Consider the following 72,089-nt stretch of genomic DNA (forward strand, 5'->3'; position numbering starts at 1 on the left):
ATAGATATATTGACCCTATCAGAGACTTGGAGGGGCGATATTTCGATGCCGGACATCATTGCCGCTCTTCCTAGCGGCTATGATGCTATATGGCATAATCGCCCAGGAAATGTACGGGGGGAGGGGTAGCGGTCCTTTTTAAAAAAGCTCTGTTAGTGGAAAGACTGCTGTCAGAGACAGTCGATCTAGCTGATTTGCTTGGGGTAAAAGTTACTGTGAATAACTCATGCTGGGTGGTGCTAGCTGTCTATCGCCCACCCAATGCAACCCCACTGTTCTATGATTCTTTTGGTCCCATTATGTCGTACCTACGTACCCGATATACAAAAATCGTAGTAACAGGAGATTTTAACCTACATTGGGATGAGCCCCATTGGGACCTGCCTACGCGCCAATTGGACACCATGATGTCAGCTCTAAGTTTCAAACAACTTGTGGAGGTTCCCACACACATTAAAGGTCATGTTCTTGATCTTGTGTGGACCACTGATCCAAATGTGGCCCTTAAAGATGTTGTCCCATGTATATGGTCTGACCATCATTTAGTATCCTGTGAGGTACACATTAACGGCCCTATAAATAACTTACCACCGGAAGTTAGGAGAATCCGTAAATGGGCAGAGGTTGATTTGATAACCCTGACCAAGGTGCTCCTGCCAATGGACCGGTCTCTGAGCCCAGGTCGTAGTCTGGACCAGGAATACGCGGATCTAACACGGAGCTTGATTCAAGCTATTGACCAGTTAGCACCTATAAGAACGAAGCTAATAAAAGGACCTGGTAAAGGGGCTCCATGGTTTACGCCATCATTGAGGGACCATAAAAGGAAACTTAGAGCATTGGAAAGAGGATGGAGGAAAACCAAACAGGACTCAGCTAGGAACCTCTGCCGAAACTCTCTTAACCTATACAAAAAGTCTATTGCTCTAGCTAAAGCTGAATATTATGAGTCCCGCCTAAGTAAGGCAGTTAATGTACAGAAAGAGACTTTTAAGATCTTGTCGGAGCTGAGTAAAAAATCTGAAAGCTCTCAGTCTCCCATACATTGCAATGCCTTCCAGGGATACTTCTTGGAGAAAGTGAGAACCATTATCCAGGAGATAAAAAGGGGCATGGCAAATGGGATGGCTATGCCCACAGTCCCTCATAAGCCGGTTGACTGTACCATCGCACTGTTTCCAGAGATTGACACACTGAGTCTGGGGCAGTTGATGGGCAGAACCAAATCTGGGTCTCCAGCAGATCCGTGTCCTCCCAGGGTCTTTCAGGTAGCTCGCCCCTTATTGGAGGAACGTATCATCTCTCTCCTTAATAGATCCTTGAAGACAGGGTATATACCAGCTGAACTTAAGGAAGCACGTGTAAGACCCCTATTGAAGAAACCAGGCGCAGACCCCGCTGTGTTAAAGAACTACAGGCCTATCTCTCAGCTCCCCTTCTGCTCGGTTCGAAATCGGAGGTACCGACGGATAGAGCGGGGCCTCACACTCCCGAGCCGTTGCCGGGTGAGGTGAGGTCATCACCCACAAAAGGCTGGGAAGAAGACATGCTTCTTTCCTTGCAGTGGACATACAATCGCTAAAGTTCCTGAAAGATATGTAACTTTTTCTAGTTCATTCTTGCTAGTTTTCAATTGACACGTATCCCGTGTAGTTGCAGTAGCTATGTCTTAGGTCCTGAAGAAAGCCGGGAAAACTTCCCATTAGGCTGAAACATGTTGACCGACCTACACAGCGCCATAGGATAGTCTTACTATCAGGCGTGTTTTTAACTTTGACACACAGCCTCTCATTTGAACTCTTGTGCTGAGTCTATGTAGTCAATTTTATCCCTCACTTTCTCTTGGGCACTGCACTTTGTTAACGATTATTTCACTGTGAGTCACATGGCTAGAGCATTGACATTCACTCCTGTGCAGACACTATATGGTCTGACCCTGGTGTTGAATGATCAAAAAACAATTCCCCACATGACGTGAACTCCAGCGTAAAAGCTAAGCTGATGGGTCGTTTTCTAGCATATGTTTCTCAACAGTATTTATACACGTGCATCCTTTTGTTTCACAGTGATAAGTATAGTTATACACCATCCCCTGACCTGGTCTGCTCTGTTGTGTTTATTGTATGAAATAGGGGAGTGAGCAGACAGGTCTTAAAATATTCCCCTTGACCCTCCACACACTGTTTTGTTTTTTACTATCTCTCAGCTGCCATTTTTCTGAAAAATACTAGAACAACGTGTATTAAAATCTCTGTCCATGTACCTGGAGTCTCACCACCTACTTCATGAGCGACAGGCAGGGTTCCGAGCTCATCACAGCACCGAGTTGGTGATGATCTCGGTGCTGGATGAATTGAGAGGCCTGGCTGACGGTAAGAAACCGAGCGCCCTGATTTTGTTAGACCTTTCAGCGGCGTTCGATACCGTCAGCCATGCCCTGCTTCTGGAGAGACTGAGTGACTTCGGGATCAAAGGCCTGGCCCTCAGATGGTTGCAATCCTTCCTCTTGGGAAGGACCTAAAGGATACAACTTGGGGATGAAATCTCTGAGGTGGGGACTTTAGAATGTGGGGTGCCTCAGGGCTCGGCCCTGTCCCCACTCCTATTTAATCTCTACCTGCAACCTCTGATTGCTTCCCTGGCGTGCATGGGCTGTACAGTATTCAACTATGCGGACGACACCCAGCTGCTGCTGAGTGTCGATAACACCAGCGCCGCACAACTCCAAGCCCAGAACATCTTGAAGTACACTGTTCAATGGATGACGGAAAATCTTTTGAAAATTAACCCAGATAAGACCGAGGTATTGGTGATTCCATCTGCCACCTCACCATGGAGTGACCTCTATTGGCCTGCGGAGTTAGGTCCGGCCCCAAAACCTAGCCTGAATGTAAAGAGCCTGGGGATCAAGCTGGACTGCGATTTATCAATGGTTAGTCAGATCTCTTCTGTGGGGGGAAGCTGCACTAACATCATCCGACAGCTACGGAAGCTAGCTCCCGTTCTCTCCCAATCCATGATGCGCTCAATCGTAGCGGCCACCGTGATCTCGAGGATAGATTACGGGAATGCCCTCTATCTCGGCCTGCCGAAAACTCTAACAAATAGGCTACAGGTCGTCATGAACGATGCTGCACGTCTTATTTTCAGGCTACCAAGACGATCCAAAGCATCCCCACTGTTAAAGAGCCTGCACTGGCTCCCTATCAAAGAGCGATTGGAATTTAAGACTCTGTGCACAGCTCATAAGGCAATCTACGGTCTGGCACCCGCCTACATTAAAGATCGCTTGGTGGTGTACAGTCCAATGAGAACTCTTAGATCTTCAGACTCTCAGCTATTGGTCTGTCCCCGGTACAAACTTGTAACCAAGGGAGGGAGAGCCTTCTCTGTGTTAGTTCCTCAGTTATGGAACACACTACCTGAGACGCTGCGCAGGGAAGGGAATCTCCTACGGTTTAGAAAGGTGCTAAAAACACTGCTGTTTAGATGATCCATGAGTGCTATATAGGCTAGTGGATGCCTCTTTGTGAATGCTAAGTTATTGTTCCTGCCATCGATTTCCGAGCGCCTAGAGACCTGCAGGTGAGTGGGCGCGATACAAATCAAAAATAACAATAACAATAACAATGTATGGCATGTTGTGCTGGAAAATGTATCTCTCTTGTGTTTAGCATTGTGCTCAGTACTTGTAATACTGGAAACAGCAATCATATTTCCTTAGCTAGTCAGATTTTTCGTTATCCTCTTTACTTTGATTTCAAAGTTGATTCTTTGTCTACTTTTTCCCAGTAGAAGTTTTTGCCTCACTCGATGTTACTTTTTGTTGCAACTCCTCCAACTAACCCTTTGTTCATGTTTTTCACTCATTTCTACGCCATCAACTCTTTAGTTTTGTTCTCACGCCTGTTCCGACCCTTTTTGTCTTACATTATATGTCCTCACGTGTCTTAGGCTGGCTAGCGCCAGCCCTGGCTTTCATTAAAACCTTGTCTTATGTCTGGAGGCCTTGTACAGTCCCAGTTGTCCTTCCTCCCCCGGGGGTTCTACGCACAGGCTGAGATGAAAATGAGGTGCAGCATTTGGCGAAGGAGCAGCATGCACGAGCTTGCGAATGGTAAGAACGTGTACATGTCGCACATGCTGTTTTTTTCCCTTTTGGACATTGAATGCTCACGTTGACACTACGGACCGCGCCACCAATCATTCTCACTGGGGTGGGACGTTTCCGCACTGGTTGTGCAGGCATGTAATTCTCCCTTCAACTACCTTTGATGCATGGTACTGGAGGCTTCCTAATGCAGTCCTGTGACACGGCCCTTCATGTGTGCTTGTATATTTTAACTATTGGCAACATATGACAGTGTCTCACCAGTTAACAAGAACTTAGATGCAGCATTAACATTATTGAAACACTGCATTAAGTAGATAGTGAACAGATACTCCTAATGGAGGAACAGTGACCGGCCGATATGTGTTCCTTATCTATCATCTGATTCTCGCTAGTGGGTGGGCTGAGGACTATGTGTGAAGGCGTGCTCTATATTTGCATGGTTCATGGAGTAGTCCTGTTTTAAAGAATGCGGTCTTGTCCGGTACTCAGTTAAAAAGAGGAGGAGCGCTACTATCCCGGGCGCTAAGGTCCACTAGCCTCTTTTGAAACGCCCCAGCCTCCACATGTTCACGGGTAATTTTCATTACAACCTCGCCCCAGTCATCACAACGCGAATGCTACCTTCAGAGATCGCAACATACAGTGATTGATGCAATTAAATTTGCTTCACTATTGAAGTTGCCCAAGAGGTTGTTAAATGTTCCTCTTAAACATGTTTTGCTGCCAGTATGTTATGTTATGTTATGTTATGTTAAAATCACTTTTACCGCGCACGGTCACCAAATGGTTTCATGGCGCTCATAGACAACAACGGGGGGCAGACAGCATGATTACTCAAAAGCTAATTGAAAAAGATGAGTTTTGAGTAGTTTACGGAAACAAAGATAATTGGGGCAGAGTCGAAGTGAGATAGGAAAGGAGTTCCACAGTGCGGGGGCAAGAACCGAAAAGCACGGGCCACCATGCTTTTTACATTTATACCTGGGGATAATTAGGAGATTGTGGGCAGTAGACCGGAGGTTTCTTAAGGGAATGTGACGTTTGAGGCTGGAGGAAGTGAAAGCCGGGGTGGAAGCAAGAAGGGCCTTGAAGACAGTACAGCCTAACTTAAAAATACAACGGAAGGCCACTGGAAGCCAGTGCAATTTCCTCAACAGGGGCGAGACATGTTGATGTTTGGGCTTTTGAAAGACCAGTCTCGCCGCCTGATTTTGAACCAGCTGAAGCCGATGGAGATGGTAAGCAGGAATCCCAACATAGAGAGAGTTAGCATAGTCAATGCGGGAGGTGACAAGAGCCATGATGACCAGTATGAGAGCCTCAGTCGTGAGGAATCTGCGGATTTTGCAAATCCTGCGTAGATGGAAGAAGCAGGAAGATGTAACTGCATTGATTTGAGGTCTCATAGATAAGTCACTAGATATAATTACACCAAGGCTCTTCACCGAATTGACAGGGCAAGGCGGAGTGCCAAGAGCGGAGGGCCAAAAACTGGGGCTCCAGGGGTTAGCTGGCCCTCCTGTTAGTACTAACTCTGTCTTGTTGGGATTAAGCTTCAGCTGGCTAAAATGCATCCACTCAGAGATGGTAAGGATGGTGGATTGGAAATTAGCACAGGAGGAGGGAGACGAGTCAACAGGAAAAATCAGCTGTAAATCATCCGCGTAGTTGAAAATAGTGACAGGGGTGTGACGGAGAGAAACTATAAGGGGTTGCATGTAAAGATTAAATAAAAGAGGTGAAAGAGCAAAACCCTGAGGAACACCACAGGAAAGTGCAGAATAAGGGGCTGAGAAGGTGGACAGGTGCACTGATTAAGAGCGTTGGTGCAGAAAAGATCTGATCCAAGTAAGAGCCAAGCCCTGGATGCCCGCATTGTTGACACGGTCGATCAAAATAGCATGATCGACCGTGTCAAAGGCAGTCGACAGATCTAATAAAACAAGAGCCTGGGCCAAGTTTTTGTCGGCGCCTTGCCCCAGTACATCCATTACGGCCACGATGACAGCTTCAGTGGAGTGAGCCGGTCTAAAACCGGCTTGCTGGTCATCTAAAAAAGAAGACCCCTCAATGAATGCGCTGAGGCAGCGGGTAACATAGGTCTCCAGAATCTTCCCCAAATAGGGGAGAAGGGAGATCGGTCGATAATTGCTCAGGACAGAACAATCAGCACCAGGTTTTTTAAGTATGGGAATTACAACCGCCTGTTTGAAAGCATCAGGGACAGAGCCTGTGGCAAGCGAGCTGTTGAGAAGTGCCAACGGAGGATCAGGACATGCCAAGAAGGCGGCTTTCAAGATTTGGGGGGACAACAGTTGTTAGGGGAACCAGAGCTTACCATATGTAGTAAAGAGATAAACTCGGTCAAGGAAATAGGAGGGAATGCATTAAAACAACAGGGATTCGGGGGGGGGGGGTAAAAAAGAAACAGTAGACGAGGAAGGGAGGGGATATTATTTTTAATAGTGATGATTTTATCAATAAAAAAGAAGTTAAGGGAATCACAGAGGGCGTGTGTGGGTTGAGGTTGGACAGTGACACGGTCTGGCAAAGAAAGTTCCTCCACAATTGAGAAAATGTCTTTGGTCTTAGAGGCGGAGTTGAGAATTTTCTGCGAAAAATAGGAGGTTTTTGCCTGTAAAATAGATTTTTTGTAAAGGTTTAATAAATTAACATAAGCAATTTTTAATAATGGGTCATAGTTGCGCCTCCAACGGCGCTCTGCTTGTCGGAGAGCAAGTTTGTCTAATTTCAGTTGCTCCGTGAACCATCGCTTAGCGTCATGGGGGCCAGTACCCTATAACATTAGAAAGTTTGGTTGACATGCATACAGCCGCTCTTAAGAAGGGACCAAGGGCCAGATGTAGGTAGGCTCTTACCGGTCGGTAACGGCCGAAAATAACGAATTTCGGCCGTTACCGACCGGTATTGAGCGATCGGTATGTAGGTGCTTGAAAATAGGCCGATTCGGTAAATTTACCGATTCGGTAAAATTACCGATCGGTAAAATACCGAATTGGAGAAATTACCGGACGGTAAAGTTACCGATCGGTAAACTTACCGATCGGTAAAGTTACCGATTGGTAAACCTACCGATCGGTATAGTTACCGATCGGTAAAGTTACCGATCGGTAAAATACCGAATCGGTAATTAAGAATAGTTAAAATTGAAGTTTGAGATGTAGGGAGGCTCTGAAATACCGATTTTGCCCCAAAATCGGTATTTAAGAGTCGGTATTTACCATGGATTCAAATCAGGTGGTAACCAGGTGCAGCCTATAAAAATGGACCCAAAATGCAATTCTGTTTGCAAAATGGCGGCATTTTATGTCATTACAAGACGGCTACGGCTACAGGAGGAAGGAGAGAGGGAATGGCTGAGACAGGAGCAGGTTTACAGGCAGAGGGTGACCCTGTTCATGCTCACAGAGGAAGAGATACTGCAAAGGTACAGGTTGGCTCCAGACACCATCATGGAGCTCATCAGGGACCTAAAACCACTGTTGGAGCACCCCACCCCAAGGGCACATGCAATTCCAACACATGTACAGGTGCTGTGCAACATTCACCTGCTGGCGTCAGGGAGCTACCAGAGTGTGGTTGCTGCGGTGGGAGGGGTGAGCCAGAGCAGCCTTTCAAGGTTTTTCCACAATTTCCTTGACGCCATGTTGCATAGGAAGGACCATTACATTTCTTTCCCATCCACCCATGCTGAACTGGTTCAAACCAAATCGGACTTCTACCAGATGGCAAGATTTCACCATATCATCGGATGCATTGATGGCACGCACATCCCCATTTGTCCCCCTGCTGCCACAGAATACATTTACCGCAATAGGAAGTCAAGCCACACCATCAACGTGCAGGTGATTTGCAATGCAAAGCACTACATTACAGACCTAGTTGCAAAATTCCCGGGAAGTACCCATGATTCATATATATTTCAGAACAGTGGCATCTATGCACGGCTGACTGCAGGGGAATTTGGTGAAGGCTACCTCCTAGGTAAGACACAGTGTGCAACACCTATTACACCTATAGCAATAAGCAGTACATGTGTGCATGTGAGTAAATTATTTCCTTTTCATGTTAGGAGACAGTGCATATGCCCTCCGCTCATTCATACTCACCCCCTACCTCAACCCCTCAACACCCAGCCAAAGGAGATACAACCGGGCACACAAGCGCACACGCAATGTTGTTGAGAGAACATTTGGTATCTGGAAAAGCAGGTTTAGATGCTTGCACAAGAGCGGAGGTGCAAGGCAGTATACCCCCATCACCTGCTGTAAGATTATTGCTGCCTGTGCTATGTTGCACAATCTGGCTGTTAAGAAGGGGACTGAGGTGGAGTTAACTGACTATGAGGATCACGACGACGACAATGCTGTGCCTGAAAGAGAAGCTGCTGGAGTGTCAACACCAAGTGATGGCAGATACAGACGTGATGACATAACACGCAACTATTTCTGAGTAAGTGAAGACACTGAGAAATAGTGAAAGCACAAGCTTCTGTTTAATTAGATTGTTTTTATGATATGTAAAAGAACAAAAGTGCAACAGTAAGCATTTGACAGCAATGCTCACAGTGAGCAAACACACTCAGACAGGTCTTGAATCCACCCACCGTAGTTGTACATTGTCACTAGGCAGGTATAAATGGCACAAATGTGCAAATAAAACTTTATCAACTATGAATCAAATGTCCAATGGCAGTAGGCAATAGTTACAACTGTTCATTTTCGGCCACGCTTTGCACTGGCAGGTGTCTGTGGCTCAGCCTGTTCACTGGGCGTTTGACCTGTAGCCTCACCCTGTCGCCTGGTGCTCCTCCTTGGCTCTACGTCATGGGGGCTAGCTGTGCTGCTCCTACTGGTGCTAGCTTCACTCTCCGGCACGTCAAGTGCAGAACTTTGTGCACTTTGTGCATTGAGTAGGGCCTCCAGCGCACCAGTCATTCCAGCTATGCCCCTTGTCAACTGGTTGCTATTATTAGTCAGGACTTCCTGACTATTGATGCTACGCCTGCATAGCAGGGATGTGGCTGTTGCCAGGCGGTGTATGGATTTCTCTGCTCGCTGCTTGTCCCTGCGCCTTGTAGTAATTTCAGAGTCAAGTTTAGTGCACAGTTGCTGTATGCCTGTTGCCATGCACTTGTTCACTTCCACCAGCTCTTGTATGCCCTTGCCAATTTCCTGCATGTTAATGTTCAGGTTTCTCATTTGTCTTTGACAGGCCATGATGCCCTTGCCCTGCATCCTCTGAATCCTGACCATGGATCCCTCCAGGCCTTGGAAGACAGTGGTCCCCTCCCCACGTGGACCTACACCCCTTCCTTGTACTGTGCGCCTTCTAGTGGTAGGTGCTACAGGCTCTGTGCTGGGCTGCAGTGTGGCAGTGATGTCAGCTTGAGACAAGTTCTGTGAGTCTTCACCCACCATTTCCTCTGCACCTATCTCCATTTCCAGCAGTGGGGAAACGACATGCCTCCTGCTAGGGTGTGCAACAGGTCTTACTACTTCAAGGGATGCAGGCATTTCTGGTGATGAGACCAATAGTGGTGACTGTGCAGGAATTGGGGAGCCCTGCATTTCCTCACTGATGTCTGTTTCTTGGGAGGGTGGCTGCCCACTCGGAACACCTGTGTCCTGGGATGCACTGGGCCCTGGATCCTGACTGTCATCCCTCTGGGGTGCCGTGCCTTCTGCCTCCTCGGACTGCCTTCTGGATGTGTGACCTGTGGACATATGAGCACATATCAGCTAGGTGCAAATGTGTCACAGCCACTACAATTAAACATGTAACATTGCACTTTGTACATGCTGCCTGCCCTTCATTTTGTCTGCAATCATTTAAATTACTTGTTGGTTACAGTGCTGTGTGACATGGTCTTTCAATCACTGACTACGTGTACCATGATGCATTGCTACAGTTTTGCACAGACACCATGGGACTGGGGTAACTTAGCTGCAAGGGGTGAGGGATGGATGGGGGTGGGAGGGGGATTGCTGTGCATGCATCTTACCTTTTTGTTTTGCAGATTTTGCCGAGCTGTCCACTTCTCCCAGTCCATGGACACTTTCAGCCTCCAGGGTTGTGGCTACCAGCTCCTCCAGGTCGGTGAGGGGGGGGTGCAGTGTTTTTTCCTCCACCTGTTTTCTGTGACTGTTTGTGGCGATCAGCCAATTTTTTCTTTGTGAGGCTCCTTAGGTCATAGAACCTCTTCTTTAAATCTTCAGTGACTCTGGTGGTCACTCCCACTGCATTAACTTTATCTAAGATGTCCAGCCATATTTTCCTTTTTGTTGATTCTGGCACAGTGAGGGACAGTTTTCCAAAAAGTCTGTGGTGTACCTTACCCACCTCCTCAACAAGTACCTGTAGCTCAGTACTACTGAATTTTAGCTTTCTTTTCCTTTCTGCCTGCTCAGTTTCCCTGCTGCTTTCCATTTTAAAGTTTTCTGAATTCACAAGCTCTGTCTGCTGCTGCTGCTGCTCCCAGTCTCTCTGCTCCAACTGCCTTTCCAGAACCTTCTAATTAGTTGCAGCTGCCTGTGTACACACTTCCTGGCAGGAAGGGGGAGGGTGGTTGCACCTGATTGGCTGTTGTGTTAAGTTTCACTTTTGTTTGCTGGCCGAATCGGGAAATACCGATCGGTATTTACCGATCGGTATTTACCGAATCGGTATTTACCGATCGGTATTTACCGATCGGTATTTCCAATGCATTCCTATGGGAATTTTGGCCCATAGGAATGCATTGGACATACCGATCGGTAAATACCGATCGGTAAATACCGATTCGATATTTCCCGAAATCCAAATACCGATTTTTACCGAATCGGTAAAAAATACCGATTTTTTATCTACATCTCAATTACCGATTTTTAAATACCGAATCGGTAAAATTCGGTATTTAAGAATCGGTAAAATCTGATTACCTACATCTGGCCCCAAATGGCCCCAATATGGTGACGTATTTACAGTAAACAACGGTAACACTTTTTTGCCGTTTTCCAGGGTCATAGCAACGCAGGTTTTGATAATTAAGCACTCAATACGTTGCTTCCTCATAATCGTGAATACAAGCTGATGGGGTCCATCCACTTTCTGACACCACCTGTGTGCTCGTAGTGTAGCTGTGTTTGTTGGCTGTGACTCGTAAGTTAAAATACCGTGTTTAACTTGTAAATGCCAGTTAATGGTCACCCATAGAATGTTCTTTTCATCACATGGAAGCAGTTGCATCTTGGACATCAATATTTTTGTCTAAATGAATGTACAATTACCATATTTGATAAACATATCATAATTTTATGTTTGATATATGTGTGTCCTAGAAAACAGCACATTTTGTTTATGTATTACTATTAGTAGTTTTTCAAGTTTCCTAACCATACTACCAGGGCTTTAAGTGGGCCGGGTCTCACCGGTGCTGAACACCGGAAGTTTATTAAAGGGGGCCTCAAAACAGGTCTCCATCAGGTTCTGTTTTGTGCCTTGGCACAGGCGGTCCGTTTCTTTTCAGACTGCAGTGACAGCAGGCACATCGATGTGTGCTGCTCACACTGCTCACTTCTCACTAGTGGAGAAGAAACGGCAGTAGGTCATGCCAGGTGAGCGTTACAGAGGAAGGGAAATCCTTTAAAGAGAGTTATTTTCTCTCTGGATTTTCCTTCTCTTTTTGAAACTCGGGAGCAGCAACATTGTCATGGTGTCACCAGGGTTTTAAGTGAAAGCTTTTTCAATATTATACACGCCATAGTTGCTGCTTATTTATCTTATGCAACTAACCATTGACAAAGCCAATAGCCCTGCCTTGTTGTTGGTGTTAATGGTGAGGTTCATTGAATTTTGTAACCTATTAGTATTGTAAATAACAATGCCTTGTATTTATGTTTTAAAACCCAAAACATAAATAGAAGGCATTGTCATTTACAATGCCAATAGCTCAGGCTCTCACAACTGCGAGACATATTGCATTGCAAATGCTTGTTTTGTATCTAGAGCCTAGATGGGCCAGATCGTTGAAAAGCCTGCAGTGGTCATTTTCCATCAGTACTTGCCCTATTCTGCAGAATATTCATTGAGATTGCCTAAAATGGTGCTGTTTGGAAAGATCGAGGTGGGAGGGGATATTTACAGCAAGTTAGCGCCCAAAGGACGAGGAAGCACTTGAACGGAGTAGAATTCCTTACTGATACTTAACGCCCCTGTCTGGATTTTGCTGACAGCATCCAGGGAGCACAATGAACCACTCATCATTGTAGTCAGGCAGAAGGCCCGGCTCCCTAGTGCTTGTGGGGCTTCCTGTGCTCACTGTAGACCCCCCACTCCTGACAATAGTAGAAGCCGTGAGAGAAAAGGGGCTGCACGGCTTGGGCCCAGGAACGCAGAGTATTGACTAACCGGCCTCCTCGGTATCCTGCTGAGCGCCAATTACACTGTCGGTTAGGGGCTTGCAAAATGGGCGCAAAGCAGAATAATTCTTTAGCGTGCTATCCGGGCGTGTGAGAAGAAGGATCCTTTGTGTGTGGGCTGGGAAAGGACTGTTGCTGTGAGAGTTTGTACCGTGTGTTGTGCTATCTACGTTTGCACGCCGCTCGTCTACTATCTGTATGGCTTCCGGTCACTATGCACACGTATCTACCCGTGGGCGTGTGTCTGTGTGTGTGTCACTTCACGAGGATTAGTTCCAATATGTCATTGTAAATATAGGAGCCTGAATTAATAACCTCTGTATGAAAGGTATTTTATAGGCTATTTATTGGCTTACCAAGTAGGTAATCAGACCAACAAAAAATATTTCCCGAAAGGGTTTTCAGTCGCAGTTAAAAGACCACTCTTGAAAATCATCTCAAGCATAAGAGACATCTCAGATGGAAAAATCAAAAGATTAGAAATCATCGAATAATCGCGTAAAATATTGCCCTGCATGTGCCATCCAGACAAAAACGTCCTAATTTGAAAAATCACCTGCATGAAAAAGCAAAAACGTGCAAGTGTGTCCCAACAGTTTTGAATTGCCCAATTAAGGCTGATCCTAAACAGCCATAACAACGTGTAGACACCCTGGTATTGATTCTCCCCAAGCCCCACTGACCTAAAAAACAAGGGGGGGGGGGCACTGCACCCAGAAAATACACGTAGAGGCAACTTGCATGAACATAAGAAACCTCTACACACACTCCAAGGGAAAATTAAGATGAGTTGTATGAATTGTTTTGGTACACGCATTTTGCGTTTAGTCTACATAAGCAAACAGCTGTGCAACAAAGACTCAGCAATAGGTTACGGACGCAGACAAAGAATGAGGTCACAGATTAAAAGACCATATGAGATTTAGAGGCTTAATGTGAGTATTAAGAAGAGATCGAAAAGAACAGAATATTAATAACCTTATTTTTAGTTGGCAGACAGGCTACTCTGCTAACTGCTAAAAATGTGGTGCTAACTGCTAAAAATGTGGTGGAGTACTCCACCACATTTTTAGCAGAGTACAGGTCTGCCAACTAAAAATAAGGTGATTTAATTCAAATTCAATTAAAACAATCTTTATTTCTGTTTCTTTAAACCATAAAAGATACATAAAAACACATACAATATTGAATACAATAAAAATAACCCATTAATGACCTGCATAGCAATTATACATTAGGAAAATACTGGAAAAGGGTCTTCATAACCCGTACAGCCTTATGTTAAACCATAAATATAAATATATTAAAAAGGGCATTAAAAAGAGGAGAAGTCATGATTTGGTCTTGGTTAAATCCATCAAAAATGCACCTTATAAACCAATAACTCCGGCGCTGACCATAGACTTATCCATAGTGTAAGCGGTCTTAATATTGCATAATAATCAGTCCGTTTTATATTCAAGTCGAAAGTGATTGGTATTAGTGGTGTGCGAACAGGGAGACTTAAAACTGCTCTATAAAATTTATTTTTCCCCAACTCAAACTTGAGTTTTGGCCCATGTGAATTTAGGAAACTGAGTTTACAGATTTGTCCCCTTTTGAAATGCACTTTGTGCGAGCAGCATCCATCAGCAAGGGCTTTTTCTTCTTGCTTCTCCCATCATCTTTGCTTCGTCATCATTGGTGCATGCACTTCTCTCACCCTGACCCCTCCATGGCCTCAGCTCCCTCTCTATCCAAGAAGGAACTCAATACTTTTGGCAGATTTGCTTTCAGCTGGATCCTGCTGCGAGTGCCAAAGAAGGCTGCGTTACACATTTATTATGCAGCGCTCCTAACCAAAGCACACCTCTTTCAAACTGTTTGCTGTTTAAACAGTCAACCCGAGCTGTTACACAGCGCTAAAAACCAAGACATACTGCTGCAAAACTCCACAAACGGCCTGTCATTGTTTAAAAAACACAATTTACAGTCTGCAGGAAGTAGTTTGATTTCACCACGTTTTGTGTGGTTTGTTCTGGGTGGAAGGGTAATTGTTATGCGTTTATAAAAAAGTTAAATTTACATACTTGCAGTTTAGTAAAATGTACTTTGCACTTTGCATGAGCACCAGTTAAATTTCACATTCATATTTTGTAGTCGCTGGGAAATTAAATGGTTTGCCCGGAATCAGAGAATGTTGAGCAGACGCCGATACTTGAACCTTGGTCCCCAGGTCCAAAGTTGGCAGCTCTTGCTGCTACACCACGTCCTCTTCTCGTCTCTTTGGTGTGTTTTCTGGGACAGAGCCAAGAGCACCCCGAATTCCTTCTAGAAGCTCACTTAGGGCCAGATGTAGGTAGGGTTTTACCGGTCGGTAACGGCCGAATTCGGCCGTTACCGACCGGTAAAAGGAATTTGAGATGTAGGGGGCAGAATCGGTAAATTTACCGTTCGGTAAATTTACCGATCGGTAATTTTACCGAATCTGTAAATATACCGGTCGGTAAATTTACCGACCGGTATATTTACAGAATCTGTAAAATCGATATGTAGGTGGGACTCTTATGAGTCCCACAAGACCTAAGAAATCGGTATTTTACCATCAAATTCAATTTGATGGTGAAATACCGATTCAGGTGTGCATGCACATGTGTGCATGCACACCTGTGCCATATGACAGGCAGACCTGCCCTTAGGGCAGGTCTGCCTGCCATATGGCCCCCGAACCTTTTTTGGGGGTGCTAGAGGGTGTCAAAGTGACACCCCCTGCACCCTTGCCAAAAATCGGTAAATACCGACCGGTAATGCCCCATTCATTCCTATGGGCTTCAAAGCCCATAGGAATGAATGGAGCATTACCGGTCGGTATTTACCGAATCGGTAAATACCGACTTTTAAAGAATCGGTAAATCCACATCTGGATTTACCTACATCTCGGTACTTCATATTTACCGACTCTTAAATACCGAATCGGTAAAATTCGGTATTTAAGAGTCGGTAAATATGATTTACCTACATCTGGCCCTTAGCCTCTTCACTTGTGTTGCTTCTTTTCCTTTCCTAACAAGCACTCCTTATGAGTGCATCTGTAGGCCGTCTCTCTCACCCCTGTGTCTTGCAGCCTCTTCTTGGGTCACACCTCATTGCTTCCCCCCTCCTTTTATTTATTACTGTTTCTACACATACTGCTCCCATCTTTTTGACATCATTCGCCCCCGTTGAATAAACTAATCTCTGGGTCTTTTAAATAAATTCTTTTCAGACTACAGGGATGAACATGAAGGCCTCTGTGCAGAAGCACACAAGGGACCTTCGTGGCATGTCTGCACCTATCGCTGCAAGATGTCTTTCCAGTCAGAGCAAGGTGCAGCCAGCAGCACGTGGCGCAGTTGCGCCTAATCTCGGTCCCCAGCCTCATCTGCATTCACACTGTTCTTATCGGGTACATATTTTATTTCTTTGTCCTCCCCATTTACCTAATCTCCCTGCTTTATAATACCACCAGTAACAGCACACTATATTGCCTTTCTCAATATGGAAGCCATAACACTTTAACAGACTTTCAGTAACTTATATAGCACAACTATTCACCAAGCTACAACTTATAACATCTTATTATTAATCACATAGGCAAAACCTATTGCATTTACCAATGTTTGTTAAATGTATCGAGAGAACTTCACCCTGATGACAGGTGACGAGATGGGGTTAGAAGCAGTACAAGTGAAGATTGGGGCTCGTTGAGATATTTGACTCAGAAATCCTTTTTGGCTTTGCCTGAATTTTAAGTATCAGAAGGGCAAGCATAATCGTCAAGTGCGGACTTATGCGGGGATTCTGACGGTGGGAGATTTATCTTCTAATGGTACCCTCAACTCCTTTGAGTCTTGCAGTGATGCTTGGTGTAGGAGAGTATGATCTGCTTACTAGGGTTACCCCCACTTTTTGTTGTGTTTCACTGATTTATCGACTTTAGTCTGGCTGGGGCCCTGCTAACCAAGTCCCCAGCCTAGCTGCTTCCTCTTTAAACTGATTGCATGTACATTAGGTACACTCGAAATTGGTTACTGGGTTACCCTTGTGAGTCCCTAGTATATGGTACCTTCGGTACGAAGGGCAAAGGTACCCCGAGGCCTACCAGGGGCTGAAGCATGTATTATGCCACCTCTGGGAAGCCTTCCAAAATGGCACCACAGGTCTGCTCTTGCAGCCTGGGTAAGGTGGTGTAAGCACCCCTTACTTAGATATGGTATACCTATATCTACATATTTATATAGACACATATAATCCTATAAGTCACTCCTTTGGCAGGCCTTGACAATCCTGAACGCAGAGTGCTTGGTTTTGTGTGAGAGGGTGCCCAAGCATGAGCTGAGCCCCTCTGCAGCTTTCGGAATCCCTTCCTTATAGCTGTTCTATGATACAGCCATACGATATACTCTTAAGTGCATTATAAACCTCGCGGTTAATGCCTACTTTGGAATGGCTGCATCAAAACATGTCGTGGTTGGTGTCAAACACTTTGGAATACTACCTCCCCCCACCAGTTCTGGCGGCGGGGGTAGCATTCCACCCTTCTAGAGGGAGAAGACATGTACACACTGGTCTAACCGGTAGAAGTTAAACAGAGCCCCAGCATCACAAAATGGATGCTGCTGCCACAGACACGAGTTTGGCCTCCTGCTGCTGGAAGAAACTCCGGCAGGGGAGACCTGGACAATAGGTTTCCTGTCCAGGGAGGTGCCAGCACCTCCTCAGACAGGTTTTAGTGTATTGGGGCAGGGTGGGTGCATTCAGTGAATGCTTTCCAGACAGTGCCTGGGGCACATAAGGTGTCCCCGTGCATTTCCCAGTTCAAACCGGTTGCTAGGGCACTCAGCCCCAGCTCTGGTGCGAAACTGGACAAAGGGGAAGGGGTGTAACCACCCCCTCCCCAGGTCCTCCCATAGGTGGGACCTTGGAGTTAGTCCATCCCCTAACCTTAGTATACGTATAGGACCCCAGGCCCTAGGACTTTAGATTACCCTGGACGAAACTCTGAAACATATATCTTGGACCTTCGACATTCCATTTCGACTGGAAGATGGAAGACATCTCCCTTGGGGTCAAGGAGTGACCCCCTGTTCAAACAGGCACCAAAGAAGCTTCTTGCCGGTCTGCATTTTCGAGGATCCCACCGGATCCCGAAGAATCTGCGACACAGGACATAGACTTCCAGACATCTCCGAGGCCGATACGAGTCCCCAGCGAAGCTGAGACCTGTAGCCATCACGAGAGACGTGGTACCGGAACTCCTGGACATACTGCACATTTGCTAGTGCATTGACTTCCCGAGCTTTCTCGAAGTTGTGCATTGGCCTACTTGTAGTCCAAGCCCTGAGCACCTTTTGCACCGAAGTTTGTGGGCCTACACTCCACGAGTGTTCCGTGGGCCCGCTTCCTGCATTTCTGCTCGAGGCCCCTTCGCGATCCCTGGTCTGTCGACTGGTGGGTCCCCACAAAGGAATCTTCTTTGTTTTTTGGGCTTTCCTTGTTGCTCCTGATGTGCCCTGACTTCCCTCCAAAGGGTGAGTCCTTCAGACCTTGCTGGTCTGCATCGAAGCCAATCTTTCCATTCTGTGTGGGTTGCTGTTGCCAAGGCTTGTTGGGTCCAATCCAGATACTGACGCTGCAGCACTCAACATCTGATGTGGGGCAGCTTGAATCCAGCTCCTGGTTGTCGTCGATGCCTCCTGGACCTCGTGGCAGTAGAGTCAAGCTTCACCTACATCACCTGAGATCACCCGACATCGGCTGGCATCTTCTTATTGCCTTCCTGGTCACTGGCTAGTGACCCAGACTCTGTCCCATCTGCTTTCAGGTTCTTCAAATCTCTGATCCACTCTTGGATCCATCTGGACACTCTTCCTCTGGTCGCCTGCAGCACTTCTTTACAGCTCTCCATAGGAAACGACGACGAAACCTGACACGAAAAGACACCTATGCACACGGCTTCCCTGGGTGAGGTAACACGAGTACTTTGGTGCTCCCTTGCGTCTGGACTCTCGAAGTGTCCAGTACTGAAGGGGGTTTACCGTTGTCCACTCCTAAGTGTCCTTATTCTTTAAAATTCTAACTTTAACTTCCTCCATAGAAGTCAATGGTGATTCACGGCGGTGTTTAGACACTGCACGCGTCCCCCGTGGGTCTCCTGCGTCCCTACCTTGGGTGGTTCCTGGTTGCCCCAGCGGTTCTACAGGCCCTAGGCCTTGTCTATATGTTCACAGTGGTACTTATACCATTTTCTTAGTATATGGTTTGTGAGGCCCTGTGAGGAGGACCGGGACATCGGCCCTCCTTTAGCCGGCTCCGAGCCCTTTAATGTGATGAAACAGACCGCCACCACATCTAGACCACGGAAAGGTTTAACGTCCTTCGCCTCCTCTCCCGAACAGGAACCAAAACTCCCCTCTGATGACATCACGCAATCACGGAGGAGCACAGAGGCGGGGTCTCCCCTTGAAAACCCGGAAGACGCGGGAGGTAGATCGCTCACGGGAAGTCCAGCGGACGAAGCAGATTCTGAGCCACCAGGAAGAGAAGCAGACACCGAACCACCAGGACCAGAAGCAGACGTGGGAGCTGTTGACCCGAAGATTGGTGGACACCCCCGGAAGAAGGACCAGATGCCGCCGCGGTTCAGGAGAACTGCGGCTACCGCGGTACGTGAATCCAGAAAAGGGGTAATGTAAATAAAGGGAGGCGGAAGGCAAGTCCAAGGGACTTAAGGGACTCGGAGCACTGCTGCATGCACCCTACCTAAGACCTCACACCCACCACTACCCTCCCTGTTTTCGGCACGTTATATTGACTGGCACATCCCTCACCATACTACGCTAGTCTGGAACGTTTGATTTTTACGCATATTAGTTAAAGGAGTCCCACAAGGTACTGATTAATCTGCCCGACTATAAGGAGGCTGCTTTTCAGTTACTTTTTTTTTTCTAGACCCTTTTTCCTTTCATTTTGTGGCCTATTCCTTCTGGAACCAGGTATTGGGTTCCATCACTCCCTGAGCACTTTTAGGACGCCCGGTGGTGGAAACTCCGTTCCCTGTAGAAAAACAGTGATCTTGACCTCCTCTTTTCTTCTTTCTTTCTACGGCGTTCCCGGGGTGGTGTCACACCGAAGCCTTGCAAAGAGAGAAAGACCCAGTTACCACCTCAGAAAGGAAGAAGACGACCCAAAAGAATTCTCCACCGGACTTTTGTGTTACATTGTTTACTTTCTTTTTGTACTTTATCAATAAATGAAGCCATCATTCAGCCGCACATAAGACCTCCTCGCTTTACTTTCCGACTCTCCCTCTCACATGCCCCTAGGGCAAAACATATACTGTGCTAGTTTACTGTGTGCTAATTAAGTAATTGTATTGTACTTGTGCCTATAGCCTCATAAAGAGACTAGAGGGGTGTGCTTAGAATAAATACATATATTTTTATATATACCTGGTGTGGTTCTCCTTTTATTTGTTGTTGTATGTACTTTATTCGATATAAAATATCATAAAAGCATAGACAGATATTTTGAAAATAGCAGATTTCAACAACTCATACAACAATTAAAAATTAAAAAAGAATACTATAAAAAAACGTTTTAAAAAGAGCAAATTATACAGTATATACAATGAAACAGAAGATATTTACAGTTGACATAAAAAAAGGCAGCATTTGCTCCCTACGGACTCTAGCTTATACTGAGCTTTATACGAATCAGCCAAGCACTGCCCAAATATTTTGTTACTGCACAGATCATGCTGGGGGAGGAGGTATCTGCTTTAAACACACGTAATGCTACCCTGTAGTCAGTAAATCCCAAGTTTTTACATATAGGTTTCAACCATTTCCTCCTGGCAGCTCTATAGGCGGGACATGCAAAGAGGAAATGGGGAAGCGACTCTGATGGCGCATAGCACCCCGGGCAGTTCACAGAAGCCAAGCTGTGATTCCTCCAGCCCGCTACCAATTCATTAAGTGGAAGCGTTCCTAGCCTGAATTTCGTGTAAAGCAATCTATCCCGAGGAGATTGGATAAAGTCAAAGTAGTGCTCAAATTTAGCGGCCGGCTTGTGCTCAAGGAACTGTTCAGTGAGAGTGCCCCAATTAGATTTACGTGCCTCCACCCCTTTCACACATTCCTAGTATGCCTTCTTGATGGTTTGTTTGGCTGGCACGCTCTGGGTTGCCCAAGCCTCTCCGAACCCGATCTCTATTGCCAACTGCTTAAGTTTGCCAATCCACTTGATCTTATTCCCTGAGTCTAGTTGGATAATCTCACTCAGTGCGGCCGCGTAGTTGGCCAGTTCGGGAGTTCTTCTTAGGCGTATCCAGAACAATAGTGGTCGTAGTCTAACAATATTTGTAAAGGACTGCCTGCCCAGGTCTCTACGGAGCGGTGTCAGAGGGGTGGAAAGAGGGAGAGATACCAGACCCCTGAAAAACTTGTTCTCAGATCTCTCTATGTCACAAAATCCTCAAATCCCCATAACTCCGACCCGTAGAGCACCGAAGGCAAAGCCTTACCCTCATAGACCACGAGAGGCCTACTGGTCTACTAGCTGAGAGCTGTTGTTCTCTTAAGATGGCTCCCGCTACCCTTCTGTGATTAAGGAGCATTTTGGCTAAATGGGTATTCCACTTCATTTGGTTATTCTGAAGGACTGGACTATTTAAGGCCCAGCGGTGCCAGGGAACAACACCTAAAACCTTTGTGGGATACCTGTTCTGGCGCACTAAAGACAGAGACACGGGAGACTTCCTTCGGCGTCAAAGATCAGCGTTTATTACTGCAGGGATGCAAAAGTCATGGGAAGTACAACAGAGTGTAGGTTCCAAGAGTCTGCTTCCACTTGTATTTGTGGTTCGCTCTCTTTTATACAAGATCTTGTCATTGCACAATATGTACGCAAAAGGTTACAGCTCAGTTCCCACACTAAAATTCAAAAGGATCGCTTTCATGTATTCAGAACCCCGGAACATAATTACATTAACATCACCAGTTCCAACTGTAAAAGCACATCTTCCCATCATTAGGTACATTCCACTTGAGTTGTAAATGAGCAAGAGTAAAGAGACAAGAACAGCTGCTAGGAAGTCAGGCACACCTAAATAAAAGAGTGTGGGGGTGATATTGGAAACATGATCATAGGATCAAAGAGCTTGATCCCAGCACGTGCACGGCTGAAACAATAGGCCGGTACGGCAAGATTACCCTCAAGCTGAGCCATTTGCCTCTGCAGTGTCATTCCTCCGGTCATAAAGACGCATGAAAGGAATATGCGTCTTCCGTATGGCTTGGGAACTAACAGGTCACGATGCGGACAGTTGCCTGTTCACTGACTACGTGAGGGCAAGAAACAAAATGGATGCCGTATCTAAAATGGAACCCAAGGGTTCAGATGTAGAAACACGTAAATAAGGCGAAATAGGTCAGGTAGTGTAGTGAAAACGCGTACATTTACCGAACTCGCCATTTACGGTTCATAGATACCACACTCGTCCATATTCGGTAATGCCCGAAACCACCGTAACGATTTTCACGGAACCTCAGACGCTCCTTTTGCCCTCATGTAGGCAAGCACTAGTCGAAATCAGAGTCGATCTCGATATTCATCAGATCATTCAGGTGTTGCTGGAACATTATTCTATCCACCAATGCCTCTCTGGAAACAGATGGCCTTCTTATACACGTTGTAGCACAAAGGCCACATAAGACAGGACCACACTGTACACAAAGACAACACGTGAACAGGAACGTCACAACAACCCCTATAATCATCAGAATCTTCCAACCCCAGGTCGACATTAGGCCCCAAAACCATCCTAGAAGCGTCCAATCTCCCTCGTCCACGTGTATGGACTCCGAGATTTTGTGCAACTTGGAGATGGCTTGATAAACCGTTGGAGCGTTATCAGGTATGAATATGCAGCAGCTCGAATGGATGACCTTACACACACCACCTCTATCCGCTAGAACAACGTCTAGAACCATACGGTTCTGTAACGTCATGAGCCTGTCCGCTTGAAGCTCTGCTGTCAGATTACCAAGGGCACTTGCAGTTATGTTAGCAGTTGACTCTACTACACGAGTTAACTGTCTCAGATTCCTGCTATTGACCATAGGGCCCCAAAACGGTAGGAAACCCTTGAAGAAGTCTCCTGCTTCTTGACCGGAAGTATCCTCTTTACTAATGACACCTCTCACAACTCTGGTTTTGTGATAGTCGGCGGCAACAGTGAAAGTCGGGGGCAAGAGATTTGCAATATAGCAGGTACCTGAGAAGTCGTGTGGTAACCACGTATATGCTCGGTCATAACATACAAAATAGGTACCCTTGGCAGTTAAGAAGACAGGGGAAGAGAGCATCGGTAGAACGTAAGTATCCGCACAAGCGCTCTTCCCAAGCCGGGCTCTTGGATTTCGGCCATGACCTTGCAGACAAAAGTGGCCTAGGTGAGGTACAATCCAGATTGGAGATGAGCTTTTAAGCTGCCTATCACCCACTGATATACTATACTCAGCCTCACTAAGGTACTTGTAGGCCTGCACTTCCTCCTCTGGGATAAGTGAAGGATCAAAAATGTCTCTATTTAGATCAGCAATTGCTGTCGCCAAGGACTTATGGTATGGGCCAGGACCAAAACTTGCTGAGCGTGGCTGTCGGTGGGGGTAGGAATCTAGTGCACTATGGAACATGATTTGGAATGCCCGAGCTGACCCTTGGGGACTGTACGGGAGAACCAAATATGGAATACCCCTGTCCATGGTATGCGGCATTAGCCCACACACCCAACAGTTTGTAGTATTTACCACCAACTGATGCTGATGCAAAAGTTGCACAAAAGAATTGTTTCTAAATTCCGCACGTCTGACTTGCTCATGTTGGGGCAGTATGTGAAAAGAATGTGGAGAAACAGTAGAGACGAAATTGAGATCATGAGAAGGAGAGGTAGGTAAGACAGAAGGCAGCAATGATTGAAAACAAAAGTATACTCCACCCACCAGCAGCATAGAAACAGTTAGGAACAACATGAAAACCTGTAGCAAGAAACATTTTGTACGCAACACCTTATCTAATGCAGATCTTTGCGCCGACATTTTCTCTCTTTCCGACAGCTTAGAAAATTCCATCCTCTAACGACCGTCCGCGACGTTCTTGACGCACTCCGTTCTGTGTAGCTATTATCAATTCCCAGGAGTTCCCGGAAATTGACAAAAGAAACCGACCTAGTGTCGATAACTGCTAAACAGAAGAAAGTACCCGCACGGCCCTACGGCCAACCCGGATGATAGGTTCTAGATAAATTGAACATTCAATTTACTATAAAGTTCTTGGCTGCACGGAAAAGGAAAAAGGTACATCATATAAAATGTCCACAATATTCAGGGTAAATGTGGACTCCAAAAATAACAAACAATTATTTTATTAGTCTTTTGTGCGTGGGCGAAGAAAGTATCGGCTGCTCCCAGGGCGAGTCTGATCTTCAAACAGTGAATTGGATGGCAAATGAGTGTTCGATTGTTCAGACAATTGTTCAGCACTTGAAGTTTTCAAGGTTGATGGAGAAGAAATTGGTCGAGGGGAATCAACAAGGGTGTCAGATATGGGCTGAGCTTCGCTGAACGGGACAAAGCGTAGTGGAGCGTCGGTCTCGGACGAGGAAAAACCCTTTTTTATCCACGTATCCGCCGGCAATGGAAACGGGACTTTCTTGGTGTGGGTGGCATGTACCCAATGCTTCCGTCCCTCCAGCCGAACCGCCGTCCTTGTTGCCAGTAGCACCTGGAAGGGTCCCACGAACCTCGGCTCAAGGTTTCGTTTTCGTCCGAAGTTACGGGTGAGGACCCAGTCCCCTGGTTGCAGCCGATGACCAGGACCCTCTGTTTGTGACGGCAGAGCCTCAAAGACCTGTTGATGAATTAAACTCAATTTAGCAGTCAGATCATGGAGATAATCAATCAGCATGGGATATTCAATTCTACCAAATTCTTTAGGCCTCGGGACTCCCCAAATATTAGCAGGTCGGCCGAACACAATCTCATATGGGCTAAGCCCTACTCGAGAGTGCACAGTTGCCCTGGTCGATAAGAGAGCTTGAGGCAAAGCATCTGGCCATGATAAACCAGTTGTTGCCTGAAATTTTGCAAGTTTCAGGGTGCCATTGTATCCTTCCACCAAACCCGCTGACTGAGGATGATTAGCACTATGAAATTTCTGTACTATACCTAAACCACGACACACACTCTTCATCACACTTCCCACAAACTCACTTCCGTTGTCCGACCATACAATCCGAGGCATGCCGTATCTGGGGAAATACTCTTTGAGCAGAATTTTTGCTGTGGATAGGGCAGTATTATCCTTAAGGGGGTAAGCCTCAATCCATCTGGAGAACGCACATACTACAACCAAAACATACTTCAAATTGTTGCATCTCTCCATATGGATGAAGTCCAATTGGATAGCTTCGAAAGGACATGTAGGAGGGGCAAAATGACCAGGTGGAGTGGGGGTGCCCTTGCCGGGATTATGCATCAAACATACCATGCAATTCTTAACCACTCTCTCTGCACATTTAGTAATCCCATCATTCTTCCATACAGGAGACAACAACTTGCATATGCCCTTCGAGCTAATATGTGCTGTGCCATGGGCCATTGTAACAACAGCAAGCACGTATGCATCCGGTAACATCCATCTCTGTTTCTCTGACAAGTCAACCCAACATCCATTCTCGTCTAACTTTCCCGTGCTTTCTTTCCACTTAGTCTTTTCCATTTCAGTGGCCTCATTCTGTATTTCCTTCACACTCTCAACAGTGTCCTCACACATGCTAGTCTCTGCTGGCCGTCTTACTGAATTCGCAACGTACATTCGATTTGTCAGATCTCTAGCTGTCTCTTTAGCAGTTTCGTCGGCAAACGCATTACCATGACCAACATCATCTGTCACCTTTCGATGCGCACTGCATTTAATTATGGCCACTTGCTTAGGCAACGTGAGTGCATCTAAAAGGTCATTCACAAGCTGTCCATGCCGAATCTTCGTACCATGCGACGTAAAAAATCCTCTTTCTTTCCACAATCGCCCAAAACTATGCGCCACACCAAACGCATACTGGCTGTCGGTAAACACATTCACCCGTTTCCCTCTGGACAACACACACGCTCTCGTCAAGGCGATCAGCTCAGCAGCCTGAGCCGAATTCTGACCCAATCTTGCGGTTTCTACAACCGTACTCAATGTCACTACAGCATACGCGGTCGTCACATCACCATTCGGCAACTTAAAACAGGAACCATCGACATACAAAGTACCATCGGGATCTACCAATGGAGTATTTTTTAGGTCAATACGACCCTTTGTTTCCTCTTCAGTTCTTAGATAACAGTCATGCGGTACTACATCACTTGACTCCGTGTTGATCGGCAATAATGTTGCTGGATTCAACACATTACACCGTTTTATCCGTATGTGACTAGCTAGTAACGTCAGCTCATACCCAGACAACCTTGCGCTCGTCAAATGTTGAGTTTTCGTTCGGTTCAAGAGAGTGTCAACTGCATGCGGAACCATCACCGTAAGCATATTATCCATGACCAGACCGGCGGACTGTCGAATGGACGCCGCGGCTGCCGCTGTTGCTCTTAAACAACTCGGCAAAGCTCTAGCTACTGGGTCTAAGGTCGAAGAAAAATATGCGCATGGGCGCTGTTTGTCACCAAATTGTTGCGCCAGAACACTCAACGCACAACCATCCCTCTCGTGAACGTACAGTGTAAACGGCTTACTGTAATCAGGAGTACCTAACACAGGAGCCGAACACAACGCATCACGTAGTTCAGAAAAACCTTTTTGACACTCTTCAGTCCATGGCAAAGGAGTCGGAACATCCTTGCACGTGAGAGCTAACAATGGTTTCGCCAATAGTGAAAAATTTGGGATCCATTTGAGGTACCAGAATCGATTCCTGATCACGTAGTATTGATAATCGATATGTTAGGATTAGCATGGTGTCACTAAACTCACACTGTAGACATGCATAATTAGTATTTACGGTATTTTCTTTCACTTAGCTTCATGCCACGTTACGCTATATGAATACCATATTATGGCCCTCTTTAATATCGTACATGCACAGGCCTTATTCTCCCTTAGCTCTAAAGGCCCTGCTCCTGGGAAAGAAACCAACTGTTGCAGAAACTGCTGTTTCAGCTCGGTAGGCTCGGCAAGGTCGTAGTTAGCCGAGGAAGGGCCGATAAGCACATTCCGGGAGGGGTGCAGGGTGGTTTGTCTCTGAGAAGACAGAAGGGAGTCACCCGTCTGACCTTGCTGCCTGAGCGAAATCAGGAGCTCTTTGTGTGCCTTATATGGGCTTTCCTATTACTGTACTGGCTTGTACCAATTTGTATTTTTCCATGTTAGGCCATGCCGGTGCCAACGCAATTGTATATATGTGATGTGCTGACAATGTGCCAGCAGTCTTCTTGGCGGACCTTTTGGGTCAGGTCGCAAGGAGCTCCTCTGGCAGAGTTTGTGTTTGTCTAATAAACGCTTGAACCTTCTACACTGCCGACCGACTGCTTATTTGTAATGATAAGGGACTTGGTAATGTAATGATTATTGTTGGGAGGGGATCATATATTTTTCGGTACTTCAGTTGGCGACTCCGCCGGGACTCCGCGTTGGGGTCGTCCCTGTGTAGCCACAGGCGACATCGAAAGGGGTCCTCTTGATCGGGAGAGTTGCAGACCAGACGCATAAGAAATTGGGGTTTTGCTCTGCCCTCCCGATCCGGAGGGCTTCAGCTGCTAGTAACCCCACGCCGGAGTCCTTCGGGTGCAACCCGAGAACCTGCAGCGCTGATACTGGGCAAACGTCGGCAGTGAAGAACGTTCCAGCAAACCTGCGTGCACCAGGTGAGTGTTGTGTCTCGTTATATGTTGAATTGCATATGTAGATTTAAATAACGGGATTTAAGCATCTGGTGGCCCATGGTCACGGAGAAACTCTGACTTTGCATTAGTTGTCACAGAGAGGATTTGGTCGGAGGTTCGACGGGGGCAGTGTGGAACTGCACGTGCGAACGCTCTGGGTACACTAAAGATAAGGATTATACGCCTAGGGGAACTGCGGTTCCTGCTCGGCCGGACTGTTCTCGGGAAAGCCGATGGTTGAGATTGGGTAGCACCCGGACAAATCTGGAGCGGCGCTGAAACGCGGGCTTAGCCAGAACAGTTCGGGAGGTGAACCATGAATGCTGTCGGATGGCCTGTAGACCGGTCTGTGGTTTAAAACCTGTGTAACCATCTTTAGGCAGTCTGAGGACGAGACTGTTGTTGGTCGTGTTTTTGCAGCCTTTTGAATAAATTAGCAGAAGAGTTCTCCACGAGTGGGAGCCGACGGGCTCCACTTTTTCGATTGCAATTGCAGGAACTTATGTGTCACGTTTTACGTTTGTCTGATGTATAAGGAAAATACGGATGTGAGGATGATGGGTGTCATGGCCATGAGAATGAAAGCGTAAGGATAACGTGATATTTAATTTTGTTGAATTTGTACTAACGGAGAAATTCCTTTTCAGCCAGAAACTAGATAATACAATATGCCGTGCCTTAGCAAATTGTGTTTTGGTTGTGTCCATAGTGAGGAAGGGAGGTTAGACGAGAGTCAGCCGAACCCCCCAGAGGGGACACCTAGCCACTTTATGTATTGTAAGCATGGGATTGGCCCCCTCATCTTTAACTCTCTGTGGCATAAATACACTAAGGACAATATAGAATTACAGTGGCCAAAAACAGGGTCTTTCGATGAACAAAAACTGGCATATTTACAAGAACGTCTTTTTATTAAACGCAGCCGGCAGTCGATGTTCGACACCCTTAACAAATGGCAGAAAGAAGCTAAGAGACGACGCATTCGATCTGAAAAATTAATGAAGATAGAGCAGGGACAGACTATTACCCAGAAGGCTATCGCATATGACAAAAATAAGGTAGAACAAAATATTGAAATTGCAGACAGGCGGTTTAAACTGCAGGTAGACCAATGTTATGTAGCCAGAGAAGGGGCGGAAGATGAGATTGAGGAATTGTTAAATGCAAGGCCTCCCCCACCATATGCCCCGGAGCGTATATACCCTGCAATACCTGTCCAGCCAGAAGTTAGACCACGGGCATCTGCGCCCGAGGAACGGGGCTCCGTTATCAATGAACAAAATAACGATGTTTCCTCACCTCAAGGTGGGGCCTTGGCTACGCTTGTCCCCGAGTCTACACAACTGATCACTTCCCCTCAGACGCACTTGAGTCTCCCTATGCCGGAGATATCCTCCCCCCGAGCTTGTATTACACCCAGAGGGTTTGACCCGACCCCGAGGGGAGCTGTAGGGGGCCTAGATGGCAAGCGTTTGTTCACTAGAGCATCCGTAGAATATGGCGAAAAAGAAGCATTAGGAGACCAGGCTGTCAAGTGGGTGCGGAATGAAGTATATACCCTGATTGACATATGGAGTACTGTGAAGGATTTAGAGCCAGTCATGCAACAACATGTGCTATACGAAATGTCCAATTCGCTCATTGGGTATTGGGAGATAAGCTTTAGGGACGGGACAGCCCCCCAGATCCTGTATACTATCAGAGATTGGGCCCATAAATTTAGCCTAACACCGGAAGAAGTATTTAAGAATGTAGACACTTTGGTACAATATCGCGACAGATTATTCTTGAAAAGTCCACAGTGGACTACGCAATACCCTATGCGAGAAGTACACCCAATCTATCATCCCGAAATCCCCGAACAACGAGATGGTAACCAGGCGATCATACGACAAGGGGTGGCGGCTCGGTTCCAGGAACAGTGGGTTTATACCCCATGGAAGAGAAGTGAAGTACTGGCGTTGAAATCTCAGCTGCCAGATCCCCGAAAGAATCCTACTGCGTACTACAAAGAATTGACCGAAGCAGCTGCATCCGCTGTAATGACTTTAGCCGATGTTGAATTGTTCTTCGGACTGCTAGTACCGGTTGATATATGGCGACAGGTGCACGATTCTAATCATGCTGAATTTGGTGGCACGTGGGAAGAGTTAAGGGGCTGGGACCAGGATCGCAAACCAGGGGACAAACCCAGAGTGGAAATAACTTCTCTTCCAGCGAAAATAATAACTTTTATGCATACTCTGATCCCACCCCGAAAAGTCGATTGGGATAAACTGTCCGCCTGTAGACAAAAGAAGGACGAAAGTGTGTCCGACTTCTTTACCAGGTTCGAAGAGGTTTTTATTGATTTTAGTGGACAAGATTTGGCCACAGAAGGGGGCACAAGGTTGTTCGTTAACAGGTTCGTTACGAACCTGGCTCCGGAAATTTCAGCACGACTGGAGGCGGCAGAGAGTACCTGGACTACCTCTTCCCCGTCTGTAATACTCAGCATGGCCCAGTACTACGAGCATAGAGAAAATGAAAATAAGGATAAGGTGGATAAAAAGGTTAAGGATCTGAAGACCCGAGTACTGTTACAGCAAGTGGTTCGAGGGCAAGGAGGAGGTAGAGGTGGTCGGGGCCCAATGACGAGAGGGGCGGGGACAGGAAGGGGTTCAGGAGGAGCCCCGTCAATAGGCATCAACCAATGTTCCTATTGTAAAGAGGAGGGACACTGGAAGGCTCAGTGTCCATACTTGGCCGCCCAGAACGCAGCAAATCGCGGACGAGGTAGAGGACGAGGGGGCCCCGACCGAGGTGATATGCATAGAGACGAGTACAGAGACGTTCAACAAGACAGGTCAGAAAGGAACCATTTCGATAACACCCAACGCAGACAATACTATCATGGTGACTATGCCGAAGGGAATGATGATGAATATGCCCCAGCATAGGATAGCCAGGGACAGAGGGGGGGCCATGTGTCAATTCCGGTCAATCAGAGGGGACCCTACATCAGAGGGGAAGTGTTGGGGACATCTGAAAATTTTCTAATTGACACAGGAGCAATGAACAGTTCCGTTGCTCGATCATTGGTTCCAGGGGCAGCTCTGTCCGGGCAAAACAATGTTTCGGTGGGTTTTTCTGGAGTCCCCGTTGTAAGCCCCATCTCTAAACCTATCCCCTTTACGATTGGTCCAGCCACTATGGACACTCCTTTCTTATTGACATCGAATTGTGGGGAGAACCTGTTGGGATTGGATATGCTGAAAAGATTGAATGCTACTATACATTGTTCTGCGGATGGGGTCTATTTAACTATACGTCCCTCTGTAACACCTGTTAAACAATGTTTTACGAAAAATGAACGACTCCCACCGGAGTTCGATGGCGTCCCAACCTCCCTTTGGGCGACAGGGGACGCAGATGTGGGTGAACTGGACATACCCCCAGTTCACATCACGTTGAAGCAAGGCGCTAAACTACCACGCATCCCACAGTACAAAATAGCACCGGCGGGGGAACGGGCTTTATTACACATCATCCAGGAACTGATTGACAAAGGGGTTGTAGAGGAAACAAACGCCAATATTTGCAATAGCCCGATCCTCCCGATTTTGAAGAGGAACCATGACCAAGGGGAGATGGGTGCTGCCTATCGTTTTGTGATTGATTTGCGAGCCGTTAACAAAATTGTGGTACCACAGTATCCTGTGGTGACCGATATCACTACCATTCTCACCATGATCCCTCCGACTGCACAGTACTTTTCGGTCATTGACCTGAAAAATGCTTTCTTCAGCATTCCTATCCACCCTGATAGCAGACAGATCTTCGGATTTTCAATATCCGGACGCAGCTTCCGCTTCTGTCGCGCTCCTCAAGGCTACACTGAAAGTCCGAGCATATACAGCCAGGCTCTGAAGGCTCTGTTGGATGACTTAGAATTGCCGGATGGCAATGTCCTCTTGCAATATGTAGATGACTTACTCATTGCATCTGACACAGAGGATGGATGTAAAAAAGCTACGGTTAAATTGTTGCACCATTTGGCTGTCAAGGGGAACAAGGTATCCTTATCTAAATTTCAGTATTGTCGAAAGGAGGTGACCTACTTAGGTCATCTCTTATCGAAGGAGGGTAGACGACTAACACCTGAACGTATTGCTACCATTTCTAACATGTCTGTACCTTGCACGCAGCGTGAAGTCCGCGCTTTTCTTGGCATCACATCTTACTGTCGCCAATGGATACCTAATTTTTCACTTCTGGCTAAACCTTTGTTGCATTTGACTACCAAAGATGTGCATGAACCCCTACCCTGGACGGATGAATGTCAGCTCTCTTTTGACTCTCTAAAAACTGCTTTATGCTCTGCCCCTGTTCTGGGTACTCCAGATTATCGTAAACCTTTTGTACTATATGTACACGAGGTCGACGGTTGTTCATTATCTGTTTTAACGCAGGCCTTTGGAGGTAAGCAAAGACCGTGCGCCTATTTGTCAGCAACATTGGATAATGTTGCAAGAGCACTTCCTAGCTGTCTGAGGGCTACGGCTGCAGTAGCGGTGGCCATCCGGCAGTCAGAAGGACTCGTTTTAAATTCCAATTTGACTGTAATGGTGCCGCATGCAGTAGACACCTTGCTAAATAAAACAAAAACGCAGCATCTTACGAGTGCACGCCTTACTGGGTATGAGCTGACCTTATTTGCACCACATATTACGATTACTCGATGCGCAACATTGAACCCAGCCACATTGTTACCACTCCATACGAGTGAACAGGACACTAATTTACATGATTGCATATATCGCACAGAGGAAGAGACCAAGGGTAGAATTGACCTCACAGACACACCCTTAGATCAGCCCCAGGGAGAGCTATATGTGGATGGTTCCTGTTTCAAACTAACAGATGGCACAACGACAGCTGCATATGCCATCACGACTCTGAAAACAGTTGTTGAAACACTCAGACTACCCCACCGATCAGCCCAAGCTGCTGAACTTATGGCCTTGTTACGAGCCTGTGAGCTGAGTGAGGGACTAGAGGTCAACATTTACACGGACAGCCAATACGCCTTTGGCGTAGCCCATAGTTTTGGGCGGCTGTGGAAAGAAAGGGGTTTCCTTACTTCACACGGCCAGAGAATACAGAATGGGCAGCTGGTTTTGAGGTTGTTGGATGCTCTCACTCTCCCCAAGAAAGTGGCTATTATCAAATGCAGTGCTCACAAAGTAATTGTGGATGAGGTAGGAGAAGGCAATGCTTTTGCAGACCAGGTGGCCAAGCAGACAGCACAGTCGCTGATGTCACCCATGTACGTTCATTCCTCTACTAGATGGGTGGGGGGAGACTGTGAATTATTTGATAATACTATGGAAAGTGTCAGAATACTACAGAAGGAAGCCACCTCAGCGGAACTAGAGAAATGGGAACAAGAGATAGGGAGATTGGATGAAAATAATTGTTGGATCGATTTGACTGAAAAACAAAGATGGCTACTGCCCAATGCATTAGTACAGGCTGTGGTAACAATGGCGCACGGACCAGCACACATAGGAGCAAAAGGTATCTGTGGGATCTTAGATCCAGTTTGGAATAATCCGAATATCCAACGGACGGCTGTCCGTTTGGTCCAATATTGTATGGTCTGCTTGCAGCATAATCCAGGAAAAGGAGAAACTGTTTTAGCCGGGAATTTCGCACCACCTGCATTGCCTTTTGAAGTGCTCCAAATGGATTATATTCATATGGACCGCGTCAATAATCTCAAATATGTACTGGTTGTAGTTTGTGCATTTAGCAAATGGGTTGAGGCATACCCTACTAAGGAGAACACAGCATTGGCAACTGCAAAAGCTCTCCTGAAAGAGTTTGTGCCTCGCTTCGGATTGCCTCGCTTGATCTGGTCGGACAACGGGCAACATTTCCATGGGGCCCTTGTGCGGCATATCTGCGAGGGCTTACACATACAACAAAAGTTCCATGCTGCCCGACACCCCCAATCAGCAGGGCTCGTGGAAAAATACAATGGCATTCTAAAATTGAAAATGGCAAAAATAAAGGAGAGCACGGGGTTGAACTGGCCTGACACTTTACCTCTAGCCCTTATGTCTTTACGTGTCACCCCGCACTCACGTTCGGGTCTCTCTCCATATGAGATACTGTTTGGGAGACCTGCTAACGTGTGGGGGGTACCTCGACCTCGTTCTTTTGCAGATATTGAATATCCTATGTTGATTGATTACCTGTATGCTTTGACTAAAGACCTTCGTTCTATTCATCAGCAGGTAGCTTCTGTACTGCAGCCACTGCCAGAGGGCCCCGGTCATCGTTTACAGCCCGGCCAGTGGGTCCTGGTCAAAAAGTTTGAGCGAGACACCAGCTTGGCTCCTAGATGGTCTGAGCCACGGCAGATTTTGTTGGCCACCCGGACGGCGGTTAAAGTGGATGGCAGAAAACACTGGATACATGTTTCGCATCTGAAACGACTACCACTTCCACTCCCCGGTGAGCGGTCACGTCCAGGGGAAATTCTAACACAGGAAACTGAAAGAGCTGATGCATTTGTGCCCTTTTCTGACGCCTGCGAGATTGAGCAGAGGCTACGGGAAGGATCGGCGAGATCAGATGACTTGGTCTCCACTGAAGTTGCAAGTGAGCGTGCAGTAGCGTTGAATTCTGTTTCAAGTACCCCAGACGACCAAACGCCACCAGTACGGAAAACCCCGGGTGTGCTCTTTTCTGACCCTGAAGTGTTGGGTCGTGAGCGATATAATCTTCGGCCCAGAAGGCCGACACACGGCGCCTCAGACCACATTGTCAGGAGATAGGGAAGGACTTCATTGCATAAGATAGGGTTTGCTAGACTACCGGTCTGAGCGCTGAGCTAGACACTGGACTGAACTCGTTGAGAGCCGGAACTTTTCAATCATTGTGCTCTGTTCAGAAAGAAGATTCTGTTCAAATGGATATGGCTTCTACCTTGGAATAGGGATACGAGTCTGCCTGTGAGACTCTGACGGACGCAGGAACGAAGAAACCCTCTGGCAGGTCGGACTGCTAGGCCTATCTCTGGACTTTTAGCTAGCAATGTACCTTTTTGGTCGTGTAATCCTAGAAGAAGAGTTTCCTATTGCGCCTAGACGCATACCTCTCTATGAGCCAATGTTTTCCACATGGACCACGAAGGTCAAAATAGCTTTTGTTGTAACTATAACTGTTATAGTAGCTGTGTTCATGAGTCTGTTTGTATACCTAGAACATAAATACCCCTTACAAAAGTTTTTGCCCACAACTGCCGCACCTCCCGAGCATTTCCTGTTTACCCTAGCGCCCCACAAAGAAAGACATCGCCAAAAATATGCTAAAAATGTATTCATAGAAATGTTGCATCAGACGCACAATGTTACTAACGCCACGGATTGTTGGGTTTGTGGACTCCTGCCTACTGTGGTGCGCAATCATGATCTATTTCTCTCCCGCCCTCTGTCTTATCTAGGTAGTTGTGAAGCATGGTACAAACTGTTTCTGGCGATATACCGGCATGGGAGTGAGCATTTCAGGGATCTAGATGTCAATGAGCACAATATTATTCTTGATTATGTTCGAACGCACTATGCTTATAATAGAACAGGACATGGGGATAAGGTGATAATTGACCCACAAGGATGTATACAGCTGTATTTAGCGGTAATGAACAAAACTTGGTTAAAAGATGAACTGTATGATTTTAAAGACTTTAATGCCACTCAATACTTCCAGATTTTCATCGAACGAAATGTTACCAGAGACCGCACTGTCCCCATTCCTATTTTGAATGTTTCTGCAGGATTTTGTGTGCAAGGGATAGGTAAGGTACAAATGGGGAATAGCATCTGCAATTATACCTATCGACTGCGAAAACGTATTAGCCCTCCTTTGATTACTCCCCACAATGTGTACTTCGTGTGCGGGGAACATGCATACACTTGGCTACCACGAAACTGGGGGGGACGCTGTTATCTGTCCTTTCTGTTTCCCCCTGTTTATGTGGCTCCCTCCAACTATCATAAAACGCATCAGTTATACCCGATGCGGTCGTATCATGGGAACCCAGCCGCTCCAATCACAAGCACACCGATAGCAAGCTTCACCGAGGTGACCTCGAGCCATTCCCGTAGTTCACTCTTACACAGAGCACGTAGACAGCTCGATATGACTGAAGTTGATCAGACAGATACTTCATTGCAGCAATTTACAGATTTCAGCAAGGGTCTAGTACCCTTTTGGGGGCCTATTTTCAATAGTAGGGAAATTAGGAGACTGTCTAGAATAGTGGAGAATGTCATTAATATCACTACTGATATTTTAACTAACCTAACGGTGGAAATTCAGGCTACTCGCCTTGTAGCGCTTCAAAATCGAATGGTTCTAGACGTTATCTTAGCTGATCGGGGTGGGGCATGCCGCGTCATCGGCAGTTCTTGTTGTGTATATATTCCTGACTCCGCCCCCTCCGTCCATCTAGCCATCCAGAAACTGCATCGCATTGCTTCCGAAATGCATGTTGACAATGGGTCTTGGTCATTGTCAGGTTGGTTTTGGGGACTTCTGGCCACATGGGGATGGAAGGTAATGTTAATTTTAGGAGGAGCTGCTGCCATCATTTTCACATGCTGTGTCTTGATGCACTGTGGTCCAGCCTGCTGTTCTTACTGTGCTTCCCGTATCACCACTCTGTGTGTTCCATCCCCTATCGCTGTTAAAGCCCAAATGCTGCAGAAAGAGGTACATGGTATGATGATCATCGATGAAGAAATATTTGAGGAGTAGATGTCTGTTATCATTTAGCGCCACCACGCTAAAAGGAGGGTTTGAGGTACCAGAATCGATTCCTGATCACGTAGTATTGATAATCGATATGTTAGGATTAGCATGGTGTCACTAAACTCACACTGTAGACATGCATAATTAGTATTTACGGTATTTTCTTTCACTTAGCTTCATGCCACGTTACGCTATATGAATACCATATTATGGCCCTCTTTAATATCGTACATGCACAGGCCTTATTCTCCCTTAGCTCTAAAGGCCCTGCTCCTGGGAAAGAAACCAACTGTTGCAGAAACTGCTGTTTCAGCTCGGTAGGCTCGGCAAGGTCGTAGTTAGCCGAGGAAGGGCCGATAAGCACATTCCGGGAGGGGTGCAGGGTGGTTTGTCTCTGAGAAGACAGAAGGGAGTCACCCGTCTGACCTTGCTGCCTGAGCGAAATCAGGAGCTCTTTGTGTGCCTTATATGGGCTTTCCTATTACTGTACTGGCTTGTACCAATTTGTATTTTTCCATGTTAGGCCATGCCGGTGCCAACGCAATTGTATATATGTGATGTGCTGACAATGTGCCAGCAGTCTTCTTGGCGGACCTTTTGGGTCAGGTCGCAAGGAGCTCCTCTGGCAGAGTTTGTGTTTGTCTAATAAACGCTTGAACCTTCTACACTGCCGACCGACTGCTTATTTGTAATGATAAGGGACTTGGTAATGTAATGATTATTGTTGGGAGGGGATCATATATTTTTCGGTACTTCACATTGTCTGCAGTATGACGTGATACCTAGAAAGGCACGTACATCTCTCTGAGTTTTTGGCACAGTCATTCGGGTAATCGCTGCAATTCTCTCTGGGGTCAACCTTCTCCCTTCTTTTGACAATAAGTGACCTAAGTAGGTTACTTCTTGGCAACAATATTGCAGCTTGGAAGGTGACACCTTGTGATGTAAGTTACATAAATGCCGCAACAACGATACTGTAGCAGTTCTACAAATATCTTCGGTATCAGCAGCTACCAATAGGTCGTCAACGTACTGAATCAAGGCTGCGCCTGCCGGTAATACGAATGAATCAAGTTGACTTTTGAGGGCTTGACTGTAGATAGACGGACTCTCACAATAGCCCTGTGGTGCACGTTTCAGTCTAAAACTGCGACCACCTAATGAGAATCCGAATAGGTCTCTGCTTTCCTCAGCAATCGGGATACTAAAGAAAGCATTCTTTAGGTCGATCACCGTGAACCAGGAGGCAGAAGCTGGAATCAGAGTTAGCAAAGTGGTGATATCAGGGACCACGGGAAATTGTGGAATCACGATTTTATTCACCTCTCTTAAATCGATTATGAAACGGTACACAGGAGGTTTAGATGGATCAGTGCGTTTTAAAATTGGTAGTACAGGACTATTACACACATTTCCTCGGGTTTCTTCAACTACATCCTTTTTGATCAGGTCGTGTACAATTGCTAATAGCGCCCGTTCTCCCTCAATGGAGATACGATATTGAGGTATACGTGGCAGTCGCACATTTGGTTTCAGCTTGATCATATAGGGTGAGATGTCCAAGAGACCCACGTCATTGGGACCTGTGGCCCATAGAGACGCAGGAAGGGAGCTCAATTCCGGTGGGAGTTTATCGATCGACAAGTACATAGGAGAGATTACTCTTCGACCTAATGTAAGCTCCACTCCTTCAGGGGAGCAGTACAATGTCGCATATAACCGTTTTAACAAATCCAAGCCCAAAAGATTCTCACCACAACCAGTAGATAGAATCAATGGAGCCTCCAACTCACGAGGACCAATAGTGAGGGGCAAAGGGCTGGAGACAGGATTTCTAACCGGGGCGCCAGAGAATCCGACGGAAACATTTGTTAAGCCAGACAAAGGTGCGCCAGGGAGTTTCGAATGCATGATGGAACTTTTCGTTGCACCAGTGTCTAACAGAAAAGGCTCGACTACGCCAGATGTAGCAACTGCGACGTAAGGCCCGCTCTGATCAACCGGAACTGATACTACTCCCTCTCTTTGTCGGTGGCTGTCCTAGTAATGATCGTTTGCAACAGTCTCATGTTCAACGTAGTAATCGTCCACATGATATTGTGTAGATCTAACTGACCCCGCATTTCGCTGGTCAAAACAATTATTAGTATCTGATGAATTCTGAGGGCGATCGTTCTGATTGTGAATGGTACCGCGGCCTCTACCTCGAGATGCCTGCTGAGGACCACCACGGCTTCCTCGTGATGACACAACATTCAGACGGTCACGCAAAGCGGGACAGTCGTATTTTATATGTCCCTCTCTTCTACAATATGCACATTGGTTATACCCAAGCATAGATCTAAAGTCAGAGGAGTCAGGACGTGACTGTATTCTGGAGGATTGTGATTGTGGTCTATATTGCTGTTGTAAATCAGTGTGATTTGAGCGCAGAGGATACGCTTGCTGCAACAAAACCTTCGTTTTCAGCTCCTTCGTTTTCTTATCTACACGATCACTTTCTTCTTTTTCCCTATTCTCATAATATTGGGCCGTCGCTAATATCTGTGCCGTGGTTGAAACAGCCCATGCACTTTCTGAATTTTTTAATTTGTTGCATAGTTCTGGCAACAAATTCAACACGAATTTGTCAACAAACAACCGTTGGCCTCCCTCAGTGCCCATATCCTGACCACTATGATCGACAAATGCCTCTTCGAATCTAGTAAAGAAATCGGAGACACTCTCCTCCTTCTTCTGCTTACAAGCTGCTAATTTATCCCAGTTTACCCTCATCGCCGGCATAAGCGTTTTCATGAACGTAATTATTCTCTGGGGCAGATCCGAAATTACCTGCTCTGGCTTAGCCCCACCAACTTGTCGGCCATCAGCCGCTATTATTGCAGCCCAATCACCGCCTAACTCATTCGCATGATTTTCCTGACGAATTTTCGCCCAAACGGGCTGTGGTACAACATTACCGAACAGCATGTCGATGTCGGCAAGGTTCATAATAGTAGCATCTACTAATTGAGACAACTCCTTGTAGTAACCCGCCGGATTCTTGCGTGGATCAGGTAAGGACTGTTTGACTTGTAAGACTTCTGATCGCTTCCATGGGAGGTGTATCCAAACTCTTTGGAAATGCGGAGGGATCGGAGGGGCAGCACCAGGATCACCTGGCATCCATACTGGTGGAACCTCTCTCATAGGGTACTGACCAGGAGCCGCTTTCCAATTCTCAGAGTCGTCATCAACCGCCATTCGAGAATGCACTGTCGACCTATGGGCTAACAGTCGCTCTAAGGCACGTCGTACATCTCCACCTACAATCACACCGCTCAAAAATTGACTCTGAAGTTCAATCATATCGGGCGGTACGTTATCTAAATTGTTATTATACCATTCTTCCCTCAAAAAGTTACACATTTCTTCGAACACGAATCTCTGTGTAGGCTCATTAAACTGAGAAAACGTCTCGAAAACCATGCGTGGAGGGTAGTTGGCAGGATGTCTTATCCACCTATGTGCCATTGTCACTAACGTCTCTTTTTCCCTCCCACTAGGGATCTGACTTCGTCTTTGGGGAGTTTCAGAAGTATCGGATGGAAATAACTGACCAGAAAGCGGTGAATAAAGGGTAGCAACAGTGTTAGGGATACGATTACGAACAGAAGGAGAAAGGAGAGCAGGAGCCACAACGTTTGAAGTGAAGGCAGACACAGCAGAAGCAGGCAAGGTAGTCGGGGTGGCAGGGACAAGAGGCAGAGAGGGTACAGTCAAAGGAGCAGTAGGAATAGAGACAGGTGGTGCGACAAACGTGGGACCAACAACGGGCTGACCCGCAGCCGCCGGAACAACAGGAGGGACAACAGGAGGAACAACAGGGGGAACTACAGGGGCCGTAGCACCCTGTGCATATGGAGGTGGCGATTTCATCAAATACGCTAACAGGGGATCCTCCTTCGAATCCTCTTCTTTCTTATTCTGACTAGTTGGTAAAACCGGATAACATTTGTCTATCCTCATATGATGTAGTCTAGTGGAAACTTCTATTTCTTTTTCTTCTTTATCTCGCTGACATTGTTGTACAACTTGCATTATCGGAACAAAACCTTCTCTTCGATCCCTTTTAAGCTGTTTGATTTCTTTCTGCTTGGCCTCTTTACGCCATAACCGAAAAGAATCAAACATAGCTGGTCTAGCTTTCCTTTTGAATAATTTAGCTTCAAGATTATCTAAAATCGTAAGTTCAAAACTTCCATGCGGTGGCCAACTAAGGACACCATCTTTTTTCGTGTAACGGACCCAATATTTATTATAAATAATAGGACCCACACCATGTCGACTCTAGAGCTCATATATCGGAGTTCCAACTGGAGGTATCGGACACGAGTCCTCCAACCGGGAATCCTTGTTGCAACATTTAAAAAGACCAAGAAATCCACTATGGCTAGACATCGTGCACACTAACCTAGTATCAAACTTCAAGGGTTACCGAAGCACTAATCCTTCGTGAAAACAAAACCCTCGGCTTTTGGCAATTGCAATTGTCAAATAAAAACTAAGGACCAACAACTAAGAACCACAAATGCAATGGAACCATGCATACAACAAAGCTTAAAAAAGCTCGACAACAACTAAGGACTGGGAGCGACCCACAAATACTTAACTGAAAATACAATGGCGTCACCCGGAAGGCCCGTCTATCGTCTCGCTTGTACGAAAGGTCTACGCCAGGCGTCGAAAACAGGTCGACAGTCAGGGCATCAGTCCGCCGCAGCCGTCAGGAGGCGGGAATCTTCGCGGGAAAAAATCTTCGGACCACTTATTTCGACAACAGGATCGATGAAGCGGGGTGCACCTTTTCCTCGGAGATTTCACACGAAGTTCCTCACAATCGTCAGGCTTTGGACCGGTACCGCCGATGTCGCCCCGCGTTGGGCGCCAACTGAAGGACTGGACTATTTAAGGCCCAGCGGTGCCAGGGAACAACACCTAAAACCTTCGTGGGATACCTGTTCTGGCGCACTAAAGACAGAGACACGGGAGACTTCCTTCGGCATCAAAGATTAGCGTTTATTACTGCAGGGATGCAAAAGTCATGGGAAGTACAACAGAGTGTAGGTTCCAAGAGTCTGCTTCCACTTGTATTTGTGGTTCGCTCTCTTTTATACAAGATCTTGTCATTGCACAATATGTACGCAAAAGGTTACAGCTCAGTTCCCACACTAAAATTCAAAAGGATCGCTTTCATGTATTCAGAACCCCGGAACATAATTACATTAACATCACCAGTTCCAACTGTAAAAGCACATCTTCCCATCATTAGGTACATTCCACTTGAGTTGTAAATGAGCAAGAGTAAAGAGACAAGAACAGCTGCTAGGAAGTCAGGCACACCTAAATAAAAGAGTGTGGGGGTGATATTGGAAACATGATCATAGGATCAAAGAGCTTGATCCCAGCACGTGCACGGCTGAAACAATAGGCCGGTACGGCAAGATTACCCTCAAGCTGAGCCATTTGCCTCTGCAGTGTCATTCCTCCGGTCATAAAGACGCATGAAAGGAATATGCGTCTTCCGTATGGCTTGGGAACTAACAGGTCACGATGCGGACAGTTGCCTGTTCACTGACTACGTGAGGGCAAGAAACAAAATGGATGCCGTATCTAAAATGGAACCCAAGGGTTCAGATGTAGAAACACGTAAATAAGGCGAAATAGGTCAGGTAGTGTAGTGAAAACGCGTACATTTACCGAACTCGCCATTTACGGTTCATAGATACCACACTCGTCCATATTCGGTAATGCCCGAAACCACCGTAACGATTTTCACGGAACCTCAATTCAACCTGATCCCCCAATAGTCAAAGGACTCCACAGTTTCCAAGTGGGTGCCATTCAAGTTGATACTGTTCTTGAAGCGTTTAGAAGGGGAGATTGTCATAAATTTTGTTTTATCAGTGTTGATCATTAGGCCCCGTAAATTGCAGAAGTGGCTAAACCTATCTAATAGTTTCTGTAGGCCGGACGATTTTTTTGAGACCAGTAGCGTATCATCTGCGAATAGGAAGGTGGGGGGTTTTCTCCCCTGCCAGGGTTGGGGCATCAGATGGAACCTCTCTCAAATGGTCTACCACCCCATTTACAAAGAGAGAGAACAAGGTTGGAGCCAAAACACAACCCTGGCGCACCCCCTATTTACTGCCACCCTTCCCGTTAACTGGCCTTGATTGCCCCACCTGATTCTCGCATAGTTCCCCTCATGGAGACACATAGTGAAATCAAGGATCATGGGAGGAATCCCCAGATATAAGCTGCCCTTCCCAATGATTACACTTTCCAGTGTAGGGTGCAGAATCTGAACACTTGGTCTATCGTCCCTACTTTTCTCCTAAATCCCGCCTGGAAGTGCAAGAGGACGTTGGCTTCGTCCATCCACGACCTTATTCTCGTTAGGAGGACCCTGCCAACCACTTTTTGTATTACGTCAATTAAGCTAATCGATCTGTAGTTGGCAGGATCCTCCCTGCTACCCTTTTTATATATTGTGACCACCTCTGCCCCTTTCTAGGAGTCCGGGACAGGGTGGCCTCTAGCTATCAGGTTCATCACGGGGAGGATGAAGTCAGCCCACACTTTAGCTTCGCGCAAGAGTAAATCGCCAGGAAGGCCGTCAGGACCCGCCGCCTTTCCTGCGGCTAACCCAGCTATGACGGATGAGACCTCGCTAAGCTCAAGAGGTTCTTCTAGATTCGCCCCCTCTGACAGGTATGGTGGAATAGAATCCCCGGCTACTGTTGGGAAGGATCCATTAGACCGTTACGGGGTTGTTTCAACATCACAATACAAGGCAAGGAAATGTGCATGCCATTCGTGTTCCGTAATGTGATTAGGAATCAGATCGGATCCCTTCCGGCTGCCTTTGTTAAGTATTTCCCAAAATACTGCAGAATCTTTTAATAGAGAGGCAGCTTTGAGTTTCGGCCAGTGGTCTTATTCCCAATTCCGCTGTCAAGCCCGCTCTGGTGTCACAGCATTTTGCCTCCCTACCAGGTATTAAGCTGAAGAAGTTTCCCTGGTTTCATCGTTCTCATTTCTGGAGAAAGATTTCGCTGGCATAAACATTGTAGGAAATAGGAAAAAACCTAATCTGCCACTGTATTACGCTAGCATGGAGGTTGGCGTTCTAGTCTTTTATTTTGAGCCGCCATTTCGTGCGCCGGCTTCCTGAGCGCTGCGCACTTCAACTGCCTTCTGAGAGGGAGCGGTCGTATTTCTGAGAGTCTCTGCTGAGGCGTCTCTATTTTCGTCTACCGCAACCTTTTTGGTGTTCGTTTCCAAAGTTTGATGAATTCGGAAATCTTCCCGTCAAGCGGAGTAGCTGTCGGAGGTATTTTCTGAGCAGTTTGTGAGTCTCCTCCGGATTTTCCCATTCCCCTCCGGAGTCGAGGTAAGACGCTTCTTGAGGCTGATTTTGTATTTTGTCCACATCCGGATTTCAGCGGCTGTATTCTTTTTTTCCATGAAAAATAAACCAGTACTGTAAGCCGCAGGAGCGCTTTGAACTGTGATAAATTGTTTTGCGCACAAAGAATCCTGACACAAGGTTGAGTCACGTTGTTTGGAGTATCAGCGCAGCAGGTCAAATTGAAGTTCATAACTGCGCTAGTTTGCTGGAACTCATTCCCCTGAGAAACAACGTCTTGTCAGGTCGCCTGCAGTGTTCAATACTGGGATTGCAATTGACTTTTTGAACTTGGCAGAATTGCTCAGATTAAAATATGAACTCTGTAAATTCGAGTCATTTCTGAGCTCTTTTGGAAAAAGGCAAGCAGCGCAGTCACCAGTAAATTCCTTTGCAGTCTCCTGAGAGAAACATTTACTGAATGCAGCTTTTATTGAAAGTCCAGAGAAATAAATGCAATAGAGAAGTTCAAGTGTCATCACCTACAGAAAAGAACTAGCAGATCATATTGGTAGTGTTTAGGGTTATAGGCATATAGGTTATATCCTTATTCACTGTTTTTGGTTTGTTTAGTTGAACTTCTACTGTCCTTTCATCTTCTGGATTGTTCTTCATTCCCATCTACATAGCTTGCATCTACTCAATTGCTTATTCAGAGAGAGGCGCATTCCGCACCCATTCCAGGTATTCATAGCATGGTATAAGACTCTAGTGAAGATTGACCAAGACTTAAGGGAATGTATTAATGTTGTGTTACTCTTACAGGTATCCAAAGCGACAACGAAGTTTTGGAAGACACCAGGGTGTGGCAGTCTCTCTGTTTGTTATCCACTTCCCCTTTCCCCCTCATTCCTGAGCTCAGGGTCCTCTGGGACCAGGGGTGTAGGGGAGTTGGGAAATTCTCATCTGAAGACCCTCTCCAGATCGTCCCCACAGAATACAGGAGTTCAGGTACAGTCCTCTTGACAGATTGAAGTGCCAAACTAAGTGCCTTCTGTCTGGGCGAGATGGCTGAGGGTTGGGATGTTAAGGCTTTGACCTCCATCCTGGAAAGTAAGCAAAAACAGCTGAGTGAGATTCAGGAGGAGGTAAAGAAGTCCAATCTGGAGACTAGTTATTTACGTCAGAGACTAGATGAGATAGCCATTAGTCCCAGTCCAAGTTTTGAAATATCCAAGTTTCAGAGTTTTGCACCATCCTCATCCTCATCTGAGTTAACAACACAAGTGGTGCATGCTATGTCGCCCACAATTCCTTTGGCCCCACCCGAAAGATTCCAGGGAGATCCACATAAGGCCCAAATTTTCCTGACACAATGCTCTTTGCACTTTTTGTGAAAACCAATTTTGTTTAAGGAGGATCAGTCCAAAGTGGCTTTTGTTCTGTCTTACCTGAGTGGGGATGCCGCGGCATGGTCAATGCCCTTAGTATCAACTGATGATCCGGTGCTTTACAAATTTGAAGACTTTAAAGCAGAATTTTTACGAATTTTCAACAGAAGAACCATCTCGCAGACGACGGACAATGAGCTGTTGGATTTAAAGCAGGGAAACAAGGAGCTGGTGGTGTACTTAGCCCAATTTAATAAACTCATTGTTGAAACTAATTGGCCAGCGGCCAAGAGAGCAGCCATTTGCTATAGAGGGCTTAAGGACGAGCTCAAGGATGGGTTGGCCCAAATTCCTAAGAGGCCTATCGACATATCTGAATTAATAGACTTAGTGTTGCAAATAGACCAACGACAATCTGAAAGGCGGAGCGAACGTCGCAAAGACTTTCGGACGATTCCGCCCAGATATGACCGTGCTCGGTCGGAAGCGAGTAAGAGCAATGATGGGAGTCTTGGCGAGGAACCCATGCAAATAGGAACAGTACGGGGCCCTCTCAGCAAGGAGGAGCGAGAAAAGAGGCGAGCTGGCAAGCTTTGTATGTATTGTGGTCAATCGGGCCATTTTGTTCGAGAATGTCCGAAGAAGCCAAAGCCCTTTGCTTGGGTAAAAGATCGGCTCCACCAGTAGACGGAGTTGATCTGGTGGGAGCGGCACAAGAGTCAGCTCCAAAATTACAGTCGTTAGCAAATACTTTACAGTCTTCAGCTCCTCGTCTAATTTTGTCCAGTAAAATCCAGTTTGGTGAGGAGGCTCATAAAAACATTTCTATCATGATTGATTCCGGAGCTACAGGCAACTTCTGCGACATCCAGTTTGCTAAGTCGTTGGGTATTCGTTTTGAAAGGAAGTTGAGACCAGAGCCAGTTCGGGCAGTGGATGGTACTAACCTGTCTTCAGGACCTATCGTAGCTGACACTGAAGTCATCACTGTGTTTGGCCCAGAAGATCATCAGAGTTTTGTCCGATTCAATTTAATTGATGCTCCCCAGTTTCAGCTAATATTAGGATTGCCCTGGCTTACGGAGTGCAATCCAAAGATTGACTGGGCCAAGCGCACTTTGGACATGACGCCTGAGTTTTGCCAAGAACATTGTTTTCACCCCCTTTCTGAAATTCCTCATCAGACCATGTCTTCCAGTTTGGCGGATCAAATTCAAATCATCTGTGCTCTGGAAGTTCCAGAGATCCCTGAAGAAAATCAAGGTTTGGCGGAGGTGTTTAATGAACAGAAGGCTCGAAAGTTGCCACCTCATCGGGCCTACGATTGCCGCATTGAATTGGAACCTGGTGCCTCCCTCCCATGCAGTCGCATTTATGCACTATCTGAACCGGAGAATCTGCACTTAAAGGAGTACATTGAACAGAATCTTGCCAATGGTTCATACGCCCATCCAAGTCCCCAGTGTCTTCTCCTCTTTTTTTCATCCCCAAAAAGGATGGTACTTTAAGAACTTGTATAGATTACAGAGCGCTCAATTTGGTCACTAAGAAGAATCGCTATCCTTTGCCACTCATCTCCGAACTCTTGGATCAGGTCAAGGAGGCTCATATTTACACAAAATTAGACCTAAGAGGAGCGTATCATTTGGTTCGAATGGCCAAAGGGGAAGAATGGAAGACAGCGTTTCGCACCAGGCTGGGATTATTTGAATACCAGGTTGCGTTCCAGCACTTTGTTAATGATATTCTTCGCGAGTTCTTGCATCGCTTTGCAGTTGTCTATATAGACGATATTTTGATTTTCTCCAACAGTCGGAAAGAACATGTGATTCATGTGCCAACCATTCTGGAACGACTTCTTGAACATCAACTATATGTGAAGCCGGAAAAGTGTGTTTTCCATTCGTCCAAAGTAGAGTTTTTAGGCTTCATCCTATCTCCAGATGGTATGTCAATGGATGACACCAAACTTCGAGTAATTAAGAATTGGCCAGCTCCTCAATCAGTAAAAGAGATACAAAGTTTTTTAGGGTTTGCCAATTTTTACAGACGGTTCATTCACAATTTTTCGAGCAAAGTGAGTCCCATAACTAGATTGCTGCGAAAAAATGAAAAGTTTGTCTGGGAACCTGTTACTGAGGAGGCTTTTCAATTGTTGAAAGAGGCTTTCACCACAGCACCAGTGCTTCAGCATCCAGACTTGAATGAACCTTTTTATGTGGAGGCCGATGCTTCGAATTTAGCAATTGGAGCAATCCTGTCCCAGAGACAAAAGAGCACTGGCCAGTTGCATCCGGTTGCCTACCATTCTCGTAAATTAACTCCAGCAGAGATAAATTACTCAATTGCCGACAAGGAACTATTGGCAGTAAAGGACACCTTCCAGGTCTGGCGGCATTATTTATTAGGAGCCAGGCATACTATTACGGTCTTCACTGATCATAGAAATCTGCAATTTCTGAACTCTGATCGAACTTTATCCCCTCGTCAATTAAGGTGGTCTCTCTTCTTTGCAGACTATGACTTTGTTCTAACTTATAAGCCAGGAGCAGCTAATGCTAAAGCGGATGCCTTATCTCGGTTGGAGTTAGGAAGTGAAGCTGAGCACCAGGTGGAGCGTTTTGTCATCCCTGAAGAAAAGATTGTAGCTACCTCTGTGGAAGATGACTTGGGCAACAGAATTTGTGTAGAGTTCGCTCAAGAGAAGTTCGAAAATTGGGATAAGGAAGGCCCAGATCGAGTGATAAAGGAAGGAAACCTCTATCAATTCGGAAAGATATTTGTTCCAAGTGAAGAACTCAGAGCAGAAATCATACAGCAGTTTCATGATCATTTGTTGGCAGGACATAAGGGAGTTGCTAAGACCTTGGAGTTGGTAAAGAGAGATTTCATCTGGCCGGCATGGAAGCTCAGGTGAGGCAGTACGTAGCCACTTGTGAGCAATGTGTCAAAGGAAAAAACATTAGACAGCTCCCACAGGGTTTACTTCAGCCGTTGCCGGTGACCCCTTCTACTTGGCACACCATATCAATGGATTTTATTGTAGACTTACCTTCCAGTCAGGGTAGTACTGTAATATGGGTGGTGGTAGATCAGTTCACAAAAATGAGCCACTTCATTCCTTTAAAGGCCCTCCCTACTGCACCTCAACTGGCCAACATGTTTGTTCAGCATGTGTAAGGCTTCACGGAATTCCCAAGATTGTGATCTCGGATCGCGGTCCGCAATTTGTGTCTCGCTTTTGGAGATCCTTCTTGAAGGGTTTTGGAGTGGATTCTCGTCTGTCCACCAGTTTCCATCCAGAAACGGATGGACAGACTGAGCGTGAGAATCAGGACTTGGAGCAATATCTCCGTTTGTATCTAATGGATCAGGAAGGCGAGTGGCCATCCTTACTTAGTACTGCGGAGTTTGCTTACAATAATTCTGTTCACTCGGCTACAGGCTTCTTCCCCTTCTTTTTAAATTCTGGAAGGCATCTGAATATGATGGTGGTGAAGATTAAGGTTGAGGTTCCAGCTGCCCAAGAGGTTCTTTTAAATTTACAACAATCCTATCAGTTGGCTTTTTCCAACCTTTCTAAGGCTAAGGAGAGTTACAAGAGGTTAGCAGATCGTAAGAGAAGGGAAAGTTCTCAGTTTGAATCTGGAGATTTGGTTTGGATTTCTACCAAACACATGAGATTGCGTGGTAATAGAAAGTTCCAACCGAGGTTTGTGGGCCCTTTTCCAGTTGAAAAGATGGTAAACCCCGTCAGTGTGAGAGTCACTCTTCCAAGGTCCATGAAGATCCATCCTACCTTTCACGTCTCCCTGGTGAGAAAAAGTCTGCCTCATCTAGGCAGGAAGCCCCCCCCCCGCTCCTGTTCAAGTTCAGTCCTCTGAAGAGTTTGAGTTCAAAAGAATCTTTGACTCCAATTTGAAGAGAGGTAGATTGTTCTATTTGGTGGACTGGAAAGGTTATGGGCCTGAGGAGAGATCGTGGGAGCCTAGTTGTAATGTACATGCCCCCAGGTTAGTAGCGGCATTTCACAAATCCTTCCCACAGAAACCTGGAGAGGGGGCTTTGGTGGGGGGTACTGTCAAGCCCGCTCTGGTGTCACAGCCTTTTGCCTCCCTACCAGGTATTAATCTGAAGAAGTTTCCCTGGTTTCATCGTTCTCATTTCTGGAGAAAGATTTCGCTGGCATAAACATTGTAGGAAATAGGAAAAAACCTAATCTGCCACTGTATTACGCTAGCATGGAGGTCGGCGTTCTAGTCTTTTATTTTGAGCCGCCATTTCGTGCGCGCGCTTCCTGAGCGCTGCGCACTTCAACTGCCTTCTGAGAGGGAGCGGTCGTATTCCTGAGAGTCTCTGCTGAGGGGTCTCTATTTTCGTCTAGCGCAACCTTTTTGTTGTTCGTTTCCGAAGTTTGATGAATTCGGAAATCTTCCCGTCAAGCGGAGTAGCTGTCGGAGGTATTTTCTGAGCAGTTTGTGAGTCTCCTCCGGATTTTCCCATTCCCCTCCGGAGTCGAGGTAAGACGCTTCTTGAGGCTGATTTTGTATTTTGTCCACATCCGGATTTCAGCGGCAGTATTCTTTTTTTTTCATGAAAAATAAACCAGTACTGTAAGCCGCAGGAGCGCTTTGAACTGTGATAAATTGTTTTGCGCACGAAGAATCCTGACACAAGGTTGAGTCACGTTGTTTGGAGTATCAGCGCAGCAGGTCAAATTGAATTTCATAACTGCGCTAGTTTGCTGGAACTCATTCCCCTGAGAAACGACGTCTTGTCAGGTCGCCTGCAGTGTTCAATACTGGGATTGCAATTGACTTTTTGAACTTGGCAGAATTGCTCAGATTAAAATATGAACTCTGTAAATTCGAGTCATTTCTGAGCTCTTTTGGAAAAAGGCAAGCAGCGCAGTCACCAGTAAATTCCTTTGCAGTCTCCTGAGAGAACCATTTAATGAATGCAGCTTTTATTGAAAGTCCAGAGAAATAAATGCAATAGAGAAGTTCAAGTGTCATCACCTACAGAAAAGAACTAGCAGATCATATTGGTAGTGTTTAGGGTTATTATATATGCGCATTTAAGTTCCACCAGATTTTTAGCAATGACATCGCTAAATAGCTGTATCTCAATACAGTCCATCAGGGAACTACCTAAACGGACCCTTCTTAATTCTGCCAGGTCCTCTCTTATCACCGACCACCTGCAGCCCCTGACATGTCTAGTCCAATGTTTAACTTTGTTTTTAAGGGACTCGCTACTCTCATAATTTTGGTTGCTTGTTAGCTTTGGAACCTTGGTCATATATATCTTAGGAAGGGGGTTCTCTCGGGGGGTGTTACCCGTGTGTGTGCCTAGTCTTAGGTTGGTGCCCTGGACTTCCCTCAGCGTAGTGCCGCTACATGCATTTCCTAAAGGGGGCTGGTTTCCTGATGCCACTTGCCTATTGCCTAGGGAAGGGTCACGGTTACACCAGAGGTCAGCATTAGTTTTACCAGGACAATTAGGCCTTACAGAGGGTCTCTCTGCATTAATCTCATGCCCTAATGCTGGCCTTAGCCTTAATCCCTCAGTGGCCCCCACCCTGGACCTATTGTTGACACTGTTGGTAACACTACGGGGCATAGTGAGTGTAGGAGGAGCCGCAGTAGTGGGGGGTCTATACCCACGGCTAAGCTCAAGTAACGGAGGGGGAGCAGAGGGATTAATTTGGCTAACCTTGAGGGCGTCCATCTTCTTTCTCAGCGAGGCTAATCCACTTTCAAGAAGAGCTACTCTTTGCAGTAAGGTGCTAAAGTTAGCAGAACAGGTGCTGCAGATTTCTGCGTTCAAAGGCAATTGGGTTACATTTTCTTTACTCACGGCCTTTGGTATGTTTTCTTCACCAATGGATTCTAGGATGTCATATCTGTTAGAACACTCAATTTGGACCTCAGCCACATCCACATCAGAACTACCATTGGCAGTGCCACCAGCTGATCCACAGCCATTCTGGACTATGGCAAGTGTCGCTAAAGAACCCTCCTCTGACCTATGCACCTCTCCTATAGCACTAGCTTGTGGTATTCTCTTATAAAAAATTGCAGGAATTACTCTTGTCTTTGCTCTGGCTAGGGCATCATCCAGTGGGTCTTTAGTGGCGGCTGGGAGTTTTGGGTTGTTAGCCCCCAGCACTTCCTCACATTCATTAACGATTGCCTCTTTCCTTGTTAGGACACAGTTACTAGCGGCATGTGTTGCCTTCTTAGATTTTTTCCCTTTGTTTGAAGGGGCTGGTCCTCCCCCCTCCATAGACTTCCTTTTACCCATCGCTTAGTACTTATTAGGGCGGGGCCCAAAAAAATAGGCAATTTCAAGTGCAATTAACACACCCCCCCAGAATTCACAGAGCCAGTCTGATCCCACAGTTCAGCAGAGCAGACCGCTCAAACTTCCAGAGCCCAAAAATGACCCCTGCTTCTAACTGCAAACAGTACCTTATTGTCCAGCAACCTGCCATTCGAGAAGTAAGGGGGGGCCCAGCCCATCCTCCTCCGGCCCCGGACGGCCACACAGACTGCCCGCCCTTTGCCCGGGCTCAGCCCGCGCGCGTCCCGGAAGATCTTACACAATTAAGTCCTCCTGATGACGGTGGTGGAGGACGGAGGGGCTGCCGTTCACGCTTGCGGCCCCCGCTGCCTGCTGGCGCTTGTAGGCACAGATAATGCCCCCGGTGCTCCTCATGCTCCTGTGTGCTTCTGCTGCGATGCGTTTCCCGCAAAGCGGGAAACGCGAGGTCCAAAAATACCCGGTAGTGGTGGGGGGAGGGGCTGCCGGTCACGCTTGCGGCCCCCGCTGCCTGCTGGCGCTTGTAGGCGCAGATAATGCCCCCGCTGCTCCTCACGCTCCTGTGTGCTGCTGCTGCGATGCATTTCCTTTTATTTGATAATTCATGAGATTATAGACTGGTAAAACAAGCTGCTTTACATTCTTTCAAGACTTAGCCTGAAGACTGCTCTCCACAGCTACCACTAGGATATCTTTCTATAAAGGTTGTCTAAACCTACCATCAATAAGGGTCATTTGGACTGGTGCAAGATGCCCACTAGAATAGTGGACATCATATGCCAGGCCAACTTCTCACATTGGTGTGCAGCGTGTGGGATTCCAGCTTGCATTGTTTTACCAGATAATCTCAAGTGTTGATCATTTGAAAGACCACTAAAGGTATCATAGGTACATATAATACAAGCTTATAATACAGTTAGTTCTACTGAACTTAGAGTTGTGTGTCAAGGGCCTAGCACACCCTTTCTACAACTCAAGAGAGGTTTAGTAGGAAACAAATAGTGTAGGTAGTGCATACACCACACCTCACTAGCCATGTCTTTAAAAGCAGGACCTAGTGTGTCTCTGCCAGATGTCAGTCTAGTACAGACATCTAAATATGACACTTTCCCTTTCCAAGAGTTAAAGGCTCTATGTGCCAAAATTAAAGACAGGACAGAACCCCAATACCAGACGCCTCATAGAGGCATTATAGCTTGATGACTTTAGGCAGGCTACAGAGCCTGTAAGGGTAGGCCATGGGGTGGATACATCTGAGGAGGAGAATCCTAGTGAGTTACCCCGCCAGGACTCTGACTCTGATGAAAACCAGGTAGGTGAAAATGACCTAGACCTGGAGAACCCAGCTCCTCCTGGAGATGGAGATGGCCAAGGTGGCACTATCTTTGTCCCCCCAGGAAGAGTTGGTGGTGGGCCCAGAAGACCAATATCACCTTCAGTGGAATCTAATCATTCTGGGACATCTATAGGGTCCTCTGTCTCTTCTCATAGGAGGGGTACCTCCCAGGAGAAGAGAGAGCATCAGGTGAGGATGAAAGAAGCCCAGCTGAGAATAAGGAGACAAGAATTAGCCTTAGAGAAGGAGACCCTAGAGCTTGAAAGAGCAAGAAAAAAGATAGGGCCCCATGGTGGCAGCAGCTTCCCTAGTGGTAGGGATAGGTCTTATGAACATAGAAACCTTAACACGATTGTCCCTCCCTATCAGAATGGGGATGACATCCACAAATGGATTACTGCACTGGAGAGGGCCTGCAAAGTACAGAAAGTACCCCAGGAGCAGTGGGCAGAAATCTTGTGGCTCTCCTTTGCAGACAAAGGTAGAGACAAGCTCCTCACTGTCAGAGAAGAGGATGCTGATGATTACAAGGTCCTGAAGAGGGTTTTAATAGATGGGTTTGGCTTAAGCACTGATCAGTATAGAATACAGTTCAGAGATACCCAGAAGACACAGACTCAGGACCGGGTTGACTTTGTAGATTGTGCTACTAAGGCTCTGGAGGGCTGGTTACTGGGCAGTAAAGTGTGTGACTATACAGGATTGTATAATCTAATAATGAGGTAGCAGATCCATAATAACTGTCAAAATCAGCTGATGCATAAGCACCTGGTAGACTCTGATCTGACCTCTCCCCAAGAATTGGGAAAGAAGACAGACAAATGGGTCAGATTCAGGGTGAAGCAGAAGGTACAGAACCAAGGTGGTAACCGAAGAAGCAAGATCAAAAAGGTGGGGAGAAGGGTAAAGACCAGAAGTCTTGACAAGGTCCCCAAAAAGCTTCTAATGGTGGGAATTCCCAATCTTCCAAAAAGAAAGAAGGCCCAAAGAAACCCTGGTGCAAAATCCGTAAGTAGAATAGTCACTGGACCAGTGACTGCACCAAGAAGGAGACAACTCCAGCCACCATTGCCCCTAAGGCAACTGTTTCCCCTAGTTCAGCTACAAGTGATGGTTCTCAGCAGAAGGGTGTAGTAGGGTTAACCCTGGGAACAAAGATGGGATCTGGCCTAGTCAGAGTACCAACTCAGGCTATGTTAGTCTGTGATGGAGGCATGGATATGACCTCCTCTGTGAGTCCTAATAACATGGGCAAGTACAGACAACAGCCTTTCATAAATTAGAAAAAGGCAGAGGCCTACAGGGACACAGGGGCAAGTGTCACAATGGTGACACCAGACTTTGTGGACCCTGGACAAGTCATACTTGGTGAGACTTACCAAGTGATCAATGCTAGCACTGTCAGGACCACTCATGCCCTGGCAGTTGTTAATTTCTCCTGGGGAGGGGTAACTGGCCTTAAGAAGGTTGTGATAAGTGCAGAACTCCCTGTAGAATGCTTGCTTTGAAATGACTTAGAGACTTCAACCTGGTCTGAAATGGAGTTGAGGACCCAAGCAGCAATGCTGGGGATTCCTGCACATGTGTTTTCTGTGACTAGTTCACAGGTCAGAAAGTCTAACACTTAACAGGCCCTAGATCCTGGAATAATGGACCGGGTACCTTCCAAGACAAGGAGCAATAGGGTTAAGGCAGTGCCTTCCCCCTGTCTCAGAGTGATGATCAGTCTTTTGCGGAAGCTGATTGTGAGTCAGAAGAAGGAACTGTCCCAGAGGAGCTTGAGCCTAATCGGGTTCAGTTATTAGGGGCCAGGGCAGATCTGAGTCAAAAGCAGCCGAGCTACCCTTCTCTTGAACCCCTCAGACAGCAAGCTGCTGCTGAGGCTGCTGGTAATGCTAGTGGCTCAGTACTCAGTACTCAGAGAGTAGAGATCCCAAGCCTGGTGCAGCCAGGAGGTTGGTCATACCTTTGAAGTTCAGGGGCTTCCTATTGGCACTAACCCATGATATTCCCCTCGCAGGACACCAAGGCCAGAACAAGACTTGGGACAGAATTGTCCCTCACTTTCACTGGCCCCAGGTGTTTGAAGACACAAAGGAGTTTTGTCGCTCCTGTGTAACCTGTCAAGCCAGTGGTAAAGCAGGTGGCACTACAAAGGGCCCCTGATACCACTAACTGTGGTGGGGGTTCCCTTTGAAAGAGTGGGGATTGACATTATTGGACCAATAGATCCTCAGACAGCATCTGGGTAAAGGTTTATCCTAGTGGTGGTGGATAATGCCACTAGGTACCCAGAAGCTATTCCCCTTAGGACCACTACAGCACCTGTTGTGGCAAGAGCCCTCTTGGGAGTATTCTCAAGAGTGGGGTTTCCTAAGGAGGTAGTATCTGACAGAGGTGCAAACCTTATGTCTAGCTACTTGACTAACAATGTGGAAGGAATGTGGAGTAAACTATACGTTCGTCACACCCTATCATCCACAGTGCAATGGTTTAGTTGAAAGGTTCAACAACACTTTAAAGGGTATGATTAAGGGTCTCCCAGAAAAACTCAGGCGGAGATGGGACATCCTGCTACCCTGCCTTTTGTTTGCATACAGGAAGGTTCCTCAGAAGGGGGTTGGCTACAGCCCATTTGAACTTCTGCTTGGACACCCTGTCAGAGGACCACTTTATCTGGTGAAGGAGGAATGGGAGTTACCTCTCAAACTCCCTAAACAGGATATTGTGGACTATGTACTTGGTCTCTGCTCCAGGATGGCCGAGTATATGAAAAAGACAACTAAAAACCTTGAGGCTAGCCAGGAATTACAGAAAGCCTGGCATGACCAAAAGGCTGTACTGACTGTTTACCAGCCAGGACAGAAAGTGTGGTGTTGGAGCCTGTGGCCCCAGCAGCTCTCCAAGACAAGTGGAGTGGACTCCACACTATTGTTGAACAGAATGGAGAGGTTACCTATTTGGTAGATCTTGAGATTCCCAGAAGCCCCCATAGGGAGCTTCATATCAACAGACTGAAACCATATGTTGACAGGGCAGACATGGGCTTGCTCGTGGCTACTGATGAAGGACAGGAGGAAGAGAGTGACCCTCTCCCAGACCTGCTCTCTCAGAACCCTAATGATGGATCAGTTGATGGAGTAGCCTTGGCAGGCAGCCTCACTGATCAGCAGCAAACTGATTGCAGACAAGTTCTAAATCAGTTTAGACATATGTTTTCACTGACTCCAAGCCAGACTACCTGGTGCACTCATGAAGTGGACACTGGGGACAGTCTGCCTGTTAAAAATAAGATTTACAGGCAACCTGATCATGTCAGGGACTATATCAGAACTGAAGTCCAGAAAATGTTGGATATGGGAGTTTTTGAACCCTCAGATAGCCCTTGGGCTAGTCCAGTTGTCTTGGTACCAAAACCTCACACACAGGTGGTAAGAGATAAATGAGGTTTTGAGTTGACTATAGAGGTCTCAATGCAGTCACTAGGACTGATGACCATCCAATACCCAGAGCAGATGAGCTCTGCCAAATTTCTGAGCACATTTCATCTAACAGCTGGCTACTGGCAGATCAGACTAGCTGATGATGCAAAGCCAAAAACAGCATTCTCAACCCCTGGTGGACATTATCTATTTGTGGTAATGCCCTTTGGTCTGAAGAATGCACTTGCCACATTTCAAAGGTTGGTGAACACAGTCTTAACAGGCCTGGAAGACTATAGTGCAGCTTATCTAGATGATATTGCTGTCTTTAGCTCCACCTGGGAAGATCACCCGATCCACCTGAAAAATGTTTTGGAGGCCCTGCAAAAAGCAGGCCTAACTATCAAGGCTACTAAGTGCCAGATAGGGCGGAGTCAGGTTGTGTACCTGGGCTACATTGTAGGTGGAGGTCGGGTTCAACTATTGCAGAGCAAAATCCAGATCATAATGGACTGGGTTGCTCCCACTACCCAGACTCAGGTCGGAGCTTTCTTGGGCCTGACTGGGTACTATAGAAGATTTGTCAAGGGGTATGGATCCGGGGTATGGATCCATGGTGACACCCCTGAATGACTTAACTTCTAAAAGAATGCCTAAGAAAGTTCAGTGGACAGTCAGCTGTAAAAAAGGCATTTGATGACATGAAGCAGGCCAAGTGCACTGCACCAATTCTGCAAAGTCCTAACTACTCCAAATAATTAATTGTCGTCCAAACAGATGCATCTGAGTTGGGGGTAGGGGCTGTGCTGTCACAATTGAATGAAGAAGGTGAGGACCAGCCAGTAGCTTTTATTAGCAGAAGGCTGATCCCCTAGAGAGAAATGTTGGTCAGCTATTGAGAGGGAGGCCTTTGCTGTGGTTTGGGCTCTGAAGAAGCTGGGCCATACTTGTTTGGCACTCACTTCGCAGTTCAGACAGACCATAAGCCCCTCTTATGGCTAAAACAGATGAAGAGTGAAAACCCCAAACTTTTGAGGTGGTCCTACAGGGGATGGACTATACAGTGTAACATGTCCCTGCGTTGGGAGGGGGGGTTGTGTAGGAGAGTAGGATCTGCTTATTATGGTTACCCCCACTTTTTGCTGTGTTTCACTGATTTATCAACTTTAGTCTGGCAGGGGCCCTGCTAACCAGGACCCCAGCCAAGCTGCTTCCTCTCTAAACTGATTGCATGTACATTAGGTACACTCCAAATTGGTTAATGGGTTACACTTGTGAGTCCCTAGTATGTGGTACCATAGGTACCAAGGGCATAGGTACCCCAGAGGCCTACCAGGGGCTGAAGCATGTATTATGCCACCCCTGGGAAGCCTTCAAAAATGGCACCACAGGTCTGCTCTTGCAGCCTGGGTAAGGTGGTGTAAGCACCCTTTACTTAGATATAGTATACCTATATCTACCTATATATATAGACACATATAAACCTATAAGTCACTCCTATGGCAGGCAACATATATTGGTCCAACCTTCCTAAAAATCGTTATGGCTCAAATAACAAAAATCATTTCTGACATTTACACAATATATTCAATAAGAATTCAGTGGAGTTGTTCGTTGAGTATTCTTTATTTATTCAATGAAATTTTCTTTCAATAAAACAGATCGTTGCCAACGCGTTTCATCCTTCACTGACTTCTTCAGGGCGAAAGATATAGTTTGCAGTGTTCTTCGACAAATTTATTTAGAGTCCTCTTAGTTGGATCCAATTTGATACCAGGCTATCTTTATTATTCTTTTATATTTCTTATTTGTCAGTCACAAAGAAGCTTGTGCATTGGGAAAACAGTCCCGATAAACTGTCCTTATTCCTTAATAAGTTCAAAAAGGTCTCTGCCGGCTCCAATGCGTGGCGTCCATCTCCTATGGCAGGCCTTGACAATCGTGAAGGCAGAGGTCTTGGTTTTGTATGAGAGGGTACCCAAGCATGAGCTGAGCCCCTCTGCATCTTTCGAAATCCCTTCCTTATAGCTGTTCTATGATACATCCATACCATATACTCTTTTTTTTTTAAATAACATTTTATTTCAATAAAACAGAGCAAAATTAGCAGTTCAGTGGCATAATGACATACAGAGAGTGATACGATATGCATTGCATCTACAAATATAATATCTCATCTTGTGTCTCGGTGTGAGGGTCTAGTTCTGTCCATGGCCATGTCAGCAGTGGGAGAGCTACAAATCTCACCCCTTTAAACATTCCAATGACCCCACTTTTTGTACCTTTTTTGGGGCAGCCTCTCAGTTTATAAACGGTCTTCTCAGCGATCATAGATCTATCCATTTCTGCTACCCACCCCACTATCAAAGGTCGTTGAGGAGCGCCCCAGTGCATTGCTACAGAGCGTTTTATGAGAAGACATCCCAGAGCCAGCCATTGAAGTTCTATCTCCGTCAGATCCGTCGCCCCCCCAGACATTGAGGATCCCCCCCCCCCTAGGTGACAACGGGATTGGTTTCCCCAGTACATCCGTCATTTTCTTGGTCGCCCCCTTCCATAGCAGTTGAATTACCGGACACTCCCAAAGGGTATGATAAAAGGTGAAATCAGGCCACAGCCTCTTAGACACAAATCATCAAGGCGTTGGCCTATCTTAGCTAATAGGGGACCAGACATATACGCCCTGTGTAAAATTTTCAACTGTATCAGTCGGAAGCGGTGATTTATCGCTGTTTCTCTGGGGGACATCAGCGCCGTTAGCCAGTCTTCGTCCTCCAAATGCCCTATGTCACCCTGCCATTTGTCACGTAAAGTTTGAAAAGAATCAGGCAAATTATTGCATAATTTGCGATATGTACATGAAATTGTCTTTGTCAGGAGGGGTTCGGAGAGCAGTCTATCCTCGAGTGGTGAGGCCTCAGGGAGGGAGGAGAGGTCAGGTACGTTCGTGAGGATGGCATGTTTAATTTACAGATACCGAAAGGCTTCTCCCTGAGTGAGTGCGTGTTTCTGCTGGAGGTCGGAGAAAGTCAAAAGCTTCCCTCTATGAATCAAGTCTCCCAGTGTGGATATACCTATTGTGTCCCACCTGTAAAAGCCCAGTTGGAAGCAAAGGGAGCCCAGGTTCTGTGAGGACCATACCATATACTCTTAAGTGCATTATAATCTTGCGGTTAATGCCAACTTTGGAATGGCAGCATCAAAACATGTCATGTTGGAATACTACCCCCCCCACCCCCGCCAGTTCTGGTGGCAGGGGTAGCATTCCACCCTTCTAAAGGGAGAAGACATGTACACACTTGTCTAACTCGCAGAAGTTAAACAGAGCCCCATCATTACAAAATGGATGCTGCTGCCACAGACACAAGTCTGACCTCCTGCTGCTGGACAAAACTCTGTCAGGGGAGGCCTGTACAATAGGTTTCCTGACCAGGGAGGTGCCAGCACCTCCCCAGACAGGCTTTAGTGTATTGGGGCAGGGTGGCTGCATACAGTGAATGCTTTCCAGACAGTGCCTGGGGCACACAAGGTGCATTTCCCAGTTCAAACCGGTTGCTGGGGCACTCAGCCCCAGCTCTGGCGCGAAACTGGACAAAGGGTAAGGGGCTTAACCACCCCCTCCCCAGGTCCTCCCATAGGTGGGACCTTAGAGTTAGTTCATCCCCTAAACTTAGTATAAGTATAGGACCCCAGTCCCTAGAACTTTAGATTACCCTGGACGAAAATCTGAAACATATATCTTGGACTTCGACATTCCATTTCGACTGGTAGATTGAAGAAATCTCCCTTCGGATCAAGGAGTGACCCCCCTGTTCAAACAGGCACCAACGAAGCATCTTGCCGGTCTGCATTTTCAGGCTCCCGCCAGATCCCGAAGAATCTGCAACACAGGACATGGACTTTCAGACATCACGAGAGACGTGGGACCGGAACTCCTGGACATCCAGCACATTTGCTAGTGCATTGACTTCCCGAGCTTTCCCGAAGTTGTGCATTGGGCTACTCGTAATCCAAGCCCTGAGCACCTTTTGCACCGAAGTTTGTGGGCCTACACTCCACAAGTGTTCCGTGGGCCCGCTTCCTGCATTTCTGCTCGAGGCCCCTTTGCGATCCCTGGTCCGTCGACTGGTGGGTCCCCACAAAGGAATCTTCTTTGTTTCTTGGGCTTTCCTGGTTGCTCCAAAAGGGTGAGTCCCTCAGACCTTGCTGGTCTGCACCGAAGCCAATCTTTCCATTCTGCGTTGGTTGCTGTTGCCAAGGCTTGTTGGGTCCAATCCGGATACTGACGCTGCAGCACTCAAAATCCGACGTGGGACAGCTCGAATCCAGCTCCTGGTTGTCGTCGACGCCTCCTGGACCTCGTGGCTGAAGAGTCAAGCTTCACCTACATCCCCTGAAATCACCCAACATCGGCTGGCATTTTCTTGTCGCCTTCCTGGTCACTGGCTAGTCACTGGTAGTGACCCAGATTCTGTCCCTTCTGCTTTCAGGTTCTTCAGATCTCCAATCCACCCTTAGATCCATCCGGACACTCTTCCGCCTGCAGCACTTCTTTGCAGTTCTCCATAGGAAATGACGACGAAACACGACACGAAAAGACACCTATGCACCCGGCTTCCCTGGGTGAGGTAACATGAGTACTTTGGTGCTCCTGTGGGTCTTGACTCTCGAAGTGTCCAGAACTGAAGGCGTTTTACCGTAGTCCACTCCTAAGTGTCTTTGGGCCAGATGTAGGTGGCCATTTACCAGCCGGTAGCGGCCGATTTCGGCCGTTACCGACCGGTAAATGGGTTATTGGGATGTAGGGGGCCAATTTTACTGAATCGGTAAATTTACTGATTCGGTAAATTTACCGATTCGGTAAAATACCGAATCGGTATTTTTACAGATTCGGTAACTTCTAGATGTAGGTGGGACTCTTCTGAGTCCCAAAGGCGTTTCAGATTCGGTATTTTACCACCCAATCCAATTGGGTGGTAAAATACCGAATCCAGGTGTGCATGCACATGTGTGCATGCACACCTATGCCATGTGACAGACAGACATGCCCTTAGGGCATGTCTGTGTGCCACATGGCACACATGCCTGTATTTGGGGTTCTAGAGGGTGTCAAAGTGACACCCCCTGCACCCTTGCTGGAATCGGTATTTACCGAATCTGTAAATACCGATTCGGTAATGCCCATTGATTCCTATGGGCTTCAATGCCCATAGGAATCAATGTTTACAACAAGGGGTGGTGATGGACAGAGTCTCTGAATTAAGCAGAATACTCTCACCCAGTCAAGAGATCAGGGCTAAATCCAACACCGTTTTTTAGCTCATTGCACCATCCCAGTTTCAGAACCTGGCTGTATGCAAACTAGTCTGTCCCTGGCCCAGTGCATCATGGGAACAGGGCAGACCAGACTACAAAAACCAATTCTTACACTGGGAAGGAAACAAGCTTCCGGGGACTCAATGGGCATTACCGAATCGGAATTTACACAATCGGTAAATAGTGAATCTTAACAATTCGGTATTTACCGATACTGTAATACCTACATCCCCCCCTCTATTTTACCACTTCTTAAATACTGAATCGGTAAAATTCGGTATTTAAGAAGTGGTAAAATGAAATTACCTACATCTAGGCCCTTGTTCTTTAAAATTGGAACTTTAACTTCCTCCATAGAAGTCAATGGTGATTCGCGGCTGTGTTTAGACACTGCACGCATCCCCCATGGGTCTCCTGCGTCCCTACCTTGGGTGATTCCTGGTGTGCCCCAGCATTTCTATTGGCCTAGGCTTTGTTTCTATGTTCACAGCGGTACTTATACCACTTTCTTAGTATATGGTTTGTGAGGCCCCTAGGGCAAAGCGTATACTGTGCTAGTTTACGGTGTGCTAATTAAGTAATTGTATTGTACTTTTGCCTCTAGCCTCATAAAAAGACTAGAGGGGTGTGTTTAGAATAAATACATATATTTTTATATGTACCTGGTTTGGTTCTCCTTTCATTTGATAATTCATGAGATTATAGACTGGTAAAAAATCTGCTTTACATTCCTTCAAGACTTAGCCTGAAGGCTGCTCTCCACAGCTACCACTAGGATAGCTTTCTATAAAGGTTGTCTAAACCTACCATCACTAAGGGTTGTTTGGACTCGTGCAAGGTGCCCACTAGAATAGTGGACATCATATGCCAGGCCAACTTCCCACACATGGGAGTTGAGGATCGGACAATTCCTCACACATAATGCTCTCTCATGGCCAATTAGAGATACATGGGGAGAGGAAGAGGTCAAGCCCGTATAAATGGCACCTAACTCACACTCCTTATGCATGGGGGTAGACGAACTATAACAACTCTGTGAAGGGTGGTTTGAGCTGCGCTGTATACAGACTTAAGTGCCCTTAAGACTAAATGGGAAAGGGCCCTAGCCTGAGAGGGAGTGGGATAAGATTTTACAATACACGAAGGTGGTCACAAGGAACCTACCTGAGTCAAATTGGGAAGGTTGGCAGTCAGGCATTGACCGATAGGTTTGGCTTTTTTAAGCCCTCTGTCACCCGCCCACAGAACATTGCTATCTTCTCCAGCCCCCAGTCAGAGGCCGCTGTATTGTAAGACAGACTGTCAGTGCAGGGGCCAAGCCTGCTGTTGCAGACTTCAACTTAGCCCCTGTGGGGCTGCACAGACACCCAAAAGCAGTTTTTCTTCTCCACTGCCGGCCTGTCAAACAGAGGCGGGACAGGAAAAGTAAAGCAGCCTCGCGGGGGGGAGGGGTTAGTGTCCGGTATTATGGTCATCGGGCCAGCTTCACTTCAGCCATCAAAGCCATCTTCACTTCAACTTCTGAGGCTGGTCCAAAAGCTTTGATCTTTGGTTCCTTCTACCTCTGGCTATAGTGGGCTGGGGAGTGGGTGAGTGGGAAGCGGCCTCTCTGGGGACAAGTTGTTGCTCTGGCTGTTGGGTCATTCTCACATCAGCCCAATTGGGTTCGACCTAGCCCAAAAGCACTGACTTTCCCCTGGCCCCTCCCCCACTGGGCCAGCACATCACATTCAGGCCTTGGTGGAAGGGGAGTGGCTTTGCTGGGGGACAGTTGTTGTCACCTTAGCCCCAGTGTCTTTCTGAGCTGAGTGTAAGGTGGGGGAGGAGGGGGTGCAGGTGTGTTTGCATAGGCCTAGCTGTTAGGCTACCTTGACCAGAGTTGCCAACGTTGGTACTCAGAAAGTATGTTGAAGTCCCAGCGTTAGTTCAACAACCTGTGATTTGGGACAAATCACTTAATCTCCCAAGGCTGAAAAAGAAAAAAAAGAATTTGATCTCCTCTAACGCAACTGGTGCTCATGTAAATAGATCCAATGCCCTTGGAACCAGTTCACTCTATATAAAACTACAAAAAAATTAAATAAAAGAATTGGCCATTGTTCATGTTTTAAAATTCTGCAAACATTAAAGCATGATAATTAAAGATGAATCTTTATATATAATAAAAAAACCTTATTTTTTTTAACTTGGCTTTTCTCCCTTTGTTAATTTGGCCATCAGTCACGGATCATTAAGGCAGCTCTAGAAATCATTTAGCAGAAGGAAATAATCCCGGAGTGGGAGCTCCGAATATATACCCTTCTTACAAAAGATTCATTTCACCTGTGTTAGTAACAGAGAAGAGAACAACTAACCTGTTAACCAAAGTGGGTGCCATTTTGGAAGGAACTTCTTTGATTGAGGATCGTGACACGATAGAGGGAGAGCTAAAGAGAGACCAGCCTTATTGGAGTGATAGATACACCTTACTGTGTGATGGGCACCATGGCGAATGAAATATTTATGATGCAATTGTCAAAAAAATCTAAGCTGAAAGGCGGACTGAACAGGGTCCTGCCATGCTGAGAAGTAAATCATTCACAGAGAGAACGGGTGACACAGTAGGGAGGGTATCCACAATATTGTTCTCAAAAAACGGGGAAAGGGGTTAAATATAAGCCTGTCTTGCAAGAAAAGTGAATCAATCACAGAGAAAGGCAAGCACGGACCTGGTTCGCGCTATATAAAACTTTATAAAATGAAAAAAAATCTAAAACATTGAGTGAGAAAATCAAGATCTAAAAAAGCTAAAGTCATCATTACCACAACCGAACCCAATGGAGGGAGGAATAACCATATGGATTTCACTGTCATCCAACATGGAAATTTATCTTATAGCATTTACTCATGGTATCATTTAATTCAGTCCCTGTTCATATGTTCCTAATGTTCCTAAAAAGAAGATCCAGTATACTTCTCTCTTTCAACCGTATTGCATCTGAGTCCATACCCCTAATGTATTTGATCTTCTCCAATTATCCAAGCTAGGTCTCCCTCAGTATGTTTTTTGGAAGACCAGTGTTCAATAAGGGGTGCTCCTATTCTGTTGCTTCTTATGGCCGATTTATGTTCTCTACAGCGCATCCTAAATTTTCGGCCAGTTTTGCCAATATATCACAAGGAGCATGGGCATTTATTCAAAAAGACTTTAGAGGTTCTACAGTCGGTCATTTCCAAAAGCTCCATCTTTTTTCAACCCCAGGTCAGAGTATCAGTCACAATGTCATTTGAACAAGCATGGCAGCCACCACATTTGTCATTACCAGAGATCGGTTTTGATTCTCTGATAAATTTCTGGATGAAATTTCTCCCGTCCTCAATAGCAGGTTTAACCAACACCTTCTTTAAACTGGGGTTGCGTCTAAATGCATATACAGGTTTGGGAAGCTTGGTGTTGGATCCTTGGGCATTAAGAATGTGCCACCGGGGCCCAATGATCTGTCTGATTTTGTTATTCAGATTAGAGTGTTGAGTGACACAAACCAATTTCTTTTCCTTGTTCATAGATCTATCTTGGAACAACGCATCCCTGTTGTAATATTTAGCCCTCTTAAATGAACCCCTCTCAAGTCACTTAAGGTAGCCTCAAGCCAGAAGCTTGTTTTTGAAAAGTTCAGCATTAGTTTTGAAATCCTGCATGTTAGTACAGTTCCTGCGCAACCGCAGGAACTGACTAAATGGGATACCCTGCTTCTAGCAGCATGGATGATAACTGTCAAAATGAAGTAAAGTATTTCTACTGTAGGTTTAGTGAACAACGACACCTGGATCTGATTGTTCTGATGTAAGATCCAGATGTCCAGAAATTCGACTTTCACTTTGCTAGTTTTAGGGGTAAATCTCATGTGGGGACCACATAAATTCTTGTAGTTGTTCCTCCTCACCTTTCCAGATAAAAAATACATCATCAACGTATCTTTTTTTTGTCCTCATTCATAACCCACTGGTCCGGTGAACACTCGTGTAGACTTTCGTCACCGTCTCAGTATACTGGATGTGTAGGCTTGGCAGATGGTGAGGTCCGGCCTGCCAGTGATATTCAAGCTACAGAGGCATCAATTAGACCAACACGGGAGTATGATTCCCAGGCTTGATATACTTGGGCCAACTCATCTGTACACCAACCATTACGTGGAATAGCGTTAGTGTACCAGAGTGATAGGGCTACTTAATCCTTTGACAAAAACCAAGGAAAGTAAAAAAAGACCACTTATTCAAATTCATGAGCTTCCAAAAATCCTGCTTCGATTGGCTGCCTGCTCTAGATACGTCCAGCCGAGAAAACTTCAAGAGAGAAGTCTGCCAGTCCAAGAAGGTGGGAGGTGAAGAGTCTTTCCATGTTTTGCATATTTCTCTTCTAGCTAATAAGATAGCATAGAACAAAAGTTTCTTGGCTGGTCCCACCACACTTTCAGCTAAACCAAAGATCAGAAGCGGAAGATTGATGCTAATTTGGAGACCTACAAAGTATGTTAGGCTATTGCCCACCATTTCCCAGTATGGTGCAAGGACAGGACATTCTAGAAACATATGAATATCGGATGCTGCTGCCATCCCGCACTTCATACAACAAACAGGTGGGCCCTTAGATATTCTAGTTAGGTGCTGGAGTGAAAAATAGACTCTGTGTATTGTGAACAGGTGGTTTCTGCGAAGCCAGGAAGGTTTAACTGTGTCCCACAAAATCTTACTCGAGTCAAGCCAGAGCTGCTCACAGTCTTGGTGTAAAATGGCATTCCCCCAAAGAGACGTTGGCAAACGAAAATCACCATCTACTTCTTCAAGAATGGCATGGTACCAGAAAGAAACTTCTTTTTTCCCTGGAGCCTTGTGCACATGCTGGTATTCCAGGTGGTTTCCTTCGCCAATTGGGTTTTTGTGCCGGGTGGAACCTTGGGAGTGAGCCCAGCTGGATATCTGCATATATTTAAATCTAGAGAGGTCTGGCCCTACTCTATCTCTAAGGGAGGCCCATGGAACGAGAGTCCCGCCCACGAAGAGATCCCCCCAAGTCATAATACCGGCCTGTCTCAGGGGGAGGGCAAGTCTTATCTTTAAGCCAGGGTGTGGCTCCCGGGGAATCCCACAATGGGGCCATAGTGGAAAGATAGCCCAGCTTCGCCGTTGTTCTCACCTTAGCCCATGTTTTTGCCAACCTTTGTAGAACCTTTAACCTGACCTTCTTGTAGAATTTAGGGTCACCGTATTTAAAAAGGAAGCCCTCAACCGGAAACCCAGCTCCCCTAAGCATGGAGAGAAACATAGACCCCACTCCGGAGTTGGTAGGCATTCTCAAACGCATGCGAGAGTCGGAAAGTTGGAAGGCCCAGGCATATATCTGTAGGTCTGGAGCAGATAACCTCCCCTTTTCCCTGCGCCTTCTAAGTTTTTTCCATGCTATCCTAGGAAGGTTGCAGGCCAAGATGAAAGAGTTAATATCGCTCTAAAGCTTCACTAGGTGGGAGTTATCAAAAACAAGAGGAATCGTGTTGAAAAGAAAAGTAATTCTTGGCAAAATCGACATTTTAATTAAGTTTGTCCTACCTAAAATTGACAAAGGTAGTACCTCCCAAGTTCTCATAAGTTTACGACAATCCCTTGCCACCTCTGCAAAATTAAACTCAGCCAATGTTTAGACATCATGAGGAATATGAATACCCAAGTACTTCATCTTACAACTATGGGGGGGACCCTGCTGCTCTAATGGAATATTCCAGGCCATAATTTCAGTCTTGGAGGCACTTATTTCATAACCGGACACTACTCCGAACTCGTGGGCAAGTTTAACGCCCGCTGGGAAAGCTGTATGTAAATTGGCAGAAAAAATCAAGATGTCATCAGCATACAAAGCCACTTTCTTCACCCACTCCTCATATTTAAATGGCACTACATTGGACTCATCGCGCAAGCACTGGGCAAAGGGTTCAATATATATGTCGAAGAGGAGCGGGGAGAGAGGGCAACCCTGACGGGTACCTCTTGTGATGTTAAAGGGATTGGATAGAGTCCCATTTACCAAAAGGCTCGCTGAAGGGTTCTGGTATAAAGGGCCCACCGCACGATGAAAGTTATTGCCGATGTTAAACTTAGTCAAGGCCTCCGACAGGTACACCTAATTGACCCTGTCGAAGGCCTTGGTGGCGTCCAGACTCAGTACTGCCAGGGGTAAAGAGTAGGTTGATGCAATATCAATAGCACGATTAGATCGTAGGTTAACTCAAAAAGCTGTCGACCCGAAATAAAGCCTTTTTTGGTCTTGATGTAGGATATCCCCAGCTACCTTGCCAAGCCTACAGGCCAGTAATCCAGCAAAGATTTTATAGTCAGCATTCAGAATTGAAATTGGCCTGTAGGACCCACAACTGGAAGGAGTTTTCCCAGGTTTTAAAATCAGAGTTATTACTGCCTTATCCCACGAGGCCGGAGGGGCAACCCCCTCTAGTAAAACTTGATTAAAGAGGGTAGTCAAAATAGGGGCGACTTCACTTTCCAGTATTCTGTAAATCTCAGCAGGAAGCCCATCAGGGCTGGCGGCTTTACTCTTTTTAGAACCCGAGATGGCCTTCCTGACTTCATCTATAGTAAAAAGTTGATCAAGAGATTTTTGCTGATGGGGATCTAGGGAAGGCAGGTTGATATCCTTCAACCAAGACCGGATACTAGAGCGATCCTTACAATTGTCTTCCTTATAGATGTCAGAAAAAAGAGTGGAAGGCCTTGCATATATCATCATCAATGTATCTTGCCCACTAATGTATATTTTCTCAGAATAAGGCTATTTCATTATATATGAATTTCTCATAAAAAATCCCCATGTTAAGGTTTGCCACATTTGGCCATACCTTTCCCCATCGGCGACAGAAGCCTGGCAATACCCTCTACACGTTGCCTCTGACTACTGCGCTTCTTTTTCTCTTTAGCACCTGAGGCCGAAGCCGGGTGACAGCCTACTTGTGTTATTTTAAAAAACCTCACTGTTTAAATTGTTTATAATTTGCGGCGTAATTTAGCGTTTTAAACTTGTTTCTGTTTAAACTCTTACCGCACTGTCAGCGCGTGCTCTCCGTGGTCACAGACGATTAGGCTCTGTGGCAGGAGACGCGTCATTAGCCCCCGCTCGCTCTCCAGGTCCAAAAACTACAAGTCCCAGCGCCCTTGCGCGATCGTAGGGACTACAAAGGGAGGGGTCGCGCTCCGGTAGCGAGATACCTTTCCCCATCAGCGACAGAAGCCTGGCAATACCCTCTACACGTTGCCTCTGACTACTGCGCTTCTTTTTCTCTTTAGCACCTGAGGCGGAAGCCGGGTGACAGCCTACTTGTGTTATTTTAAAAAACCTCACTGTTTAAATTGTTTATAATTTGCGGCGTAATTTAGCGTTTTAAACTTGTTTCTGTTTAAACTCTTACCGCACTGTCAGCGCGTGATCTCCGTGCTCACAGACGATTAGGCTCTGTGGCAGGAGACGCGTCATTAGCCCCCGCTCGCTCTCCAGGTCCAAAAACTACAAGTCCCAGCGCCCTTGCGCGATCGTAGGGACTACAAAGGGAGGGGTCGCGCTCCGGTAGCGAGATACCTTTCCCCATCGGCGACAGAAGCCTGGCAATACCCTCTACACGTTGCCTCTGACTACTGCGCTTCTTTTTCTCTTTAGCACCTGAGGCGGAAGCCAGGTGACAGCCTACTTGTGTTATTTTAAAAAACCTCACTGTTTAAATTGTTTATAATTTGTTGCGTAATTTAGCGCTTTAAACTTGTTTCTGTTTAAACTCTTACCGCACTGTCAGCGCGTGCTCTCCGTGCTCACAGACGATTAGGCTCTGTGGCAGGAGACGCGTCATTAGCCCCCGCTCGCTCCCCAGGTCCAAAAACTACAAGTCCCAGCGCCCTTGCGCGATCGTAGGGACTACAAAGGGAGGGGTCGCGCTCCGGTAGCGAGATACCTTTCCCCATCGGCGACAGAAGCCTGGCAATACCCTCTACACGTTGCCTCTGACTACTGCGCTTCTTTTTCTCTTTAGCACCTGAGGCGGAAGCCGGGTGACAGCCTACTTGTGTTATTTTAAAAAACCTCACTGTTTAAATTGTTTATAATTTGCGGCGTAATTTAGCGTTTTAAACTTGTTTCTGTTTAAACTCTTACCGCACTGTCAGCGCGTGCTCTCCGTGCTCACAGATGATTAGGCTCTGTGGCAGGAGACGCGTCATTAGCCCCCGCTCGCTCTCCAGGTCCAAAAACTACAAGTCCCAGCGCCCTTGCGCGATCGTAGGGACTACAAAGGAAGATGGCTACCTCTTCGCGCAGCGAACGCAAACAGCGAACGCGCCATTGTCACGCCGGAGTCGCGCCAGAGTCTAGCCCGTCTGCGCTCGTCAGCGTCTCGGAGGCGGACGGCGTGGCGGGAGGGGCTGGACCTAGGCCTTTTTTATTCGGCTTTAGATCTTTTTTCATTTAGGAAAGGTATGGATGCGTGTCATGTGGTCTTTCCTGGGCGATGCAGAGGCAAACGCCGGTGTCCGGGATGCGGATGGCTACCAGGCAATTTCCCGGCGCTCGGGGCCTCCAGCCCTAAGACCAATGGTAACTATAGATGCCTCTTACTTAATACTCGCTCTCTGAGCAGGCATGCTCTTGATATCTTCGAGCTTTTAACTGTCGAAAAACCTGTTTGCCTAATGCTTACTGAAACATGGCTAGGAGAGTCCTCTAATCCTGATATTGCGACTGCTATCCCTCCTGATTATGCGATCTTTAGACACGATAGACTAATCGGGAGGGGTGGAGGGGTGGCGATTGTGGTCCGGAGATCTGCCACATGTGTGGTTATCCCTATGGAGCCCATTTCTGGCTGTGAATCCCTGGCCTTTTCGATAGCTCTATCTCCCTATCAATCCTTTTCTGGGCTCCTGGTCTACAGACCACCTGGTCAGCGGGGGTCCTTTTATGAGGAGCTGCAGGTGTTAACTTTGATGCTCTGTCTAAAGACAGAACACTGTATTGTGCTTGAGGATTTTAACATACATATGGATGCAGTGATGGACGATGACACGACTAAAATCAATGATGTCACCGCCCCCCTGGGCCTTATCCCCCACCTATCTGTTCCGACTCATAATAGGGGCCACACCCTTGATCAGGTGTTTTCCACCATTCCACTGGTTATGGCCAGTCCCGTCCCTGTCCTTTGGTCAGACCATTTTCTGATTAGCTTTCAGATTCTGGGTATTAGTAAATCCCCCTGCGCAACATCAAGTCATCATAGGCAGACTAGCCGGGCATACCATCGGGTGACCCCTGAAAGTCTGGCCCAGGCCTGTGTGGATCATCCCTGTCCTTTTTCAGGTGATCTAGAGAGGGATCTTGATTTGCTACAAAAGTGGCTAGTGGAGCGACTAGACGAATTAGCTCCGCCGATTGCTCCCCGGACAACTGCCAGGCGGACCTCTGCTCCATGGTTCACGGAGGCTCTTGCGCTGTCCCGGCGCAACTGCAAGGTTGCAGAGAGGCTCTGGCGCCAGCAGTACGATCCTGGGGCCAAGGGTGCTTATAGGGCTATTATTAAGGTCTATCATGCGGACATTTTGGCCGAAAAGAAGAACTATTTTTCTGCAAGAATTGAGACTGCTTCAAGTTCCTGCAGGGAAATCTTCACTATTGTGAAGGAGTTTATAACTCCTAAGGCTAATGCGTCGCATCATGAGTTTTCTGAGCCATGGGTGATCTCGTTGGCTAGCTTTTTCACCGCTAAGATCAAGCTGATTCAAGACTCTTTTTCTTCCATTGGCCCTAATGTTATTACCATCCCGAGGGACCAGCTGAATTCGACAGCTGGATCTGGACCCTTTATCTCTGAGTTCCCATCTCTCTCTGTCTCTGTTTCTCAGGACTTCCTGGCTAAGCTCAAGTCTGGCTCACCCTCTGACCCTTGCCCTGCTAAATTTCTGGCTAGGGTATCGGAGGCTCTGAACCCGCTGATTAATCCCATTCTTAATCTGTCACTGACTAGTGGTGTGGTCCCTGCGGTTTGGAAACAGGCGATGGTTGTTCCACTCCTTAAAAAGTCAGGCCTTGACCCCGAGCTCCATGCCAATTTTAGGCCGATTTCCCTCCTGCCTGCTCTCGCAAAAATAGCAGAAAAGCATGTACATACTGTGCTTTCCACTTTTCTTGAAACCCATAGCTTGCTGCACTCAACCCACTCGGGCTTTCGATCCAGCCTAAGTACCGAGACGGCACTTCTGGAGGTCAATGAGGCCATCAAGGAAGTGCTGGACGCAGGAGGAAGGGCCACAGACCCCCAGGATATAGCGGCATGGATCAGCAAATTTAGCGGCACAAAAACGGAAATTTAGCGGCACAAATATGGAAATTTAGCGGCAATTTTGCGGCATTTTATGTGGCCATTTTTCCTAGGTTTTGGGGGGGGGGAGGTGTTGGTCCACTAGTGACAGTAATGATGACTCCTTTGTCTACAGCTGTGTGCCAGGTTCTCAGGTTACAGGAGAGATGCTGGATGGCAAGCGGGTACTTAGAAAGCTGTTGTCACTTCATGCAAATCGACAATTGACACATGACCCATG

Source organism: Lissotriton helveticus, chromosome 7 (genome assembly GCF_964261635.1).
Source record: "Lissotriton helveticus chromosome 7, aLisHel1.1, whole genome shotgun sequence".
NCBI lineage: Eukaryota > Metazoa > Chordata > Amphibia > Caudata > Salamandridae > Lissotriton > Lissotriton helveticus.